The sequence below is a fragment of the Cryptomeria japonica genome, chromosome 9, assembly GCF_030272615.1.
Source record: "Cryptomeria japonica chromosome 9, Sugi_1.0, whole genome shotgun sequence".
NCBI classification, from domain to species: domain Eukaryota; kingdom Viridiplantae; phylum Streptophyta; class Pinopsida; order Cupressales; family Cupressaceae; genus Cryptomeria; species Cryptomeria japonica.
The window spans coordinates 470,782,065-470,854,153 of NC_081413.1; the positions used below are offsets into that span (position 1 = coordinate 470,782,065).

At 36.3% G+C, this 72,089-nt stretch overlaps 1 protein-coding gene across 1 annotated transcript; it reads left to right on the forward strand.

Annotated features, from left to right (window-relative positions):
• Positions 1-15,167: 15,167 nt before the first annotated feature.
• On the forward strand, positions 15,168-58,937 carry LOC131858443 (uncharacterized). The gene is made up of 3 exons (XM_059211682.1): positions 15,168-15,375; positions 58,225-58,355; positions 58,467-58,937. Exons 1-3 carry the CDS (start codon positions 15,168-15,170, stop codon positions 58,935-58,937), a joined length of 810 nt encoding a protein of 269 aa, XP_059067665.1.
• The last annotated feature ends 13,152 nt before the right edge of the window (positions 58,938-72,089 follow it).

The following is a 72,089-nucleotide window of genomic DNA, read 5'->3' on the forward strand; positions in this document are numbered from 1 at the left end:
AAGAATAATTAGATTTGAGGAATGAATGATGAAATTGGATTTTGAAATGAAATGATAACCACAACTTCTTGTGCCTTTATTTTATTTAGCGCAACATGATTCATCATCGATCCTTATTATGTATCAATGGAACTTTGTACACCAAGGTATAAGGAACCAAGATGTATACAATATCTCATTGCAGAAAAAAACACATAGCAGACAAGGAGTGAACCCCTCCATTTCGAGTGTAGCGTCGAGGGTCGAGGTATATGTGAAAGTCACAAGCATAGTTATCCTTGCTTTCATTTTTACCTAGGATACTTATCGAATGAACATACCAACACAGATACCCAAGGCACCCTTGCCCCTAAACTTCATCGATTTACACCACAAACAAAAAACAAAGAAAAATATCATTACCACATCAGCTTCTCTAGTCACTTGCAGACATCCTTGAGTAGCATAGGAACATGATCTATGATCTATCACCAATTGATAAAAAGATAAAGACTAATGAGAACAAAATCCAACAACCATACTGACATGTGCCTTCATTTTGATTGCTTGATGTGATGGTTGATATTGTCTGGTTTCAGAGATTTGAATACCCCATGTAAGACCGATCTGTTTGGTTTTGAGTGTACCCTTCCCATTTTAAGACAAGATTTTTGATTGGTAGATAGGGTTCAATAATCTTGATAAGATGACTTGATCGGTTTAATTACAGATGTTGGTAAGATAGTTTATCCTTTGCTAACTTCATGTGAAGTGTTTGTTGGATAGTTGCTAGGGTGTTTGATTTCTACAAGACATTTTATTGCAAATTTTGTTGCTTTTTTTACTGTTTATGTGCTTTTTTAGGATACTTTTCAATTTTTTAGGTATTTTTCTCATAATCATTTTTTATGTTTGGGTGCCTTTTTCAGGATCCCATTTGCTTTTTTATTTTTGTTTTTTTTCAAGATCATTATTTGATTTTTAGGGGGTTTTCAGGACTTTATTTGGTTTTTAAGATTTTTTCAGGACTTTATCTGGTTTTTAAGATTTTTTTAGGAATTTATTTGATTTTTAAGATTTTTAAACAACTTTATATGATTTTTATGATTTTTTCAGGACTGAATTTGATTGCTCTATTTGAAAACGTTGAGTGAGAGTTGAAAAAGGTGATTGAGGAGTTATCTGAGTTAACTGAGTTAACAAATTTGATTGCTCAACTGACTAAATTGATTGCTTAGTCAAGCTGAAAGTTAGTGGGAGTTAGATTTTAAACATCTATTGTAGGAATTTGATATGAAATTGAAATTTCATTTTCATTCAATTTGAATTTGGTTTTTCGAAAAGTGAAATGCACATGAAATTGATTGAAATTAATTTGAAACTAGAATTAGGGGAATTTGAATTTTAAATTTGAATATTTGAAAAGAGTGAGTTAATTAAATAATTTTAAAAAATTATTTAATTATTTAAAAATCAAATTTAATAAAATAATAAGATTATTTAATTAAAGGTATTAACTCACAATTAATTAAATAATAAATATTTAATTAATGATAAGATAAGGAGATTAAATGATTAGAGAAGAAATAGGATAATTAGTAATGTTGGAGAAATGTGATGATTTAAGTTAGTTTAGAGGAATTTAATTAGATTAATTAATTAAATTATTTAATCAATCAGATGAATAATTAGTGCATCATTGACAAGACATTTTTAGGTGTCTACAGAAATATCAAAGGATTGATTATGAGTTCATGTGGATGTGTGGAGATTGATTGTGGTTGCTTTAGGTAGCATATTGATGGGATTCACCTAGTTTGCTTAACACTTCACCTAGTTGGTGTTGCTCAGTTCCACGAACTCACCAGGCCTAGTTGCTCTCTAGACCTCCAAGTCCTTCTCATTCTCTTCTAGGGCTTGACTCTTTACCATTCCAAGTTGTTTTCTTCAAGTGTTTTGGCTACGGACCCTACCAATTCACAGTGCTTCCCATGTGCTCATTTATGGCTTCTTGGCTTCAACTTGTCAAATTGACCTCCTACTATCATGAGTTGATGAAAAGGTGTGGAGGTGTCTTCTAACATGTTTTTAATGCATTTAGGGTCCATTTGAGGTTTGCAACCATTAGCTTTCTTACCGATTTCAATATTTTGTCTAGAAAAGGACTACAAGGAATTAGCCCTATTAGGCCTCCTAAAACCGATTTTCTAGGGCTTGAAGAAAAATGGTCCAAAATTACCCCTAGAAAGTTTGGTTTTTCTTCAATGATTCACCTAACCTCAAGATATTTTTTTGTTTTTGACTTCTTGTTTCACCGTACAATATGCTAACCCCAAAATGAGGGTTTTGAAGGGTTTCTAGGTCTTCTAGCCGGCAGTGACTAGGGGTTTGGGCATCAAATGACTTTGTCAAGGCTTCTCCTTGCACTAGAAACTATTTCCCAACTTCATGGACCCCTCCAAAATATTATATGGCGGTTTGGCATACACCCCTGCACTTAGCACTTCAATTTCACCTTATCTCCTCTAGTCGGGTTCCTCCTGGACTCGCCTAGAACAAGGTGACAGTCACATCGAAACTCATCTCCAGAACTTGTCCCTACATATGTACACTTAACAAGTGGCTTTCCTTCATTTCCCAATAGGTCATGATGGTATCACGTGTGGAGTTCATGGGGCAACCATTTTTACATAAAACTATTATATACAAGCCAAAACTGGTTGTTTGCAAACCAAAGCAAGTGAACACCAAAGTAAACTATCTACAAAGCTTGAAATGGAACCAAAAAAACTGTAACACACTAGATAAACTCAATCCATTTCTAGATCAATGGATTCAATCCATTTTCAATTACAAAATGAGTAAAATCAAGCCAAAATGCTGCCAACTAGTCTAAAAATGAGAAGTTTCAGATTGTTGAACTTGCAAAACACATTCTCCAACCTTTCTAACCATGAAAGAGAGGCTACTTATATATTTTCCTACATGTGGAGTCATCATAGGGTATTGGACAATCCCTAACTCCATCTCTAACCAATTCGGGACAAAAGTTGTCATGACGGCTTTTTGCAACTTTGCACTTTTTCACTTTTTGGTCTCCCCAACCTATGAGACCTATTCTAAGTCATCACACATGACTTTTAAAACATTTCTAAGACTAATTTAACCCTTCCTAATTCCTATACCAAGTTTTGACACTTTTTACCATCAAGAAGGTCAACTACCTACTCAAACCCACTATTTACACAAAAATGCAAACCTAAGAAGACTGAACTCAACCCATGCCTACATTGACTCAAAACACTAACTCTTGGACCCTCCTAGAGTCCTTATTCACTACTGACTTGTCTAGGGTCACTACAAGCCAAAATTGAGAAAAATACTAGTCTAAGTCCTAGGTGCTCCTGCACCATTCTCCCAAACAAAAGAAAATCATGTCACCTCCTTGGGAATCAGATTCTAATCAATGCCTAGCTTCTTAAACTCTATCTCCATAACCCATGTAGCTTCAGCATCATCCATGCCATGCCATTTTATTAGGTTCTCCCAATAGGTTTGATGCCTTGTCTTCATGGCGATCCTTGAACTCAACACTTTCTCGGCCTTTGGATTTGGTTTGGCTGGTAACTGAAGGTTGTTAACATCATCTGATACCTCTGAGTGACTACAATCTGAACCTTGAATTGGTCCCTTGTAGGAAACTAAGTCTTCTATGTTGAAAAATGGTGACAATCCTATGTCACTAGGTAGATCCACCTTGTATGCATTTTCTCCATACTTGGCTAGAATGGCACATGGACCTATCCTTCTCATTTGCAACTTGTTAGGGACTCCTTGTTGTAGCCTTGCTTTGTTTAGGTGCACCATGACAAGATCTCCCACTTTAAATTGTAGGTTCTTCCTTCTTTTATCAACTTTTTGTTTGAGTTTTCTTATATTCTCCATCAATTCTTGCTTGACTGATTCATGGACATCCTTCATTGATTGAGAAAAGCCTTCTGCATATCCACTTCTTGTTGTTGCACTTCCTAAGTCTCTCAACTCCAAAATACCTCTTGGGTGCACAACATATACCACTTCAAAAGGGCTCTTGCCGGTAGTCCTATTCATGGTGTCATTATATGCATATTCAGCTTGTGAGAGTACTTGATCCCATGTCTGACCATATTCCTTAGTAAGGCACTTTAATAAGTTTCCGAAGCTTCTATTCACCACTTTAGTCTGCCCATTTATTTGAGGATGGTAAGATGATCCAAAGGAGAGGTTGGTGCCAAGATTTTTCCAAAGTGTCTTCCAAAAATGACTCATGAACTTTGAGTCTAAATCTGAAACAATTCTCATGGGTAAACCATGTATCCTCACTACCTCTTTGAAGAACAAATGAGCTATTTGGCATGCATCATGAGTAGTCTTGCAAGGCACAAAGCGAGTCATTTTGCTAAATCTGTCCACAATGACATAAATGTTGTCATATCCCTTATTTGTCATTGGTAAACCTACTACAAAGACCATACTAATGCATTCCCAAGGTATATTTGGTATGGGAAGAGGTTGGTATAAACTGGCATTTGTAGAAGTACCTTTGGCCTTTTGGAAAACTATGCAAGTCTCCACATACTTCTTCACATCTTGATTCATCCTTGGCCAATAGTAATATCATTGAACCAACTCTTGAGTCTTATTGACTCCAAAATGTCCACTAAGGCTACCATTATGCTTTTCTTGTATGAGGTTTTCTCTCATTGAGCCTCTAGGCACACAAAGCTTCCCACCTTTAAACAATAGCCCTTTTTGCAAAGTAAAATCATAATACTCACTATAGAAGTGATTTTGATACTCCTTACACACCTTGTAGGCATTTGAGAAGTCTTCATCCTCCGGGTACAAGCCTTTAAAACTGTCAACACCTATGCTTCTCAATTGGATTTCTTGGACTATCAAAAGTCTCCTACTTAATGCATCAGCTACCCGGTTTAACTGCCCTTTCTTGTGCTTAATGGTGAATGTGTAGGCCTACATGTACTCCACCCATTTCATGTGTTTATTATTGAGTTTGTCTTGTGAGTTTAGAAAACTCAATTCTTGGTTGTCTGTATAGACTACAAATTCTTTAGGGAGGAGATAGTGTCTCCACTTCCTCAAATCCTGCACTAAAGCATATAACTCAAGATCATAAGAGGAGTATTTCCTCTTGGCATCACTTAGCTTCTCACTATGGAAGTCTACTGGTCTTTCTTCTTGGCTTAGGATAGCACCTACTGCAACATTGCTTGCATCATATTCCACTATGAAAATTTTCTCAAAACTACGCAACACTAGCACCTATTGAGTAGCTGTCTTCTCCTTTAAGGTTTCAAAACCTTTGTTTACTTGTTCACCCCACTAAAACTTTTCCTTTATTCCACCTATAATGGTGTCTAACATTGGTGCACATATAGCACTAAATTACCTAATTAACTTTCTATAGTATTGAGCTAGTCCATGGAAGCTTCTCACCTTTGTTGTTGACTTAGGAGTAGGTCAATTTACAATGGATTCAACCTTGCTAGGATCCATCTTGAGGTTTCCTTGAGATGACACAAATCCAAGGTAAACCAACTCATTCTTAACAAACTCACACTTATCCAAGTTCATGGTTAGCTTTTCATCATACAATATTTGTAATACATCTTGCAAGTGATTAATATGATCTGCTCTATCCTTACTAAAAATGAGAATATCATCTAGATATACCACCACAAATTTACATATGAAGTCCTTCATCACCTCATTCATGAGTCTCATGAAGGTGCTTGGAGCATTGGATAAGCCAAATGGCAATTACAAGCCACTCATAAAGACCCTTTGTTGTCTTAAAGGCAGTTTTCCATTCATCGCCCTCCTTAATCCTAATTTGGTGATATCCACTTTTAAGGTCAATCTTGGTAAAGTACTTGGCTTCTCCTAAATAATCCATGAGGTCTTCTATTCTAGGAATAGGGAACCTATATCTGATGGTGATCCTATTTATATCTCTAGAATCAGTACACAATCTCCAAGTACCACCTTTCTTTGGGGCTAACACGATAGGGACAACACAAGGGCTAATGCTTTTCCTAATTAGGCCTTAGTCTAAGAGCTCTTGGATTTGCTTGGTAATCTCTACATTTTGTTGGGGATTCATTTTATAAGATGCCTTGTTAGGCAAGGATGCTCTGGGAATGAAGTCTATTTGATGGCTTATGGTTCTTTTAGGAGGTAAGGTGGCTGGTTGTCCATCACTTACTATGTCTTTGAATTTCTTCAACAAATCTTGCACCTCTATTGGCAAATTTGGCTGCTCTTTCTTGTCTTCCTCTTTGGGCTTTATTACTAGTGCAAACCCTATACCTTCACCTTCCTCAAGTGTCTTCAAGAATTGATTTTTACTTACCAAAATAACATTAGGACCTGCTACCTCTTTTCACCTTCCTCAAGGATAGACTAAATCTTGAATGTGACTCCATCTTTCTTGAATGAGTATGCATTCTTGTCTCCATCATGGATAGCTTGTCTATCAAATTTCCATGGTCTTCCTAATAGAATATGGCATGCATCCATTGGCAGGACATCACACAACACCTTGTCCTTATACCTCCCAATGGTAAAATCCACCCATGCTTGCTCATTAACTAGGACATGTTGGCCTTTTTTCAACCAAGTGACTCTATAAGGATTGTTGTGAGGTATCCTTTTCAACTTGAGCTTACTCACTGCCTCTTCTGACACAATGTTGTCTGTTGACCCTAAATCAATGATCACTTTGCAAACTTTGTCCATAATCTTGCATCTGATCCTAAATAAGGACCTTCTTTGGCTTGGCTCTTCTCTTACTAGTTCTTTGATCAATGTTCTCCTTATCATCAAGTTGTCACCTACCTCTGACTCTAAGGCAACCTCTGAAGTCTTGCTACTTGAAGACTCTTCTTGAAGATAGCTCACTCTTCTTTCACCACCTTGTGATGATGATTCCTTCTCTGGACACCTATATGTTGGATGACCAAGTTGGTTACAATGGTAACACTTCATTATTGCAAAGTATAAGGAACCTCTACCTTGTCCACTAGATCTTCCTCTAAACCCATTGTTAGATCTCCTTCCTCTATTGAATCCTCCTCTATTAGTGTCACTCTTTTGCTGCTCAGTGAGTTTAGACTCTCCTTGTGTTCTTTGTTCAGAACTTCTTCCTCCAAAGCCTCCTCTATGGCCTCTATTGTCTTTTCCTCTACCCCTGCCCCTATTGTTGCTTGAGTCATGTCTTCTTTTCATTTTTTCCTCCACCTTAAGGGAAAGTTGATAGGTTTGATGGACTATTTTCAGGCTCATTAAACAGTTTTCTTCTTGGATGTTCCATCGTAGACCATTTAGGTACCTAGAAACCTTGAAACTCTCTTCTTCCACCACATGAGATCTAAGGCTAAGTTTGTGAAACTCCTCCATATAGCTACTGACATCAAGGTCTTTTTTTCTTAATTTTTGCCTCTTTCTATGAATTTGCACTTCATAGTCATCAGGGAGATAGACTTCTTTGATTTTGACTAACATCCCTTTCCAAGAAGAGATGGGTGCTTTGCCCATTTTCCTCCTCTCATCTTGCACAAATTTCCACCATGTGAGAGAAGCTCCTCTCATCCTTCACTTGGCTACCTTGACTCTTTGGGCTTCAATTATGCCTTCACATTCAAAATGGTTCTCCATGCCTTCTATCCATTCTAGGACCACTTCTGCCTCTATCTTACCAGTGAACAATGGCAATCCTTCCAATGATTTACCACTTAAGGCCTTCAATGCCATCAAGAAAGGTTCTTGCTCTAGGATAGGATCAGGTTCAGGTATTTTTTTCTATCTCTGACACTTCTTTACCCTTCCCTTATGCTCCTTCTACCTTTACCAACACTTCGTCTACCTTGGTTTCTACCTCACCAAGCTTACTCTCCAATTCTAGCAACTTCTCCTTCAGGAGTCTATTCTCTTCCTCCTAATCATCCACTTTCTTTGCCAACTCTACATTGGTCACCATTTTTTTATCTCCTACAAATTCCACTGAGGACATCTACTCACCTAGCCAAAATCTTATAGGCTCTAATACCAATTTGATGGGTTTCACCTAGTTTGCTTAACACTTCACCTAGTTAGTGTTGCTCAGTAACACCAACTCACTAGGCCTAGTTTCTCTCTATACCTCCAAGTCCTTCTCAGTCTCTTCTAGGTATTTACTCTTGACCATTCCAAGGTGTTTGCTTCAAGTGTTTTGGCTAGGGACCCTACCAATTCACAGTGCTTCTCATGTGCTCATTTATGGCTTCTTGGCTTCAACTTGTCAAATTGACATCCTACTATCATGAGTTGATGCAGAGGTGTGGAGGTGTCTTCTAACATGTTTTGAATGCATTAAGGGTCCATTTTATTTTTTCAACCATTAGCTTTCTTACCGATTTCAATATTTTGCCTAGAAAAAGGCTGCAAGGAATTAGCCCTATTAGGCCTCCTAAAATCGGTTTTCTAGGGCTTGAAGGAAAATGGTCCAAAAGACCCCCTAGAAATTTTGGTTTTTCTTCAAATATTCACCTAACCTCAAGATATTTTTTTGGTTTGGGCTTCTTGTTTCACCGTACAATATGCTAACTCCAAAATGAGGGTTTTGAAGGGTTTCTAGGCCTTCTAGCCGGCAGTGACTGGTCAAGTTGGGGTTTGGGCATAAAATGACTTTTTCAAGGCTTCTCCTTGCACTAGAAACTCTATCCCAACTTCATGGACCCCTCCAAAATCTTAGGTGGTGGTTTGGCATACACCCCTGCACTTACAAACTTCAATTTTACCTTATCTTCTCTAGCTGGGTTGCTCCTGGAATCGCCTAGAACAAGGTGACAATCACATTAAAACTCATTTCCAGCACTTGTCCCTGCATATGTAAAATTTAAAATTGGTTTCCCTTTATGTCCCAATAGGTCGTGATAGTAGCATGTGTGGAGTTCATGGGGCAACCATTTTTACATAAAACTGCTATATACAAGCCAAAACTGGTTGTTTGCAAACCAAAGCAAGAAAACACCAAAGTAAACTATCTACAAAGCTTGAAATGGAACCAACAATACTATAACACACTAGAGAAACTCAATCCATTTCTGGATCAATGGATTCAATCCATTTTCAATTACAAAATGAGTAAAATCAAGCCAAAATGTTGTCAACTAGTCTAAAAATGAGTAGTTTCAGATTGTTGAACTTACAAAACACATTCTCCAACCTTGGTAACCATGCAAGAGATGGTACTTATAGATTTTCCCATTTTTTGATTCATCCTAGGGCGTTGGACAATCCCTAACTCCATCGCTAACCAATTCTAGACAAAAGTTGTCATGGCAACTTTCAAAAGTTGTAATGACAACTTTTTGCAACTTTGCACTTTTTTCACTTTTTGGTCTTCCCAACCTATGAGACCTATTATAAGTCATCACACATGACTTTCAAAAAATTTCTAAGACTAATTTAACCCTCCCTAATTCCTATACCAATTTTTGATACTTTTGACCATCAAGAAAGTCAACTACCTACTCAAACCCACTATTTACACAAAAATGCAAACCTAAGAAGAATGAACTCAACCCAGGCCTACATTGACTTAGAACACTAACTCTTGGACCCTCCTAGAGTCCTTATTCACTACTGACTTGGCTAGGGTCAGTACAAGCCAAAATTGAGAAAACTACTAGTCTAAGTCCTAGGTGCTTCTGCACCACATATCCAGTTGTCTTATGACTTTTCCAAAACCTTGCAGGTATATTTTATGGTCTACAATTAAAGTAGGCTAAAGGTGACAGTCTCGATAAATAATTTGTCATGTTGCATATGATTTTATGGTCCACATTATAGTGCATTGTTTCATCATTTCTTGCAGTTATAGTATAATCTTGGCATAGTTGATGAAGAGACCAAAGAGACTAATACTCTTGGTGAAGATCATGGACCATATAGATTGTCTAATGTTGGATAGGTTAAGGAGTGTGCATTGATACTTAAGAGTGTGTCAAACATTAGTATGCATTGGCATCAATGATATGAGCACCTTAATCTATCCTACCTCTCATAGTTCGTTTGCGGGAACTTGGTAAAATTAACTTTATAACATCCAACAACAACTATAAGGTATTTTCAACCATAATAGGTAAAAAAGAAACACAAAACTCCATTTGATGATTTATAACCTTATAAATCCAAGAGAATATTGAATTTGGTCCATGTAAATGTTTGTGAACCAATACGCATGGCATCTATCACTTGTTTTCAATATTTTCTTCCATGTTGATCATTTTACTAGGAAAATATGGGTATTTATAACATTAAAATTACAATTGTTTAATGAATTTAACAAAGTTCAAAGAATTGGTAAAAAAAAAAATCAAGTTGTTACATAATAACTCTTAGATCTTATCATGAAAAATAATTCAATAACTTTTGTACCAAACATGATATCAAAAGATACTATAGTGCCCCTCCCCGATCAAGCTCTACTTAACCTAGTTTGACCATGGTTGACCTTACTAACAGTTTGCATGGAAGGTTGGAACACTATGTAAAGATCCTTTGATTCAATATGACAGACTATGTTAGATGGGAAAGTTAGTGAATGTTGACCCCTTGTGGATAATTAGATGTAATTTTCCTATGTATCATATATTTGTTAGGGGTTTGGGGTCTTATCTTAAACCCATCATAAGAATAACTTTCATCTCTATTAAGGATATATATGTCAAGATAGAACCTTGATACATTATGCTAATGAGACTTTCGACATATGATCTCCATGAGACTAGAGGATAAGATGTATCCCACATTATGATTGATTTCAGTATATAGGTTGAGGATGTAGTGATTCATTTATGCATGCCTTATGGATGATTGCCTTATATAATTTCTATTATGATGCAATTGAGAAATTGGTTATTTATGGAGTTTCTAGGGAAGAGTAATTGCATTCTAATTATTTTGAGCTTTGATTTGGATTAAATAGTGAGATGTTATGAATTGAATACTATGTGTCTAATTTGTATTTCCTTTATGTAACCCTTAACCGAGGAGGCCTGGAAAAGCCTTTGTAAATCCTCTATCAAGGTGGTTCACAACTGTGGATCTGAAATCCTCTCACAAGGTAGTCTTTAATCGAACTTATCTCCTAATAGAGATTGAGATTCCTAACAGGATCTATTCTGGTAAAGAACATTGTATGACCTTAACTGGTCTAACCTTAACCGATCTGGTTACTATTCTGCAGAAAGTTATTTGTGAGTTTCATCTCACCATGGTTTTCCCATTTGGGTTTCCACGTCAAAATCTCTTGTGTTATGGTGATTATGCTTATGTGGGTGAATGCCTTATTTGTTGTTTGGTTTGCATTTGTGTTAAACCGGTTTGTTAGTAAAACTGTTATACTGGTTTACTGCTAAACTATTTAAGTGTTTAAGTTCAGTATTTTTTGGTATACTAATTCACCCCTCCCTCTTAGTATTCATCAATTGGTATCAAAGCCAACCTTTCTATAAGTTTAACCACTTGGAAAGAGATATGGGGGAATACACTGTGAGGGAACTTACTCATTGGCTCACTCAAATTGAGAAAGCCTATGACAAACTCAAAGTCAAATATAAGGCCTCTCTGGCAAAAAGAAGAGAGCATGCTAAGAAACTGATGGAGCTTACTGAAAATAGTTCCTTTGATGAAGTGGACATGGAAGCCCTAGTTGAAGAAGTTGAAAAATAGAATGAGTCTAATGCCAACCTAAGAAGGGAACTTGAAGGACTGACTATCGGGATGTGTCAAGAGCTTGAGAATCAGAGAAAAGCTGAAGATCTGGTAAAAGACAAAGATCATGAGATCTCCAAACTGAAGCAAGAAATCAGTGCACTTACCACTCATCTCCAAGAGAGTAAAGTGGAAAAAGAGGAAATGCAAGGTGAACTAAACATGGCTATTTCTGAGAATGCAACTTTGAAGGAATCCAATGCTGCTATTACCAAGGAACTCACTGAATCAAAAGAGATACTTGCCAAATTCAATCAAAGTGCTGCTAAGTTAGAGCAAAAGCTTGAATCAGCTAAACCGGTAAAGAATACTAATGGACTTGGTTTCTCTGGGTATGAGGAAGGTGAGACCTCTGGAGCAAAAGATGTAGCATCAAAGAAGCAACTGACATCAAAGGATAAAGGTAAGAAAAAGTTCAAACCTGTTTGCTTTAATTGTCTTAAGGAAGGACATACTGCTAATGTATGTAGAAATAAGGCTTACAATAACTTTCCTTACTTTCTAAACAATAAGCCTAGATCCAATAGATTCAATGGAAATTGTTATGCATACAAAAAGTTTGGGCATAGAGCATTTGAATGCAGGTCTGTCATGCACAACACCGGAAGGTATCCTCAAAGGAGTCAAGGAGTTTTTCTTGAACCCTCTGGGAACCAGAATCCAAACTGGTTTAATACCTATAATCATCAGTCAGGTAGCAGTGGCTATCAAGTGACAATCGGATGGAGAGCAACCTGTTTGATCTATCATGGTAATGGTGAGACTGCTGCAACATGCAGAAGGAAGAATGGAAACATGAATAATGGACCTTGGAGAGCACCTAGAATGGTTTGCTATCATTGCAACAAATCGGGTCACACAGCAAGATTCTGTAGAATGAGAAACAATATATCGGATGATATACTGGTCACTCCGGAAGGAAAGATTGATATTGAAATTGTTCAAGCGGATATGAAGAAAACCTGGAAAAAGAAGCCAGAAGAAGTGACTCAAGAAGAACCAGTTTCTACACCTAGTGTGGAAATCTCTGAACTGGCAAACTAAGCTACAAAAAATCTTAGGGGGAAACAAATCAGTGAAATGTTTTGAACCCCTGGTTTACACCGATAAAAGACCTTAACCAGTATGTGATACCTATCAATTAGCAGAAGACCAAAAACGGTAAAAGGCAAATTCGGGTTTACGCCCTAATGGTGAAGCATTTATTATGGTAGGTGAAGAATTCATTTAAAAGGGATTTTCAAGTCATTTTCACTTATCAATTTGCGAGCAAAGAAGATTTCAAGTGTAGAGCGACAAAAGGCAATTTGTCTTGCGATTCGGAGAGATTTCAAAACTTTGAAGAAGAATCAGAAGATAATATCAAACAGTCAAGTGTAGAACTCAAAGCAGTAATCCAGCAACCGAAGTAGTGTGTGGTGAAGCGGAATTTGCAAGCCCTAAATCTCGATGTACAAAGGTATTTTTTGAGTTTCTCTATTTATCATGGCTTCTGGATCGCACTCTAGTTTTAGTGCACCTGTTGATTCAGTAGATTTCATCCAACGGAAGGCGAAATACAATGCCCTATCCCAGATACCCATTGGTGTTATAGCTAAGGAAGGTATTTTGGATTATATTGACTGTAAATTGAACACCTAGGATCTCTAGTGATCCATTCTCAGTTAAGCTTATTCTGCGGGAAGGACAAGAAGATCAAACGGGAATACAGCATCTTGGAAAAGAAGAAGCTTCACAATGCGGTCTATTTCCTTGAAGAATTTACAGATGATCACATCCACATCATTCTAAGCAAGGTGCACGGTGACAAAATGTATTTAGAGTGGACACATGACATCACACCGGAAGCGATTCATGTCGTCACCAGTTTCTATAACGTTGGAGATGTGCCAACCCTAAGGAAAGTCATTAAGACGAAAATGACCAAGTTCACTAGTTCTGTGAGCGACCAACAGGGAATGACCGTCAATACCATCAAGGATGATCTAGTCAAATATGCATGCATGGTGATAGGTTACCGAAAATTCCATGCTAGCAGAATTAACTTTGTCTTTGCTGCAGCGGTAAATGTCGCCTATAGGATAATCATGGAAGATGCCTCGTTTGATTTATGCACCTATATGAAAAGGCAACTTCTAGTGAATCTGAAGTCAATTAAACAAGACAATGCCTTGAAATTTAAATTTGGACAACTATTGGTCGGATTGTTCTTCTACTTCCAAGGCTATTTCTCAGGAGTCAGTGATATTCAATGGTCTGCTGACCAACCGGTTACCAAGCAAATTAGAGAAATTCTTCAAGCGGTTGGAACCGGTTATCCTGAAGTCCTCAACAAATGCTTTGATGAGTTTAGTCGCAAGATGAGCCAAAGGGTGAGAATATTTGGTGATATTGTCAAGAAGTATGAAGAGGACATCTGCTTCACCATCAAAGTAGATGAGTGTATAATGGAGGTGGTTGAGCCTAGAAAAGAAAAGGTGGAACCTATGGGATATGAGGTAATGTGAGATATGCTAGATAGGTATGCTTCTACCCTACTTGCCTCACCACTTGATCCTAAGAAGAAGAGAATCGACACCTATCTGGAAAGGGAAAAGGCAGTGCCATCTGTATTGGCACCGGTTACTTCAGCAAGTCCTAAAGTGACCAAGCGGTCACTGGCAAAGAAGAAACTGGAAGTTGCACTCACCAAGGTATTTGAGAGGAAGTGAAAGACAAAAGGCAACACACCAGACTCAAAGGACACAAAATCTGAAGAATAGCCTAAGAAGATTAGGAAAATGAGGAAGAAGACAAAGACAGCCAGCAATGAATCGGCATCATCAGCACCGGTAAATATTGATATTTCCACTTACAAACCTTTGACACATTGTCAAAGAACTATCAAGAATATTAGGAGAAAAGTGTTGAGTGATTTAGTAGATTATTTTGATGATTTCAATGACAATAAGAAAGAGGAAGTAGAACAGGAAGTCATTCAATATTTATGTATTAATGACCGGTCGCCATCAGAAATTAAATCTGTGACACCAGATTCTTTATACAATTCTTTAGATAACAAATGACGCATTGCCATAGAAAAGGAACAGGAAATAAGAGAGGAAATATTTTCTCAATATTTTCTTGATGTGTCTAATTCAGAACTTTATGAAGTTATGGAAAAATATAAAGGCCTCTTCTTCATGAAAAGAAGGAGACTCTTGTTGCTAGAAGGGAAAGTCTCTGAAGTGGTAAAAGATACCCACTCTCATGTCAAAGCCGCTCTGAGGTTGCACCAAGTGTCCGAAGCCAACAAGAAGGCTGAACAAGAACCAGAAATTGAAACACCGGATGAGGTGTATGACAGCGCAGGAGAACCGGTCACTGAACAAATGGACCCTATTGATGTTGATGTGTTGGATGGTGAAAATTTCACCGCGGATACAGCAAAGGACAAAGCTGATAAAGAGAAAATGGACAAGGAGAAACAGGACAAAGAAAAGGCTGACAGAGATAAAGCAGAGAATGAGAAAAAGAAACAAGAGGAGGAAAAGAGAAAACAGGAAAAGAAGATGAAACAAATAGAAGAGGAGAAAAAGAGTAAAGAGGAAGAGGAGAAGAGAAAAGAAGAAAAAAATAAACAAGAAGAGGAGAAGAGAAAAGAAAAGGAGAAGAGGAAGTAGGAAGAGGAGGAGAAGAAACAGGAAGAGGAGAAGAAGAAGAAGAAGGAAGAAGAAAAGAAACAGGACGAGGAGAAGAGAAAAGAAAAGGAGAAGAGAAAGAAGGAAGAGGAGAAGAAGAAAAAGGAAGAGGAGAAGAAGAAGAAGGAAAAGGAGAAGAAGAGAAGAAGAGAAGCGGAAAGAAGAAGAAAGGAAGAAGGAAGAAGAGAAAAGAAAGAAAGAAGCAGAGGAGAAAAAGAAGGCAGAAGAAGAAAAGCAAAAAGCCAAGGACAAGGAGGAAGTGGCAAAGAGCGTACAAGCGGAGACCCCAAAGGCAACCGGTAGTCAAACCAAACCGGCTGATATTACCAGTCCCATTTACCTCTGATCAACAAATGAAATGGACTTGTTGCAAAGCATTAAGCTTTCCCAAGAGTGACTGGAAGCGCTAAGGAGGAAGGAGCAAGATGCTATTCAAACTAAAATGGAAACTCTTACCAGTTTGATTCCCGGTACCAACCTCCCAAGTACCGATTCCTCTCTAGCTCAACTAAAACTCTTATGCACAGTTGTAGAGGACTAGGTGCAATGCCTGGAAGATGTTTTTGAAGCCAATGCTCAAAAGAAGCATCAAAAGGCACTGAACACTGCCTTAGTGAAGAAGTTAAATGAGCTTCGGTCTGAAATTCATAAGCCATAGAAGGACATACGAGATGCTATGGATGAGGGGAATCTACTGCTCAGTAAGATATGCCAACCCCATCTATTATGTAATGATGTGCTTACTTAGAAAGACAAACTACAATCTGATTTGCAGACATACATAAGCACCTTCAAGCCACCCTATGATTCCTTCACCACATTTGGGAAAATCGTTCACCGGTTTCAACTCCAGACTGCAAGAATAGAGTTAGAGATCAGCAATCGGACAGGAGATTTGCAGGAACTTCAACTGGTTCTACTACCAAGACTGCAAATACTTCAGAAATGCTATCTAAATCTGGATGCCTTAACAGTCACTCAAGAGATGAGTACCTTGGATGCCACGGAGGAACAGTTTTGTTAGGTTCCGGAGACAACTCAGAGGGGGGGATGAATCAGTTGTCAAATAAATTCAAACCAAAAACAACTTAACCAACTTAATTCTTAATACTGGTAGACCAGTTAAGTATGTTGGTAGACAGTTTTAACAGTTAATTACTATACCGGTAAAGATTAATGCATGAAACATAAACACAAAGTCATCCACAACACATGACACCAATATTTGTACGTGGAAACCCTCTAAGGGGAAAAACCATGGTGGGAAACCTTACCCACAATCAGATGATACTACTGCAGATAGTAAGTGTACATAAATGGGGTCTGCACATGCAGAAAGGCCAACATCCTAGAGCTCACTGCTCAATCACAAAATGGGAGTCACACTGACTACAGTTGGATGGTTAAATCCAATAAGAATGTACTGCACAAAATAGCATCTTCATATGATGGATTCAGTACCAGTGTAATGCTGATATGCTTTCACAAAACCTAGCTTCACCTTTAAATGATGTCTGCATGTATTGCACTTCTTAATCTCGCATATACCTTCACATAATTCTTTTTCGCATTCCACACTTGATCTTACAAATAAGATCTTACCTTTATACCATAACCTAAGACCAATTTTAGTAGGTCGGCTCTACAAGATATTACAATAAAAACATTTTACAAATAATATAATATCCAATGCAATAACCGATTGAACATGTCGGCTTAATGCATTTACAACAATAATTAATCATTTCCATAGCGTGCCATGTTGATCTGGAAAAGATAAACCTGCCAATGTAACCCTAGGTAACCCTGGACCTATTTACCGGTAAAAGCAAATATGCAAATATGAATATACCAATGATTAATTCATTAAGATAAGATGTCCACACAATGTCTTCGATATTACCAAGTGTCTTCCATATCATTTCAAGTGTCGGTGATCATTATATCCTACCAGTGAACCATATACCAGTAACTGTGCAATAGTTACTTGCTTGCCGGTGAATGTTGTTGGATTTCAAAAGTGCTAGTGTTTTAGTAGGTGTTGACATCAATGATAAAACCATACCAAAATACCAACAATCTCCCCCTTTGATATTGATGGCAACACAAGATGGAAAAACCATCAAAGTGCCAAAACAGAAATGCCAAAAACCAACAATCTCCAAAAAGATCATAACCAGAATACAGAGAGTAATAGTCTCTCCTAAACAACAATCTCTCCCCCTGGGAGCAACATGTGTTATCCAAAGTTTCCATACCAATCTCTCCAAAAGATAATGTGTTTTTCTATATATCTCTCCCCCTTTGACATCAAATGCCAAAGTTATAATAAAACCAAGTTCATATACAAAATACCAATCAATTTAATATACCAACTACTACTCCTGAGAAGTAGCTTCCTCATCAAAGACCGGAGTAAAATATTTGTAGTACTGGATTCTAAGATATATCAATTGTTGCAGTGTTATCACAATATATGGTAATAGGTTCCTTTCATTTTACCTTTATGTCTTTCAACATTTTCTTAAGCCATAGTACCTGTGTACAGTTAGTTGTTGTTGCAACATATTCTGATTCTGCTGTTGATAAAGATGTACAACTCTGTTTCTTACTCAACCAAGAAACTAGTCTGTTTCCAAGAAAGAATGCTTCATTGGTGGTGCTTTTTCTATCATCCACATCTCCTGCCCAATTTGCATCTATGTATGCACATAATTCAAAGTTTTCATCTCTAGGATACCATAATCCAAGATTTAAAGTGCCTTGTAAGTATCGAAAAATCCTTTTTACTGTTGATTCATGATTTTCTCTAAGATTACTTTGAAATCTAGAAACAATGCATACTGCATTCATAATATCAGGTCTAGTTTGTGTTAAATATAGTAAACCTCCTATCATAGATTTGTATCTAGTTGGATTAACAGGTGTAGATTCATCCCTTTGAGATAATTTGTCATTTGTAGTGATAGGTGTGCTTACCGGTTTAGAGTTCTCCATCCCAAATTTCTTTAGTAACTCTTTCAAGTATTTGGATTGACTCAAGAATATACCTTTATCAGTCTGAGCAATCTGCAATCCTAAAAAAGAATTTTATTTCTCCAATCATACACATTTCAAATTCTTGCTGCATTTTAGTAGAAAATTCCTTACATAAGCCATCTTCTCCTCCAAAGATTATATCATCAACAAATACTTCTATAATCAAGATGTCATCATTAGTTATTTTGTAATATAAATTGTTGTCTGCATTTCCTTTAGTAAAACCAATCTTTAAAAGATACTTATCCAATCTTGCATACCAAGCTCTTGGAGCTTGTTTTAATTCATACAGAGCTTTCCTTAACTTGCAAACCATATCATTGTCATCTGTCAAAGAAAATCCATCAGGTTTTTCAATGTATACTTCCTCTTCAAGATCTCCATTCAAAAATGCACATTTATTATCCATTTGATAAAATTTGTAGTTCTTGTGTGCTGCAAAAGCCAAGAACAATCTGACTACCTCAATTCTAGCTACCGGTGCAAAGGTTTCATTGTAATCAACTCCTTCTTTCTGAGAATATTCCTTACACACTAGTCTTGCTTTATTTCTGACAACCTTACCATCTTCATTAAGTTTGTTTCTGAATACCCATTTGGTTCCAATTACATTTTTATCTTTAGGTCGGGGAACTAATGTCCAAGTGTTATTTTTCTCAATTTGTTCTAATTCTTCTTCTACAGCTTTAATCCAAAATTTATCTTCACATGCCTCATTAATAGATGATGGTTCAATTTAAGAAATAAGACATACCTCTTCATTTGCCAATTTTCCTCTTGTCATAACTCCTTTAAATTTATTTCCAATTATCTGATCTTCAGAATGATTCAATCTTACATACTGGGGTGTCTTTGTTTGTTGTTGTTCTTCAATTATTGTGGAATCCTCAGATGGTGTCGAGGTAACTGGATCTTCATTCTATACTGGTGGATTTGGTGTAGGTTCATCTGTCACAATTTTTGTTGCCAGTTCAGAGTCTATATACCTTGAAGTTCCTCTGAATTGTTCATCAATTTTTACATTTGTACTCTCAACAATTTTCTACAATCTCTTGTTAAAACATCTATATGCCTTGCTCTTAGATGAATAACCAAGAAATATTCCTTCATCACTTCTAGGATCAAATTTGCCAATATACTCATCTCTTCTAATATAACATTTACTTCCAAAAATTTTGAAATATTTAAGAGTAGAAGTATTACCAAACCATAGTTCATGAGGGGTCTTACTGGTTTCACCTTTGATGTGAACTTTGTTGAATGTATAGACCACTGTGCTGACTGCTTCTCTCCAATACACATGTGGTAAATTTGCTTCTGATAACATACTTCTTGTTGCATCCAAGATAGTTTTGTTTTTCCTTTCAGCAACTCCATTTTGTTGTGGTGTCTGAGGTGCTGATAGTTGTCTTCTGATTCCATTCACTTCACAGAATGTATTAAAGTCCTTAGATGTAAATTCTTCTCCTTGATCTGATCTTAAGCATTTGATTTTCTTACCGGTTTCATTTTCAACCATTGCTTTGAATAGTTTGAACTTTCCAAGTGCTTCTGATTTTTCTCTGAGAAAAGTAACCCAACACATTCTAGAATAGTCATGAATGATTAGCATGAAATATCTATCACCTTGTAAGCTTTTAGTTCTAGTTGGACCACATAAATCAGTGTGAATCAAATCAAGAGCATTATTGGATTTTTCTGGAATACTTTTGAAACTAGCTCTAACTTGTTTTCCAAATTGACATTCCTTACATATTGTATTCTGAGGTTTGACAATTTTAGGTAGATATCTAACTGCCTTAGTAGTACTGATCTTTACCATGCAATCAAAGTTTACATGACACCGTCTCTTATGCCATAACCAACTTTCATCTATATGTGCAATCAAGCATGTCTTTTCACTATTATTCAAATGAAAGATATTACCTCTAGTTTGATTACCGGTTGCAATTTCCAAACCAGTTCTATTCATGATTTTGCATTTTCCATTTTTAAATTGTAACTGAAATCCTTTCTCAACTAATTGACCAACACTTAAAAGATTATGCTTTAATCCTTCAGCATAGTAAACATTGTCAATGTTATGCTTACCATCAAGAGATATTGTACCCTTACCTTTGATTGAACAGGCTTTGTCATCTCCAAACCTTACTAAACCTCCATTGTATTCTTGAAATTTCAAGAACTTACCTTTGCCTCATGTCATATGATGTGAGCATCCTGAGTCAATGATCCATTCATCCTTTACTTCAACTTTAGCTGTTAGGGCTTGTTCTACCAGTTAAACAGTAGGTGTCGGTTGATCTTCTGTTATAGCAACAAAAACCCATCCATTGTCTGTTGGATCCTCATCAAAATCATCAGTCACACCTTCATCAGCAATGTAACAAGATTTGTCTTTGTTCTTCTTAAATCTGTATCTCTGATATTCAGGATTAGGCTTGTATGTTCTTCTACCTTCTTCTCTTGGTCTAGCATGTCTATCAAGGCATCTCGAAGCCATATGACCAATCTTATTGCAGTTAAAACATTTAAAGGGTGCTTTACCTTCATACTTACTTCCAATTGGACCTTTAGGCATTTTCCTTGCAAATAGTGCTTCAAGTTCTTGAAGTTCTTCATTTTCTTTCCTACTTTCTTCAAGTTCTCTTGCATAAAAGGCTTTCCAATTAGATTTGTCAAATGATGGAGCAGATGATGTTGATGATTTAAAGGCTAAATCTATCTTAATAGTAGCAACAGGACCAAATTCTTCAATTTCAAAAGCTGAAAGTTTCCCAATCAATGTATCCCTAGTTACTGATGTATTAGGCATTGTTCTTAACTCATTTATAGCAGTAACCTTCATTTTATATGCCGGTGGCAATCCTCTTAAAATTTTTGAAACAATTTCATCCTCACTTAAGGTTCCTCCACAACATTTAATACCCAAAACAATTTCATTTACTCTTTCCATAAAAGCAGAAATCCTTTCATCTTCTTCCATTTTCAGATGTTCATACCTGGCCCAGAAGCTTTCAAGTTTTGCAATTTTGACTATGGAATCTCCTTCATTCAGTGTTTCCAAATGATCCCAAATAGCTTTAGTAGTAGACCTATCTGATAATCCCATGATTTGTTGATCTGATAATGCGCTCAAAAGTGCTTCTCTTGCTTTGCAATCATTTTCCTCATCTTTAGCCAAGGTAGCTGAACTGGGCTGACCAGGTACAGCAGCAGTGTAACCTTTCTTTGTAACTTCTCAAACATCTTTACCAATGTAATTTAGATGTGTCTCCATTCTGATCTTCCATATACCATAGTTGGTTCCATCAAGTTTAGGACTGTCCTTCCTGAAATAATTAGTAGACATTGGATCTCCTCAAGCTGTTAAACTTCTACAAAAGAGGACTAAGCTCTGATAACAATTGTTAGGTCCCGGAGACAACTGAGGGGGGGGGGGGGGGGGGGGGGGTGAATTAGTTGTCAAATAAATTCAAACCAAAAACAACTTAACCAAATTAATGCTTAATACCGGTAAACCAGTTAAGTATGTTGGTAGACAGTTTTAACAGTTAATTGCTATACCGGTAAAGATTAATGCATGAAACATAAACACAAAGTCATCCACAACACATGACACCAATATTTGTACGTGGAAACCCTGTAAGGGGAAAAACCACAGTGGAAAACCTTACCCACAATCAAATGATACTACTACAGATAGTAAGTGTACATAAATGGGGTCTGCACATGCAGAAAGGCCAACAGCCTAGAGCTCACTGCTCAATCACAAAATGGGAGTCACACTGACTACAGTTGGATGGTTAAATCCAATAAGAATGTACTGCACAAAATAGCATCTTCATATGCTGGATTCAATACCGGTGTAATGCTGATATGCTTTCACAAAAACCTAGATTCACCTTTAAATGATGTATGTGTGTATTGCACTGCTTAATCTCGCATATACCTTCACATAATTCTTTTTCGCATTCCACACTTGATCTTACAAATAAGATCTTACCTTTATACCATAACCTAAGACCAATTTTAGTAGGTCGGCTCTACAAGATATTACAATAAAAACAATTTACAAATAATATAATATCCGATGCAATAATCGATTGAACATGTCGGCTTAATGCATTTACAACAATAATTAATCATTTCCATAGCGTGCCATGCTGATCTGGAAAAGATAAACCTGCCGGTGTAACCCTAAGTAACCCTGGACCTATTTGTCGGTAAAAGAAAATATGCAACTATGAATATACCAATGATTAATTCATTAAGATAAGATGTCCACACAATGTCTTCGATATTACCAAGTGTCTTCCATATCATTTCAAGTGTCATTGATCATTATATCCTGTCGGTGAACCATATACCAGTAACTGTGCAATAGTTACTTGTTTGCAAGTGAATGCTGTTGGATTTCTAAAGTGCTAGTGTTTTAGTCGGTGTTGACATCAATGACAAAACTATACCAAAATACCAACAAGGTTTTCCAAATGCAAATGAAAAGTGAGGTTGCTACCTCATTGCTTAAGTCATGGTCTTTATCCATGAAGACATTTATGCAGGACTTTAAATTCGTTTTTGACAAGTTTCACTCTTTATTATCATAAACACTTATGATTTTAATGATAATGGAAATAGGGGTTATTCAGTTGTACTTTGTCATTGTTGGCAAAGGGCAAGTAGTATTCTGTATTTAAAATTTTGATGCATGTTATGTATACTTTCATGTTTATCTCTGTAAGGGAGTAGTATACATTGTATTTTCTGCAAAAGGGGTAGTGTATATGCTTAGGGGGAGTAATTTTGATTATGGCATATTTTTGTTGTCAAACACTTAGATATGAAAATTTTTCCTAAGTGTTGCCATCAATGCCAAAGGGGGAGATTGTTGGCATTTTTTATGATGTTATTGTGATTGTCATTGATGGATGCACACTTGCTTTGAGATCACTTTTTGTATGTATGAGTTATGCTCAACCGGTATTTGTTCCGACTAGTATCATGTATTATAGTCTTTAGACTATCGGTGTTTTGCAAAAAGTGTTTACCGATCCCAAGCGGTATGAAGACCTCAAGCGGTTTGAGGATCCCAAAGCGGTACGAAGAAACAAAGTGGTTGTTATCATATTTCCCAATCTTCACTTTGGCAAACCGGTAATTAGTAAAATATGTGAATCGGTAATAGGTAAATGAATGAACCGATATTACTCTATGATGAGTTACCAACCGGTATTAATTTTGTGATGAGTTATCATCCACCGACACTTTGGCGGTGATTCTGTGTCATGTTACCAAATGTGTCCAGATGCACTGAACCTAGGAATTTGTAATGTAATCCTATTGGACCGACATGAAATCAGATTCCTGTATAAGGACATCATGTCTAGGGTTTTAAAGGGTGGAGAGGGTTTTGTGTGGTTGATGAAGTTTTTGCATGTGCGATCACAAAAGAAGATTAGGTCTATGTGAAGAAACAGAGTGTGAAGATATTGAAGACTGAAGCAATGTTGAAATGCATTAACAATGAGCTATCAAGGATCTAACCAAGCATACTGTGCTAGTATTTAGATCACTCACTTGTTGATTACTCACATCTTCGACAAGTCTGTAACCCTTAACCGAGTAGGCCTAGCAAAGCCTTTGTAAATCCTCTAACAAGGTGGTTCACAACTGTGGATCTAAAATCCTCTCACAAGGTAGTCTTTAATCGGACTTATCTCCTAATAGAGATTGAGATTCCTAATAGGATATGTTCTAGTAAAGAACATTGTATGACCTTAACCGGTCTAACCTTAACCGGTCTGGTTACTATTATACAGATAGTTACTTGTGAGTTTCATCTCACCGTGGTTTTTCCCATTTGGATTTCCATGTCAAAATCTCTTGTGTTATGGTGATTGTGCTTTTATGGGTGAATGCCTTATTTGTTGTTTGGTTTGCATTTATGTTAATCGGTTTGTTAGTAAAACTGTTATACTGGTTTACCGCTAAAATGGTTAAGTGTTTAAGTGCAGTATTTTTTGGTATACTAATTCACCCCCCCTCTTAGTATTCATCATATGTGTAGCCTTGGGTTGGGAGTTATTTGTTGAGATGTTTTCTTGTAAAATCTATTTTCCTTTGTATTTGTGTTTGAGTGTGTGTGTTACCCATTTGGTTCTTGGTTCTCCTAGCTCGAGGGTGGCCTCTAGTAGGCCTAGGTTGGGAGGTGAGTCTCCATGGTCACAGCCAAAGCTACATTTATTTGCAGGTTTGCAACTTGCTTAAGGGATGGAAAATGGCAAGTCTTCTATGTGGTTGTCAAGTGTGGATTTTCAAGTGCATCTCATTTTCCAACTTCATATTAGAATTCCCCTATATTAGAATTCCCCTATTCGACATGGTTGTATTTCAAAAAAAAAAATTGTAAAGAAGGAGACTATGAAATATTGTATTCATTGTATTCAAAGAAAAAGAAATGTATTTAATTCCCTGTTTCATTATTCATTATCATGCAAAAGAGTAAAAGATGTAGTTTTATTTGCAGTTGTAATGACTAATTAGGAAAAGAAATGAGTAGATATACATGTTAATAAATTGTAGGGACAGTTTTGTTGTGTAAACCTATTTAGTAGTTAGCCTATACATGCAGATTTAAAAGATATATTCCTCACTTCATTTACTTATATACTAGCAATCCTTTATGTTTAAATCTATGAGTAATCAATATGCTAGAAGAATGGATTTTAAATCAAAAAGTTAAAAACCTCCATTTAAAGAAAGGTTATTATACATGTCTATAGTGATTAGATTTATATTTATTGTATCTTTTGTTCTATTTTATTTAGTTAGACTCTTGAAGATATATATATATATATATATATATATATAATGAAACTAATGTTGTTGTTAAGTTAAATAAGTCTATTCTGAAATAGTAGTTTCACCTATGTATATATAATACACACGCACATACACACATATATACCTTATATAATAAATTAAAGTTGTTAAATACTATATTTTGGTTATCCCTGCTATATATATATATATATATATATATAAACAAAAAAAAATTGGCATCATAGGGATCGGGGATGGGGGAGTCGAAGGATCTACCCCACCCCTGTGGGGAGCAACCCATCGGTGGTCCGCGGACCACCATGGCCCCCTCCCTTTTCCCCGTCGTTCTCAAGGATATGTGGTCTGCAACAAAGGGTCATCGCGGGCTCAACTTCCCTCTACCGCCACCATGAGCCTTACACCCTGCCATGTGTGGTTTGACACTTCGCCACCGTCGTCCTTGTAGTTTGGCCTGCCATGGATGGTGTTCGAACAGGGGTCCGCCCTCTCTCCCTGTAACAAAAATATTAAACCCTAACTTAGTTAGGGCAGGATAATAAAGGAATAAAGAGATGTGAGATATCACATCTCACAAAATAATTTAGATGGGAACCCTAAAAGAGCTAAATAAATTATGATTAAAAAAAATAAAGGTTATCTCATTAAGAAATAGAATATGAAAGAGGGGATTTAAAATTACTATAAAGAAAAGAGGGGGAAACCCCATTTCAAAAATAGGAATTTTATAATAGCTTATTTAGGGTCATTTTTTATATAAGAGGAAATTTATTTTGGTGTACAATGATAAGGTATAATAGAATAAATGAAGTTTATATTTTCTTGTTTAGATAATCATATATATATATATATATATATTCTATGAACATTCATTAATGGGTATTTTAATTATAATGATTATTTAAACCCTTTAGGGGGTAATCTAAATGTAAAGGATTATTTAAATCTTTTAGGGGATTAGATAGCAATAATGGAAGATTTATTTTCTAGACAATAATATTAATGATTAGTTAATTTAATGAAGTTTGAAATTTTACATTTAATTACCTAATTAATTAATATTAATATAATGAATTCGTATTAATGTTAATTTATGGATTTTGGAATTATTTAAATTATTATAAGAAATAATATTAAAACTTAGAATCGGAAGATTTATTGGGCGAATTTAATAATTATAAAGGTTGTGTCAACTTTATAGGATTAATTTATTCAGCTTTAATTAATGGAAATTTTAGTGAATGTTAAGTAATTGAAATAAAATTATTAAGAATTATATTCAAGATTAATTGGATGGATTTCAACACTTAGATAGAATTTAATTAATTTGATTAATAAATCGCTTGGGAAATATTCTAAGCCTTCTAGTTAAACAAAATAATTTGTCACTCGCATTTGAGGCCCTCTCATTTTGACACTTAAGATGTCTTTTAGTGAAACTAATTAAGTTATCACATACTTTTGAACGTAGACCTCAAGTAATTTAGTGTTATTTAAAAAAAATTGTTGTTGCGTTTTTGCCCAAAAGTTTGGGCATCACATTTTGGTATCAGAGCCCTAGGTTCATACACTGGAGAACATGGGCTACATTCATAACTTAATTGATCCAAATTACGATGTCGGAATACCCCACCTAGCAGAGGACCCACAAAATATTCGTAATAATGGCACAAGATAAAAGTGAAGTTCATTTTAACCATAGGATCAATGTTTATCAATTCATGGGGTTCCAAAGGTCACCAAAAACCCTAAAATTTGAAACTCAATAGTCATAATGGTTATGGCATAATAAGACCCCAAAACTACGAATTTTCAAAAATAAATTATATCAGAACTTACATTAACTTTAACTGGTCATAACTTCCCACTCGAAACTCGAAAATGCGAGTCGTTTACTTCATTGGAAAGGTCTTCTAGAGTTGTAGGTGAAGTCCTGAAAGAGTTTTGTCTATGACCACACTCTAAAGGACCGAGCAAAGTCTTCAAGGCTAAAAGTGCTCTGAAGGTCTTCAAATGGTAAATACTATCTATAAATACAAATATATATATATATATATATATATATATACTTTCGATATTTCATAATTGAATCATTAGTACATATGAGGTTGTCATTCAATTGGAACCTAATTGCAATAATTGTACCTAGTCAAATTGAGTACCAGGAGTTAATTCTATAATAGAATACTCATAATAGTAACTGCAAGTTAGATAGACATGAGATGAAGGCACGGTAAACAAGTTAATTGAGATGGAGCTAGTTCTAGATAGCATTTAACACTATGAGAAGTTTTGGTCAGTTTCTAAACCATGATTGTCATACGAGGCACCATTGAAGAGTGAGTTAAGAGGTACCCTTATAAATATTGGGTAGAAACATTACCCTATCTTAGTGGATAGATGCCTTAAGCATGTGGCTATACTATGTTACACCTCTTAAGACCACCTGTCAAGGATTCCTATATCAATGCAAAGGATCTTGTGGTGAATGACCTTGAGAATGATGGATGAAATGATGAATAACAACCTCCTTAATAATTGAGCCCTGGAGAACTTATAGGTAATATGATCCAAGAAGCAAGAAGACACGAACCTCTTTGGATTAAATAATGAAATTGAAAAGGTTTCTTAAATCCTCATGTGGTTAAGCCCAATATTGGGGAATCGAACAATCTAATGTTCTAACTAGACTTTTTGGTAAAAGAAAAATCTCGAGGGGACTAATTAATTGATCAAGAAAGACAACACGATATAGGAATCATGTAGAATCCCTACTATGGTACAAAGAGATGTAGATGAAACATGAATATATAATCATGATATGATTAACTTATATGTATTTAGAACCTAAGGAGAAAGTGCAACCCAATCATGACTAGTAACTAGATACAGGTCAGTTGGAACATTCTTACTACTTTCGTACAACCAAAGGAGGTTTGCAAAATAATGACACTTGAGTGTGAAATTATGAGGAATGTTAGGTATGGACGAGTCAACATACAAATTAGATAAGGCATATGGAAGGTTAGTATAGCAGTATAATTAGTACCAACATTTTAATGAGAATTAGTTGGCATTGTAATATGGCGCCCAGATGCAAGGATTTATGAGTACAATGCTAAGGAGCCTATTTATGTGGTTGGCTAAGGAAGAACTTGGAAATTATGGGAATCTTGAGACATTGGTAATTATGGTACACCTTTAAGTTATGCAGTAATAGGATAACTTGATATTATGATAATAAGGTGATTTTATTGGATTGAAGGTAATTGAAAGTTGTGACATGTCGTGGTCAGCTAGCAAGTAAGAATATAAGAAACAAGATAGAAAATGATAATTTCTTTTAGTCAAAATTTAATTAGGAGGGTGTTGATTTCTATGCTTGTCACTTCTTGAGTGCGTACCCATTTGTTCTCATGGTTGCATAAGTGGAATAGGTGAGAATAAGTCAAATTTACACGTCACTAAAGAAGGAACATGGTATGTGTGATAGTATGAATTGGTTGTCAAAGCACTATTTATTGTACTTAACGATTATTCCACTTTTGTTTGTTCCTAACCATAATTGATAGTAACTTTGGCATCATGCTCCTACTTGATGTGGTCAATTAATAATTAGTTATGAAGGTACTAGGAGCTAGCGGAAATTTGCTAAGAAAATAAATGATGTCACTAGTAAAATTATGTAATTGCATTTTACAACTCCTAAAGTGGCTCTAAGTATACAAGTATTGAGTTTCTACTCAAATATCTACCTATTAGTAAGCGAGGCATAAAAGTATTCATACGTGAGTTACCATGTAATATTGAACAAATGAATTATCGTATTTTGTTAGTTAATGGAAGTCCAAGAAGAATGGATGAAGGATGGTAGAATTAGTGCATCCATCCGTTAGAACTTAACTATGGTTGTTGAAAATCCTAAGTGGATAGTGGTTTACATTCGAAAGTGATGCTTGTAATGGTAATAATGTGGATGTAAGTGGAACGTGATCTATGTAACGAATGTACTCTCATGTGTATAAGATATTTCATGATAATAAAGAAAAGTAAATAATCTAATAGCCTTAAGTGTCTAATAATCACTCCCTAACACACTCAGGATGTGTGATCTTGGGTGATGTGCAGCGGTTACTCCCTATAGTATGGCTAAAATGGTCACCTTGTTTGAGTTTTGATTTCAACAATGTTTTGACTGTCTATGTATAGTGTTATGTGACCTATGTGCTAGTACTTTCTTTGATATTTCTTATGATGGAAGGACCACTAAATTTCCATTTCTTTTCATTTGAGTTTTGACAATTGTCATGTTGTTCATTTTAATGTTTTTAAATTGTTGGCATTTTTTTTCTTTCATATTGGACTTGGCAAATTTAACTTTTACATCTATCTTTTGAGGTGTCAAGTGGTTGTTCTGAATGTTTGATTTAGCTAGCCCTAGTTATGTGATCAGTGTAATGTTTATTATGTCCATTGGACCTCTGATAGTGTGTCAAGGGAGAACACCGCAAGGAGTGAAATTAGGCATAGGGAATAAATAAAAAGTATTATATCAAATTAAGATAATGGGAAGTGTACTTTCTATGATGGTACTCTCTTGTGATCAATCGAAGCAAGAAGTATTAGCAAAATGGTGAACTAGATCTAGTGAATTGTGTAAGCTAATAAATTGCAGACTTGTTATGTTGGCACATGCATTGAGATGTTTACATGGATGTTATTTAAATAAAGAGTAATTATTTTCACCACTCCCTTAGAATGGGATTGTTATATACCTTAATATTTGGGGTTGTGAGTGATGTGACCTATATAACTTGAACCTTTGTGCCTAGATGTCTAAATATTGTAAGCCCTAGAGGTAGAAAACCACCATAATTATGGGCAGATTTGAAGAACTAAAACTTGAATATACCTTGTTTCCTTATGGTGTGGGAAGAAATCATGCACATAGGGTGATTTAACAAATATGTAATTAAAACCCTTATGAGGCACCTTGATGTAAAATAAGTGAATTAATGCTTGGATAAATAAAGTTGTGATGTTAATTCTCTTTGTTGCACATGCTATGAAAGAGAATGTCAGTAGAATAATCATGTTTTGAACATATCCTTATCAAAATATGACTCGTAGAAATTGAATAAGTGAACTAATAGGTGTAACCGAGATAATGGAAGATGATGTGTCATATGGATATGATTTTGATAGTGCATTAACTTAAAGTAATTGAGGAATGTGTAAAGTAGAACTTGTAAAAACCTACTTGAGCTAAAAGGAAAATGTAATAAAAATGCTAAGGTAAGTGCAGTATGGCAGTAATATTTGTTATGTTAGTAAGTTGATTTTTAGTATCGCATCTTCCTAGTAGGCAAGACAAGAATTAGAGTAATCTAGTGAAATTGTGGGGAATGTTATGTCCCTATTTTTGTATCCTATCCATGCGACTTCTAGGAATAAGTCAAACCCTAGGGGGGAAGATGTAGTGCCCCTCCTTGATCAATCTCTGGTTAACCTAGTTTGACCATGGTTGACCTTACTAACAATTTGCATGGATACTTGGAACACTATGTAAAGATGCTTTGATTCAATATGACGGACTAGTGAATGTTGACCCCTTTGTGGATAATTAGACATAATTTTCCAATATATTATATATCTGTCAGGGATTTGGGGTCTTATCTCAAACCCATAATAACAATAACTTTCATCTTTGTTAAGGATTTATTTGTCAACATAGAACCTTGATACATTATGGTAATGAGACTTTCGGCATATGATCTCAATGAGACTAGAGGATAAGATGTATCCCACATTATGATTGATTTCAGTATATAGGTTAAGGATATAGTGATTCATTTATGCATGTCTTATGGATGATTGCCTTATATGATTTTTGTGATGATGCAATTGAGAAATTGGTAATTTGTGGAGTTGCTAGAAAAGAGTAATTGAGTTCTAATTTTTTTTATTTTTTTTTAAAGCAAGTTTTCCCTAGGGGGCAATATCCATTATATTTCCACCAAACAAACTTACAAAGGGTGAAGGAGATGCTCTCCTTAAACTACATCCCAAAGGGATCAATTAGACAAATACTTAATCCCATTACCCATTACCACCAACCTATCCCCTACTCCTTCAGGAAAGAGATCCACATTATCCTGGAGGAATGCTTCAAACCTTTCCATGCTATTCTCCTTTACAATGTCTTCCTTGAAGATGGACCAAGCCTTCTACATCTTCTTCTTTTTCCCTTCTGCCTACAAATAAAAATGCCCCAACATGCATCCATCTACCGGAATGGAAACTATCTCATCCAAGGCTCTCATTGCCTCGAGATAGATCCCTTCCTCCACCGTCCTATGCAGAATATCGTTAGCTGATATAGGGTGGCCCAACACTTGGATGATAGGATAGAACAGGTCTTCCATCAGTTAGTCGTCGTGAACATGACCCCCAGCCCAGTAGTCGGGTCCTAGAATGTCGACAACCGTGTCTTTCTCCTACTCATTATCCTTTTTGAATAGTCCCACCACCTACTCCTCAGGTGATTCCTCCAGTCTAGAGATCTTGCTGCATTTGCAAACAATACCTAAATGATCTCCCATTCTCCCTAATGCAAGTAAAGAGACCAAGATTGGGTCAATATATAATACTCTCCACTACTCTACCATCAACACCACCCCATCCAAGGAAGCTTGAAACAATCCGACTGTCAGACAACATGTTTCCTTACGTACTGGCAAGGAAGAAATCTTGCCAAAGCCTCTCCCGGTCTTCCTTTCAATCCACTGGATTCCCTCTGTAGATCCCATCACCCTCTGCCAGCGCCATCAAAAATAGCCTACCTATCCAATTCCAGTCCTCATGATAGATTCCCTATCCCTGGAAATGATTTCCTGAAGTACAATCGGCATGGTCTCCTGAAGTACTATCAGCGTGGACTCAGCCCTACCAAATTCTCTGACTGAGCCTTCCTCAATCCCCATATTCACCAATTGATTAGCAGCTTTATTTCCCTCCCAAAATGTGTGTTGATATATATGATATTCGCCAAGGAGATTCAAAAGGGAATTTATCCTTGGGATCCAAGCTGCCAACCACCAATTCTGAAAATTGAACTTGGACACACCATTGAGGATGATCTGAGAATCTCCTTCGATAATGAGTTTGTCTATCCCGCTATTTACACACCACTGAAGCCCAGCCTTCAACATGGAAATCTTTGTCACGTTGTTGGTCGCTATGCCAATCGGACCTAAAATGGCATGTACCACCTCCCCATCCTCATTTTTAATGATAGCTCCCACACCACTCTGACCTGGGTTTCCCCTACTTGCTTCATTGAAATTTAATTTCTTCCACCCTATCGATGGGGCCTGCCACGTGACATTTTTTTTCTGAGAGCTTTTCTATCATTTAGTCTGTGATCACTAATCTGTTTGAAGGACCAAGATTTCTCCATATCAAAATCCCACTTCGCTAAAAATTTGAAATTCACCCCTTGAATTTTGCCATTGATGACTTCCTCTATCGCCCTCTTAATCTTAACCAAAAGGACATGGACCTCCAAAGATTCTTCTTTGAAAATCCTCCTATTAAGTTCCTTCCAAATATGTCAGACTAGCATTGACAGGCTAACAATCCAAATAATACCCCATTTAGAGAATCTACCTTTGGTCGGCCAAGCTATCAGAAAGTCCTTTAAGGTTAAATTTTTAGTGGTGGGGAAGTGCAACAAGTCTAGAAGCCAATCCCAGCATTGACTGGCAAAAGGACACCGATAAAGGAGATGATTTGTCGTTTCCTCCTCTTGTTTACACAGGATGCACCAATTTGGCCCCTTGATCCCGATCAATTTCAATTTGTTGTCGGTTAGAATTCTACCGTGGATAGCAATCCATAAAAATGCTCCCACTTTTGGAAGAGGCCACTTGCCCCAACACAAGGTTGAAGGCCATTTACCATTCTTCTCCCTCCTCCTCTGAAGCTCATAACCAACATTCACTCTGTAGTCCCCCGATTTGGATGCGCTCCATAGTAGGCTATCTTCTTCCTCTGAGGGGAACACCTTTTTAGACAGAAGATTATCTGAGAGCTTCTTGTGGTTTGCTTGATGCCATTCCCCCACGCTTTTCCATTTCGACAAGTTGGGAGAAGTTTGGAAATAATCAGCCACCCATGGCCCAGTAGATGCTTCGACTTGGTTGACCCAATCTTTATCCTCAAAATTGTCTACTATTACCTCATCCCCATTCCAAGAATCATGCCAGAATCTCCCTCTTTTACCATTGCCAATATTCTAGGTAAGGTGTTTCATGAGCAGCTTACGGCTTTCCCAAATGAATTTCGAGAATGGAGAGCCTCTTGCTGAATTGGCCACTGTCAAGATTCTATCGGGAGAATTGGAGTCAAGGTATTTTGTTACCAGAATTCTGCACCACATTTTCTGAGGATATTTGAACATCTTCCAAGTCAGCTTAGCTCCTAAAGCTAGATTTTGTAAATTCATCTTTCTAAGACTTGCCCCTTCTTCATCCTTGATCATACAGGCCATGTCCCAATTAATCAATGGGATCCTTCTGGTTTCCTTTGATCCATCCCACATGAATTTCTTAAGAAAATTGTCCAGAGCCAGGGAAGCTCTATTGCTTAACCTATAGTAAGACATGTAATAAGTAGGGATGGCAGATAAGACTCCCTTGATCATTTGAATTCTCCCTGCCTGCGACAACCACCTATTTTTCCAGGATGTCACTTTGTGTTGACATTTGTTGATCACCTCCTCCCACATTTTGTTATTGACTCTTCCAGCAAAGAGTGGGACACCAAGATAGGTAATTGGAAATTATCCCATTGCAAACCCTAAAATTTTTGCAATTTTAGGCATGCACCTTCTATTGGTATTTAGGAAGAAAACCAAAGATTTTTTCTTGTTCATGCTTTGGCTGGAACATAGCTCGTAGGAATCGAGCACCCTTCTTATGGATTTTGCCTCCCTTTCTGAAGCCTACCTAAAAAGGATTGTGTCATCTGCAAATTGGGAGTGAGAGATATGCTCCAAATCTTCATGAATGGAGATCCCTCGCCAGAGGCCCAGACTGACCTGCTTTTTAACATTTCTACCCAATACTTCTACCATAAGAACAAATAAAAAGGGGGACATGGGATCACCTTGTCTCAATCTGTTAGTATCCTGGAAAAATCCAGACACCGAACCATTCACAAGAATAGAGAAATTGACTATAGACACGCAGTACTTAATGCATTGCACCCAATTTTTATCAAAGTCGAACCGTAGAAGAACATCCAGTAGAAAGGACCACCTAATTGTATCATATGCCTTGTTGACATCTAATCTAATATTCATACAGAGCTCTTGGTTGATTGCATAGAATGGATGGTCTCCCCCACCATCAGAATGCTATCCATGATTTCCCTACCTGGAATGAACCCATGTTGTTAAGTAGAGATGATCTTATTAAGCAGAGGTTTCAATCTATTAACCAAAGCCTTCGACACTATCTTGTACAAAAAATTGCACAAAGATATCGGGCGGAAGTCCATCATGGTCGAAAATCTTGCTTTTGGGGGATCAAGACTATGACCGTGTTGTTCAATTCTCTGACAAACTTACCCTTTCTCCTAAATTCTTCCGCCACCTTGAAAATATCCTCCCATGAATCCCCAACAATTTTGGAAGAATTTTGTAGTAACACCGTCGGGCCCAGGAGCTTTGAATGGGGGATTATCAAATGTAGCCTTCTTGATTCCCTGAAATGAGAAGGGTCACATTAACTATGTGTTATCTTCTTCTGAAACTAATGTTGGGATGACATCTAACATGGGGAAAGGTAGTTGGTCTACATGGCAATCCCCTAGGAGAGCTTTGAAATGATTAACTGTTATGTCTTTTATGACCTCTACCTTATCCTATCAGGCTCCGACCCCATCCTAGATACGGGAAATCCGGTTATTATCTCTTTTGGCCTTGACAGAGGCATGAAAAAATTTGTGTTCAAATCTCCTTCATTGATCCAGTGCTCCCTTGATTTATCCTGCCAGAAATTTCCTCTCTGAGAAAAAGTTCCGACAGTTCACTTTTTAGTTGATTTTCTCTGACAAACTCATCATTGGACATACCTGCTGAGATGATAATTTTATTCAGATTGTCTAACTCATATTCCACTCTAATCTTCTCTACAAAAATATTCTTGAATGAAACCTTGTTCCACTCTCTAATTCTCTGCTTAACCATCTTGAGCCTTTAAACAAAGCAGAAGCTCAGGGTGCCTGAAAAAATATCACTTTCTATCCACCATGCTTCCACCTTTGGCATGAAATCCTTATCTCTCCACCACATACTTTGGAACCTAAAACTCCCTTTGTAATTCTTATTGGCTTCCTGGGATCTTAATTGGACTAGGAAATGATCTGATAACGATAATGGGAGAATACAAGAGTCCAAGTTGAAAGTAGAATCCATCCAATAGGGCCCTACAAGAAATATATCCAATCTTTCTGATATTCTTGCAAAATTGGCTCTCCTATTGGTCCAAGTGTACTTACCGTTCTTTGGAATAACATCAAAAAGGTTATTCATGGTCATGAATTCCTTGAAATCTTCCATCACCTTGTTGGACATTAGCAAACCCCATTTCTTCTCTTCTAGAGCAAGCAGTGCATTAAAGTCCCCTTCTACAATGACTCTATCTTTGACAGTGGAGGCAATCTTGTCAAAAATGTCCTTCCACACCTTCGCTTTCTCTTCAGTCTTTGCTGGGCCATAGACATTGACTAAGGGAAAAACCACATTTTTTGTTAGACTATGAACCACTCCAAATGTCCAATGTTCAAATTTCTCCAACTCCATCACCTTTATCTTTTGCAGGTTCCAGAGGATTCCTAGTCCCCCGGCAGTGCCTCTGGCTTCTTGAAAAAACCTTCCCAAGAATTGCAAGAATGGAGAAAACTAAGGGCTTTATCCATACATAATTTAGTTTCCTGAAATAAAATAATATCACTATCTGCTCTTCACAACGCTCATTTAACCAAGCATTTCTTGTCAGGGGTTGAAAGGCCCTTGACATTCCAAGTGGTGATCTTCATCTCTCACCAAGGGAGGCCCCAACTCCTTTGGCTTTTTTTATAAACTCAAAAACATTTATGATACCTTTCTCATTGGCTCTATCTTCTCTTCGCTTCTTGTTTGATATTCTCCCCCGACTCCCCTTGGCCTTGCCTAGCAAGATATTAGAGGATTGGCTAATACATCTCTTATCTAAATTGTCCAGAATATTCTCCTAAAAGGAATCATCGTCAAATACCCTATCATATTCAATTTATGTATCAGAACAACCTTTCTTATGTATGAGGTTCTCCGACAATAGTGGATCATACTCCCCCTCCTTCACATTTTTTCCTACCCCCGGATATTCTCTTGAATTGCCATTGCTCTTAGACGCCCTGGGCACCTCTGATTTCTGGAGAATCACCTTCTCTGGAGAAGCGTTTTCCGTAACCACCATCCATTCGCCAACAATTTGCACCCACTTTTTGGTCGGTTTACTAACCCCAGGGCAGAACCCTGCACTGTGATCCTTAGACTCTCCTTTCTCCCTGCTTTGAACGAGAATTTCAACCTCGACTTGTTACTTCCATCGCCTTTCACTAGCCTTGAGAAAAATGGCGGTAGGAACCTTTTTAATCGCTACTATCTTGATCCTATCATACAGATAGGAATCATTCTCAATGACATCCTCATCCACTTCCAACAACGTACCTTACGATCTTCCTATGCATTCCAGACTAGCTTCCCCCCAATATCCATCGAGAGATTATACAACCTCATCCAAATGGGTTCTTTGTACACTGCTAGTGAAACAGGGTCAAAATTGGACTGCCATTGTTGAAGATACAAGTGTGTCGAGCCGAAAAGCTAGTTTTGTTGGTTCAAGATCCTACTTCTAACTGTCTCCTCTCTGAAAACCACAATAAAGAAACCTGTCGGAATGAACTTCAGAACAACATCCTGACCCCAATTTTATTTGACCCAGGCCCTAGTTTGAAGTCGAGAGATCCTAGCCTCAATGAATCTCCCAATGACTACCATCTCACTCCACAAAGCAATATCATCTTCAATGTCTTCTGGTAGGACAATGTCCATCTCTAGTTCACTTCTTTCGGCCTGAGAGGTATGATTGGAATTTTCCCCAAGGCTACCTCCTGGAACTCCCCTAGATCTTCTAAGGTTGTAATAATGGTGATAGCCATTCTTTCTGAATCTTCTACCATAGCCAAACTGTTGAAACCCTTGAAATCTTCGTTGCATCTTCGCTCTATACCGTAATTGAGTTCTAATTATGTTGAGCTTTGATTTGGATTAAATGGTGAGATGTTGTGAATTAAATACGATGTGTCTAATCTGTATTTCCTTTTATATATTTATATATGCATGTGGTTTTGGATTACTTTCTGAATCTTCTACCATAGCCAAACTGTTGAAACCCTTGAAATCTTCGTTGCATCTTCACTCTATACCGTAATTGAGTTCTAATTATGTTGAGCTTTGATTTGGATTAAATGGTGAGATGTTGTGAATTAAATACGATGTGTCTAATATGTATTTCCTTTTATATATTTATATATGCATGTGGTTTTGGATTACTAATGTTTGAAATGAGATGTACGGGAAATTAATCCATGTGACCATGGAAATTATACGGAGAACTAAGACCAAACCTATGTGTGATAGTAAAGTCAAGGGTTGTCTATTTGGAGAGACAATACCTCGTATGTGATGTATATAATTTCATTATAGTGATGCTTAAGTGTAAGTTCATATTTGTAATTGTTAATATTATTATTCCCAAAAAGGACATGCCAAGTGTATTTTAGTGATGTATATTTTATGGTGTCACTTGACACTTGTGATGTGTGTGAGTTGGCAAATGGCATGTCCTTAGGAGGGAAAGTGTGTAACCCAATGCATTTTCAAATATCTTGTTGTGGTCCCAAAAGATAACTTGGATAGAGAGCCATTAGTTTGGGTCAAATAGATTTTGACCCGTAGACAAAATTTAGGTGGGTTTCTAGGGGGTCAAACTAACTCCTAGGGTTGGGTTTATGTCACTTTTGAAGGCCCATATGATATACCTATGGGTAACGGTCATTTTTAGCCATGTGACCACTCACATGTGACTGTCAAGTCGCCTCAAAAGGGGGTTTTCCAAGATGTACGAAATTAAACTTTTAGAAGATTGACTCTTGGGTAGACAACCTTCCTTTTTTGGTGTAGGTACACTTCCCCATCTTGCAACCACCTTTTTCAGTTTCCATTTCTAGAAACCATGCAAGAGGTTGGGAAGACCAACCTAAGGGAACTCACATCCTTTCCAAGGAAGTTGGAAAGTGTGAGGAGAGCCTACATAGGGGATATTTTAAAACTTGGGACTTTGATCACCCACTCTCCAATCTTGGAGACTAAGTTTGAGTAGTAAATTTTAGTTTGGAAGATAGAAAATTTGGCTAAGTAAGGAGACTAGTAAGGGGAATTGGTCAAATCTTCTACAACACACATACCATAGGCATGAATGAAGGTTGGTTTTCTTCATTCTATAGCTTAGATGCATTCATAATGTCATATGTAAATCAGTTTTTAGTTTATGTGTTGGATATGCTTCTAGATCTATGAACTATGGTTTTGTGTTGTTGTGTTAGTTTATTTCCATCTGGATTTCTTGTGTTTATGTTCATGGGAGTCAAGACAAAACTCACCTTTGGGAGGGAAGAGTAGTCTTGGGGTGAAGGGTTTTAGGACAATCTTTGGGTGTAGAGTCTCTCTTCTGGGAAGAGAGGAATAAACAAGGATCTGGGATCCTTGTTGTTTTGTGTAAAAATTTGGGGGTCATAAGAAGACTTTTGGCTTGAAGCCTTTGGGGATCATAAGGTATGTTTTGGTCATGTGAGAGACCAAGTAGGAGGTTATTTTAGCCTTGTGAAGGTATTTGAATGTAATGGTTTTTTAACAGATTTTCCCTTAGACTTGGTCCACCTTCACCCATTGTTTTGAGTTACTTGGTGACTATGTGTAGCCTTGGGTTGGGAGTTCTTTGTTGATATGTTTTCTTATAAAATATTAATTCCTTTGTATTTGTGTTTGAGTGTGTGTGTTACCCATTTGGTTCTTGGTTCTCCTAGCTCGGGGGTGACCTCTAGTATGCCTAAGTTGGGAGGTGAGTTTCCATGGTCACAACCAGAGCTACATTTATTTGCAAGTTTGCAACTTGGTTAAAGGATGGAGAATGGAAAGTCTTCTATGTGGCTGTCAAGTGTGGATTTTCTAGTGCATCTCATTGTCCAACTTCATATTAGAATTCCCCTATTCCTCATGGTTGTATTTCAAAAAAAAAAAAAATTGTAAGAAGGAAGGAGGATATGAAATATTGTATTCATTGTATTCAAAGAAAAAGAAATGTATTTACTTCCCTACTTAATTATTCATTATCATGAAAAGGAGTAAAAGATGTAGTTTTATTTGCAGCTGTAATAACTAATTAGGAAAAGAAATGAGTAGATATACATGTTATTAAATTGCAGGTTTATCTCCACATACAGTTTTGCTGTGTAAACCTATTTAGTAGTTAGCCTATACATGCAGATTTAAAAGATATATTTCTCACTTCATTTACTTATATACTAGCAATCCTTTATGTTTAAATTTGTGAGTAACCAATATGCTAGAAGAAGGGATTTTAAATCAGAAAGTTAAAAACCTCCATTTAAAGAAAGCTTATTATACATGTCTATAGCGACTAGATTTATATTTATTGTATCTTTTGTTCTATTTTATTTAGTTAGACTCTTGAAGATATATATATATATATATATATATATATATATATATATATATATATATATATATATATATATATATATATATATATATATATATATATATATATATATGTATGTATGTATGTATGTATCAAATTTTTACTTTATATAGAGCTAAAGATAGAATGTAGAATACACAGAAACTAACTTCTCTTTTTATAAAACATATATTGAACAAATATGTGTGTGTGTGTATTCAGTGAAACTAATGTTCATGTTAAGTTAAATAAATATGTTCTAAAACAATGAGCTTCACCTGTGTATATATAAAATACACACACACAAAAAAAAACATACCTTATATAATAAATTAAAGTTGTTGTTAAATATTATATTTTGGTTATCCCTGCTATATATATATATATATATAAACATACATTACATTTCATGATTAGCAGATTTAATAAACTGCTTTTAAAAATAAAATAAATTTTAAAACAAAAATATGGCATCACAGGGCTCGGGGATGGGGGAGTAGAGGGTTCTACCCCACCCCCGTGGGGAGCAACACATGTAGTGTGCCACAGTCGTAACCCACCGGTGGTCCGCAGCCCCCTCCCTTCTCCCCGTCGTTCTCATGGATACATTGTTTGCAACAAAGGGTCGTCGTGAGCTCGGCTTCCCTCACTGTTACGGTGCCACTCCAGTGGGGCTCGGTTTCCCTCCGCCACCGCCATGATCCTTACACCCCGTCGCCCGTGGTTTGACACTTCGCCACCATCGTCCTTGTCATTCGGCCTTCCATGGATGGTAGCCGAATAGGGGTTCGCTCTCTCTCCCTGCAACAAAAATATCAAACCCTAACTTAGTTAGGGTAGGATAACAAAGGAATAAAGAGATGTGATGAGATATCACATCTCACAAAATAATTTAGATGGGAACCCTAAAAGGGATAAATAAAATATGATTTAAAAAATATAGGATTATCTCATTAAGAAATAGAATATGAAAGAGGGGATTTAAAATTAGTATAAAGAAAAGAGGGGGAAACCCCATTTCAAAAATAGGAATTTTATAATAGTTTATTTAGGGTCATTTTTATATAAGCGGAAATTTATTTTGGGGTAGAGTGATAAGGTATAATAGAATAAATGAAGTTTAGATTTTCTTGTTTAGATAATCATATATATATATATATATATATATATATATATATATATATATATATATATATATATATATATATATATATATATATATATATATATATATTCGTAGTAATGTTAGTTTACGGATTTTGGAATTATTTAAATTATTATAAGAAAATAATATTAACACTTAAAATTGGAAGATTTATTGGGCGAATTAAAACATTATAAAGGTTGTGTCGACTTTATAGGATTAATTTATTCAGCTTTAATTAATGGGAATTTTAGTGAATGTTAAGTAATTGAAATAAAATTATTAAGAATTATATTCAAGATTAATTGGATTGCTTTCAACACTTAGATAGAATTTAATTAATTTGATTATTAAATTGCTTGGAAAAAGTTTTAAGCCTTCTAGTTAAACAAAATAAGTTGTCGCTTGCATTTGAGGCCCTCTCATTTTGATACTTAAGATATCTTTTAGTGAAACTAATTAAGTTATCACATCCTTTTGAGCATAGACCTCAAGTAATTTAGTGTTATTTAAAAAAAAATTGTTGTTGTGTTTTCGCCCAAAAGTTTGGGCATCACAGATAGTTTACTACACTCCTACACTACATAGCAGGATAGAGTAATTGAGAGGTGAAATTGCACTATCATGGAAATGACCTGATGTGTAATTCACAGCAAGTGCATTTCCAAGATGTTTTGGGTCGAAGCAAAATCTAAAATACTACATATACTAAACAAATCTCCTACATAGACAATGAAATAGAAGACCCTAGACAAAGCACGTACTTGGAGAAAGGCTAAAGTAAATCATCTTAAGGTCTATGGTTCCACTACCTATACATTGATTTTAAATAAAAAGAGAACTAAAGATAGATCACAAGAGTAAGAAAATAATGATCATTTTGTATAGTGATGCTCATAAGGCTTATAAGTGTATTGATGATGACACCAACCGATTGATTTCCAACTGAGATGTTATGGTTGATGAAAAAATGGACCTTTCTAGACTTCTAAAAAGTTCAAAATTAGTAAAGATCAACATTTTGTGGCAAAAAATTCAAATGTTTAGTTTTTGGTAGCTCCAATAAAAGAGGGATTTTGAGCATGAGAAGTCTCCCAAGTAGGTAATAGTTCTAGAATCTATTGATAGCAACCTAAAACAACATTCAAATTACATAGGTACAAGTAGCTTGAGTCATGATATAACACTAATTTGGATGAAGATGATCCTAAGAAGAGACCAAAGTGTTGGTAAAACACCATTCGAGATGTTCGAGTTAGTCAAATGATCAAGAAATCAATGAGGAGTAAGAGTGTAATGCCCCACGAGGAACCCCAAAGGAATAACCACACAACTAAGGGGTGAAATAATTTATTTATTTTAAAGTATAAACCACATTAAGTGTTTTAATTACTACATTGCACATTAATTACACAAGCGGAAGACTAACAGAAGAATTCCTAAAGGGTTACCAATGAAGAATTATACGAAAGGTTAAATTCCATAATAAAGGTTAATCCAATTATCCATCAATTACTTATTGAGCACAATAAACCATATTCATATAACATATTACACCATTTAAAGATTGAAAGTATTACAATATATATCACTCTTCAATAAAGCATTTGCACAAAGCATAAGAATAACTTATATAATAACATCCAATAACTTAAGATTACATTATTCATCAAATACATGGCTCCCAATAATACATATAAAGTTTACATCATTACCAAATATGAGGTTACATAAATCCATTTATACAAATGACCATGTAGGTCTCAAAAGTACAATAATCTCCAACATGAGATGATACACGAATCACGAACCACAGGAATATCTGTGAAGCCAATCCTTGCATGAAGGCACGAACAAATATATCTAATGGGAAGTGGCACTACCACCCGACTATGTGATCCCAAAACAGAACCACCCCACTGTGCTAGGAGATAGCAAAAGACCCTCAAGCAAGCACAAGCAAAATATGGTCGACAATACAAGTGTGACTTCGCAATACTCCAAGTGAACTCAACATCAAAATACACTAGTGACCCTAAAGAGAGAGTGTCATCGTATAGCTTATGATGGTTAGCCTAGGTAGGCCTCCATAGGTCCTGGCCCCCAACCTGGGTTATCCTGGTAACCTTGCCCGAACCCCTAGTTCCATCTAAGTCTCATGCGGACCTTACCAACCCTTCGTGAAGACAAGATGGTCATTTTTCCATTCCATGCCTTCTCACTACATCTTGAGTCTTTACGACAACTCAACCATGCACGGGGTACAATATCTTATTTAATGTTAAAAACTACCCACCCCCTAATCAATTATTAGGTTATCACTTATTATCTCACATCTGAGGGGTTATCCAGCCAACCACTTTGGGCGTGGCCCCCACTCGAAAGTCACTCTCCCATAGGACACTATTCAAACATGGTCACTCTACAAGGACCCTATGGCAAAATAGATAGCCATAACACCACTACAAAATACAGGTGACAAAACATAGTCTTACTAACCCTTGGTTAACCATAAGGAATCAGCAGAATATGGTTTAAAACAACAAGGTCATAAGGACAACACCTGATCAAGAGGTGCAACAAACACTACAATAGGACGACTAAATATTTACAAGAATTTGCAACAAAATAAGCCCCTTGCAAGAAATACCAAATTCACTAAGACCATACTCAAACAATCTTTTGAAATTAATAACATCATATATACTTACAATTCAACATTTAAAATTTAATAAAACACAACCATATCGATTAAGAGAAATTCAAGTCATCATTAATCTAATAAGACTAGAAATTTAACTAATCACAAATAATCAATCTGCCTCTTTTCAATTTTGAACAAGCAAAAGTCATAATAACTTTAATGAATAAAACACCCCACATTAAATAATAAATCTTTTCAAATACGTCATTTAATTTTCATATCCCAATAAAATAATCCTAATAGAATAATAAAAATTCATATTATATGTGTGTGTGTGTGTGTGTGTGTGTGTGTGTATCATATCTAAATATTTAACCCACTTCATGAATAAATCTAATTTACCAGAATTGACTGCATATAAAATAATGCCTTGAAAAAGAAAAGCGAAGTCATAATCATTTTTTTTTTTTTGACAGCGTTGTTTAAAAACAACGAACACATCTTTTACATAGCGCTAGGGGTATAACTTTTGGTGGCGAGTGCTACCAATGGTAGCACTTCTACCATATGGTAGCAAATGCTACCGTCCCACATGATGGGATATACCTAGCCACGTTGGGGGTAAAAAAAAAAAAATTAATATGATTTACTTTAAAACAAATTTCATTTTCTGCACAACCAAAAAATTATCTCTACTAAAAAATACAGAGAACAAAAAATTTTCTTTTGAATGAAAATTTTTGATAAAGATTTATGTATACCAATAAATACTTAAAAGACCCAAATCAAAAGATTCTGGGCAAAAATTCAAGAGAATTTTAACCAAATTAGAGAGGATTTAATCAATATCTTCATTTCTTCCACACACAAGGAATATCATTGAATCACACAAAGAGGGCAAATTGGCAAAATTTTGCCTACATAGCCCCCTGATTTTTAACAAATAAAAACTTAAAAACATACAAAAAACAAATCATATTACTTGCCACTCAAATAGAGAGAATTAAAAAAATTGAATTTGCACAAACTTGAAAGCACACAGGCAACTAGATTTTTGGAAAATCTCTTCAACAATTACATTTGATTTGGGGATTGATCAAATTCAAGAACAACTCACTCAATTTCCATAACCAAACTTTCAATGTAGAGTTTCCAATAAGATTTTATAATTTCCAAGCATGCACACAGGAAGATTTCAAAACATTTAAATTTTTTGTGCAACAGAAAAGAAAGAGTAAAATCTACCCAACCTGAAATGCTCTCTAGGAAGAAAATTGGAGAGGAGCTTCAATCTTGCACACCAAATCCACAATCCAGATTTCTACTCCAAAATTATTTCCAACTTTTGGCTTCCAAAAATTCCTCCTTCACTTCCCGTGAACTCACAGGTAATATAGGAAAATATTTTTAACCTATACTTTTAGGTTAGAAGTTTTCCTCAACTAATAGCAATATAATATTTTAAAAGTAAAATCTAATTTTCCCTTTTTCTCATGACTTAATTCTTTTTAATTAAAAATAAAAATCTAATTGCTAAAAACAAGGTCAATGGGGATTACTTTTTATTTATTTTATTTTCCCCATATGAAATTAACTAAGCATTTACACTAAAACTTCTAATAGCATAGAATTTAACTTATTTCTTTTTTCAAATAAATTAATAAAACTATTTTTTACAAATATAACATGCAATTTAACCATTTAAATTTAACAACTCTATTTATTTAACTAAATCAATATACACAAGGGCATATTAATTAAATTAAATACACCAACACAAAAATAACACAATTCATTCAAATTAATTTTTTCTAAATAACTGGAAGCACACAAAACGAGAAATGACCACACGACGACTCACAAAACAAAAATGCCTAAGAACCAAGACTCTTATACCAGACAAACAGGAAAATGATGATCGATTGACGACACTCATTTGAGTGTAATTGCAGGTCAATTATAGGGTCTACCAACTATCTCCACCACTCTCATCGGACAAATAAGGTATGCTCAGACCTATGAAACCAAGTCGAGACAATACCCCATACCTACCTAGTACTGGTACCTGCAATGTCCTGCATCAACGAACCACACATGCATATAGACACATATATAAAAAAAGACACGGCACACACACTGATGAAGGAGAATTGTGGCATTCCCTGTCTCACCAAAGTGAGTGAAGGAAAATCATCCCCTCACACCCCATTCACTTGCAAACATGAAACATGTATATAACGCATCGCACATATAAAGTAAATGTGTCAGTCCATGTCAGTAATCCATAAAATCATATTTAGCATTAATAAGGAAAAATTGCATGAAAGTGTAGCGTCGTAAATTGTACGCACTTGCTAGGGTGGTACAATTTCACACCTAATTTAGCACCCGCCTTGGCGCATTTTGCATTTTGCATTGCATTTCCCCTTTAGCACTTAATTAATTAAATTAATTAGGTCTAAGGTTCTATTTTATCATCTCCCATATCATAAGGTTGGGCCCTTTTCATTAAAGTGTGCCCCTTTCATTTTATTCCTCCAATACATCATTTAATCAAAAACCCTATTAGGTCCTATTTTGAACTTGGGGGCTTGATTTCGGGGGTCAAAACATCTCGAAATCAGCTGTAACTTCGGGATTCTCTCTAAAATCATCATATCCGACGGCCCTGAAAATTTGGTGAAAAGTTGTTGGGACCATGGTGCCCGGAGAGGACCATGGCGCCCGGAGTGCACACGGTCCCGAACATTTTTCCCGAAATTTTAAGAGCGCGATCCAATCATAAAATAAAGCTTAACCCCAAGATATTGGCGGGAGATTCAATCTCTAGGCCGGCCAAAAGTTGAAATTAAGACCTACGGTTTCATATATAAGAACTCTCTTTCTTCATTTGAAAAGATCCAGAATTTCGGTTTGAGGGACCTTCTATGCAGCGAAAGAGCAGATCTTTGGAGACTTCAACAAAATTCAACATCCATCCATCAAGCATTCATCAATTTCATTCATCCATTTAGGGCTTTGAAGACATTGAAGAGCAATAAGGGATCACCGACTGAAGATTGGCTTGTACCCCTCCCTTGGGGTTGGGTATGATTTCATGTTGTTTTCATGTCTTTGCATAAGCTTCATCATATCATTTGTATTCATGTTTTAGATCTCTTTTCATCTTGATTTGGAGCATTTACATTATCATGTACAAGCAATTAGGCTTTACTTTCTAGGTTGCTCTAGTTTGCTTACTTGCATTTTAGGATCTTGCACACACACAAGGTCTGCACCCACTACTTTTACAATACAACTTGGCTATTCGTGGAGTTGGAAATCACCAAAGCGGGGGTTTGACTAAGGCAAAACCCTATATAGCCGCCCACCATACCTTTTCAGATATAAGTGCAGGTTTTGGGATTCGGACGACGCCGCAAGTTGCAGATCCGACGGAAGCAGACGGAGACTGAACTTCACACCAAATTGTAGAGAAAAAGACCAGGACAGGGGCGTGGGGCACCCTGGTCCTGCCAGGATAGGGGCACTGGGCGCCTTGGTCCCTGGGACAGGGGCGCTGGGCGCCCTGGTCCTTCTGTCAGACAACAGTTTCAGCATTTTTCTAACAGCTTTTCAGGTTGCAAAACAACAGTTTCAGGTGCAGAATCAGGACAGTGGCGCCCGCACCCCCGTCTCGAACATTTCCACTCAAATTTTAACCCCAGGTACACATCTGCATTCTCCTTTTATCCTTGTGTTTATAGCTTTTTATCACTTAATCTCAATCTTGCAATCTTGTTACTAGTTCATACTTGCACTCTAGGGCTAGTAGTTGAACTTGCATCATTTTATCTATCATTTGCAACAAAGGAATAGAAATCCTAATAGGTAGCCCGTGGCTCTCTCTTCCACAAAAAGAAGTAGCCAATTGTGTGATACCTCTAGGCTCTTTCGTTTTCCACAAGTGTGTGATTGAAAGTGAGATTAGGACATGTTTGCTTAGTGTCACTTTTTCCCCTACACATTTTTGGTGAACCCGACGTGAATTCCAATCTTCTCTAATTCTGATTTATGTTTTCAAATTTGAGTGTTTATGCTATTTCGAATTCAAATTTGTATTTACAAGTTTTAATTTCTTGCAAGATTCAAAAATTTAGAGGAAATTTTTGCTAAAACCCTAATTTTGTTGAACTTGTGGATAGCTTAATTGGGATCAATAATTTCAAATCTGATTTAGGAACTCATTTGAATCATAAATTTCATTTTCTAAATCTACATTCTAAGTGCTTGCATTGGTTAAAATTAAACATTTCCTTCTATTTTGCATGTCTTATCATTTGAAAGAGGAAAATTGTTGTCATGATGCATTCATTTCATAGATGTGATAATGGGTTAGCTTCCCTTGTTTCAATTTTTCCTTCTACTAAAGAACCTCCCCCCATCTATAACAACATTTTAGTGCCTAAAAGAGTTGCTTCCAATCCCTTTGAGACTCTCCCATGCTCTAAGGATGAAGACTTTAAGAGTGATCTTGACAATTCTCCTAAAATGTGCCCTTCCTATTTATCTATCCTAGAGGAAGAGAATGATATCATAAACACATTTCTTAATGTTACTTCACCTTCTCTACATGATGCCTCTCTAAGTGAAAAGGTATTGATGGACATTGAATTATTTTCTCCTAAAGTTGGTCCTTCCAATGGGGGCATGTTAGTGCAACAAGAGGTTATGAACACTTCTTTCAAAGATCTCCTTCCTAAGCATGAATCTTTGGAGAAATATGTTCATGTTCCTCCTAAAAAACACTCCCTTCATGAGGATCCTTTTGTGCAAGAAGATGACATTATCCCTACATTTCCTAGTGATGGCATTTCCTTTTCCAACAAAATTCCCACTAGAGATGATGAATTAATGATAAATGCTTACCCTTCTCCTAAAGTTGGTCTTACCCATAAGCATCCCTTAGAGAAAGAAGATGAAATAATAAGCAATTTCCTTAATTCTCTCTCCCCTAAAGATCATATTGAACATATTTTGAGGAAAGAGGATGAGTTTAACACATCTATTGATGCTCTCCTTCCTAAGGATGAGGAATTAATAAACAATGTTATCTCCTCTCCCGAAATTGACAATACTTCAAACATTAATTTCAACAACTTCACTATTTGGGATGAACCATTAGAAGAAGGTGTAGACTATTCTATACCCCATGAGAGAACCCTAGCCAAAGGGGATGAAATCAAGATTGAAAACTCCCTTGATAGTTTCTCACTTTCCTTGAATCTCAATTATTCTCCCTCTAAAAATAAAGCATCTCCCTCTCCTCAACTTGGTTCTACTCATAAGAAAACCCTAGTTCAAAGCAATATGGTTAACATCTCTTTCAAAGATCTCCCTCTCAAAAGTGAGACTTTAGAGAGTAATGTTGATCCTTTTCCTAGAGAGTTTATTCCCCATGTAGATCCTCTGATGATAGAGGATGATATGACCTTTCCCAGTATTACTTTTCCTACTAGAACATCAATGCCTACCCCTTGTCTCTCTCCTAAAATTGATTTAATCCGTGATGAGATTTTAGTGCAAGAGAAGACTATCAGTAATTCTTCCAACACTTTTGTTCATTCCTCTAAACCATCCTCAATCAATTTGATACATGTGAATGAAACACCTAACAAACCTCTCTTCACTATCCAAGGTGCTTATCCTTCTCAAAATTCTCAACCTTTAAATAAGCCTATCTTAGTGGTTCAAGGTGGTTATGCTAATGATTCTTTTTGCACTCCTAACAAACCTATTATTACTGTGCAAGGAGGTTATTCTACTAAGAGCCCTTATGAGTATGCTAAGCAACTGACTAGAGAGAGTTATAATGTGGTTGCTCATACCTATAATACAAGAAACAATAGGCAACCTAATCCTCCTCCAGTTATCCCAACTTCACTTCCTCCTTCCCAACCTCTTCTTCCTCAAGCTCCTCGTATTTCACAAATGCTTAGTAAGGACTATGATCTCATAGAACAACTTAAAGCTACCCCTGCTAAGATATCCCTTTGGGATTTGATCCAAACTTCTTCCGCTCATCATGGAATGTTACAAGATGCCTTGAAAGATTTGAATGTTCCTCCACCTAATACATCTAGTAACATAGTGTCTTTGGTTAACTCTGTGATGAATCCTAAAGCTCAAATTGTGTTCACACAAGATGAGTTGCCTACTAGTGAAATTCAACATCAATATGATCCCTTGATGATTGTGGTTATCATAAATGACACTGCTATAAGACGAACACTGGTAGATAATGGCTTTGGCCTTAATGTGTGTAGCATTAATCTATTGCATAAGATGAATGTAGATACATCCCTTATTGAGCCTGAGTCTCATCCCATTCGAGGCTTTGATAATGTGGCTAAGTCTTCATTAGGTATTATCACCTTACCCATCATAGTGGGACCTGTTACTTTGCCTACTCCTATCCATGTTATGTTGGGAAATCTAACATACAACTTGTTATTAGGGAGACCTTGGATTCATAGTATGCAAGCTGTCCCCTCTACATTGCATAGACAAGTTAAATTTATTTATAATAATAAGACATATACCTTGATAGGTGATACTAATTTTCAAACTTGTTTGCAAACATCTACTTCCAAAGGGAGTTCTTCTAAGCCTTCCTCTTCTAGTGATGACTCGTTAAACAAGATACCTATGGATGAATCGTCACCCTCCGATAATCAAAATTCTTTGGATGAGTCTAAAGTTCCTGAAGAAGATTCTTCTCAACTTGAATCTACACATGAAAAGGCTTTTGATCCTGAGAAGGTTCTCGCAGAAGACGATTGGGGATCTCTTGATTTTAATCCCACCTTTGTAGGTGAGTATAGGGTTCCTCCTAGAGAGCTTAAAGTTAAAAAGAAGGAAGAAACTAGAGATCAATCAGTCTTACCTGAACCTATGAGCAATAATTTTGTGGTTGCTTCTCAAACTTCTTCTCCTCACACCTCTAATTCTGAAGAATTTGATTCTTTGTCTTATGAAAAACCACCTTTTCTTTCTGAAATGGCTAATCGTTATGGTCGTGGTTTTCATATTTTGGCTAAGAGTGGCTATAGTGGAAATGGTTGTGGCGCAAATGAACAAGGAATTAAAGTTCCTTTAGAACATAACATGCATGAATATTCATTTGGACTTGGATATAATCTTTCTAAGCCCACCAAAGCATCTAAAAGACCATCTCTCAATGTAAATGCTATATTTAGTAGTGATGATTATCTCACTTCAACTAAATCATCTTCTACTTCTATCAACTCTCATTCCCCTCATAAGGAAATCTTGGCGATGAACAAATCTCTTTATGAATCCCCTCAAATTTCTAAATCCACTTATGAATCTTTATCTCCTATTCATCATAAAGTCCTTTCTTCTAGGGATAAGGCTCTAATAAATTACACTCATCTCTCTTCTAAGATTTCTCGTAACTTTCCTTCTTCAATTTTTATCATTTTATACATGTTTTTGATCTCACTTATAGTTGAGCATTTAGCATGTCATATTCAAATACCTTATTCAATCTATCATGTCTTTAAATAACATTAATGGCTATTATGTTGCTCATCATTATGTGACATTGGTAGCTCATTTACTGGGGGCTCATTGTCATTCATGATGGTACAATTTCAAGTGCAATCATATTTTTGAAGCAACATAATAGCCTAATTTTTCTATGTTATCTCTTGTTCCTATGGGGTAATAATGTGGAAATATTGATCATCTTTTCTTTAGAATCCTCTTTTCCTAGATATGGGAGAAGATGTGTATTCTCTTTCTTATCCTACCCACTTTTTGTGAGGAGCATTTTACATACACTAATGTCTTGCTTGCATGAACTCATGTGAGTATGCAGTACATTTTGCTTATGTCTAAATCTCTCCCTAGAATATTGTGTAAGTCCTTCTCATTGTCCTTATCCTTGGGAGGCAATGATATTTCCTTATTTTTTTCTAAGGATCCACTTTTTCCTATTTTGTGGATGGTGTGAACTTTATTACTTGATGTTATTCCTTGTATGCATTTGTTGTTGTTTGTTCAAGGATTCTCTCTTACAAGAGGTGTAAGTCCTTGACTACAACCTCTTTTGCACTTGGTAAAATACATCCATAATGAATTCACTCTCCCAATTGGGTTAAAAAGAGCGTCATCCTTCATTAAGAATCACTTTCACCTCGCAAAAGAAGGAAGTATTGCATTCTTATTCTCTTCTTTGTCTTATTCTACAAGATGTTGTATTTGTCTAAGACAATTCCTCTCGGGGATAGGTGTCTTTTGTACAAAGATCTCTTCTCCTCTAAGGATCTCCTTTACACATACTACAAGATATCCCTTTTCAACTATCTTATCCTTGCTTAAAGAGTGCAAAACTCTCTTGCTTGGATCTATGACATGGTTGCATTTTTGGGGTATCTTCTTTTGTGATGAAGGTAGGTATCCTTGTTCTACTTTGCTTATGACATAAACATTACACTTTTTGAGCAATGGGTCATTCTCGGAACCAGAGCACAGACTCGTAGAGCGAGATGTCTCCATTTTTCTTTTATGCAAGGTGATTATTCTCGGAACCAGAGCACAGACTCTTAGAGCGAGATGTCACGCTTTTGTACTATCATATACAGGTTGTAGCATACTCGGGCATAGACTCCTATGAGGTGCTTCTAACCTCCCTTACACACACATGCACGAGGTTGAGTGGAACTAGCGGCATAAGGCTAGACTTTCTCACTCTCCTCCCTTACATGGATCACCTAGACAAACTCTAGGGGCTAGTTTTCCATGTCCTTTTTCCCATGGATCACCTGGACAACATCTAGGGGCGAGAAGTCCATGTTTTCTCTCTCACTATTCTTCTCATGGATCACCAATGTGTGTATTCATGGTTTTTTCCTTTCTTTTCTTCTCTTTGCATTTTGTTTCCATTTACATCCTTCATCTTGTGTTAGAGAACTCTCAAATCCTCACACTCTTTGTTGTGTTGGAATTGAGATTTAGTCCCCTTTCTTACCAAATGATTCTCCATTAGTTTTTGATCTCATATCAAATCTTCTTGTGAGCATTTGTCATCAATATTCTTTAACAATTCGAAGTGGTAAACATGATACCCTATTTCAACTCACTAAAATTAGCAAGCCGAAACAGGGGGGGCATATAGCTACCCTCGAATTTTCATCACCTTCCTTAGTAAGCATTAGGTGATTTTGTGATCTAACATGTGGTTTTGTAGGTTGTGGTTCCTAACTGAGTACTGCAGATGCTGCTGGGGGCTTCGTCCGACAACTTATGGATATATCCTTTTTCAAATAATGTTTACTTTTCTGTACTTTAACTTGCATATGCACATAGTGTTCATATGACCGCTAAAGTGGGGGCTAAATGTAGCGTCGTAAATTGTACGCACTTGCTAAGGTGGTACAATTTCACACCTAATTTAGCACCCGCCTTGGCGCATTTTGCATTTTGCATTGCATTTCCCCTTTAGCACTTAATTAATTAAATTAATTAGGTCTAAGGTTCTATTTTATCATCTCCCATATCATAAGGTTGGGCCCTTTTCATTAAAGTGTGCCCCTTTCATTTTATTCCTCCAATACATCATTTAATCAAAAACCCTAATTAGGTCCTATTTTGAACTTGGGGGCTTGATTTCGGGGGTCAAAACATCTCGAAATCAGCTGTAACTTCGGGATTCTCTCTAAAATCATCATATCCGACGGTCCTGAAAATTTGGTGAAAAGTTGTCGAGACCATGGCGTTCGGAGAGGACCATAGCGCCCGGAGTGCACACGGTCCCGAACATTTTTCCCGAAATTTTAGGAGCGTGATCCAATCATAAAATAAAGCTTAACCCCAAGATATTGGTGGGAGATTCAATCTCTAGGTCAGCCAAAAGTTGAAATTAAGACCTAGGGTTTCATATATAAGAACTCTCTTTCTTCATTTGAAAAGATCTGGAATTTCGGTTTGAGGGACCTTCTATGCAGCAAAAGAGCAGATCTTCGGAGACTTCAACAACATTCAACATCCATCCATCAAGCATTCATCAATTTCATTCATCCATTTAGGGCTTTGAAGACATTAAAGAGCAATAAGGGATCACCGACTGAAGATTGGCTTGTACCCCTCCCTTGGGGTTTGGTATGATTTCATGTTGTTTTCATGTCTTTGCATAAGCTTCATCAAATCATTTGTATTCATGCTTTAGATCTCTTTTCATCTTGATTTGGAGCATTTACATTATCATGTACAAGCAATTAGGGTTTACTTTCTAGGTTGCTCTAGTTTGCTTACTTGCATTTTAGGATCTTGCACACACACAAGGTCTGCACACACTACTTTTACAATACAACTTGGCTATTCGTGGAGGTGGAAATCACCAAAGCGGGAGTTTGACTAAGGCAAAACCTTATATAGCCGCCCACCATACCTTTTCAGATATAAGTGCAGGTTTTGGGATTCGGACGACGCCGCAAGTTGCAGATCTGACGACAGCAGACGGAGACTGAACTTCACACCAAATTGCAGAGAAAAAGACCAAGACAGGGGCGTGGGGCGCCCTAGTCCCTGGGACAGGGGCGCTGGGCGCCCTGGTCCTTCTGTCAGACAGCAGTTTCAGCATTTTTCTAACAGCTTTTCAAGTTGCAAAACAATAGTTTCAGGTGCAGAATCAGGACAGTGGCGCCCGTGCCCCTATCCTGAACATTTCCACTCAGATTTTAACCCCAGGTACACATCTGCATTCTCCTTTTATCCTTGTGTTTACAGCTTTTCATCACTTAATCTCAATCTTGCAATCTTGTTACTAGTTCATACTTGCACTCTAGGGCTAGTAGTTGAACTTGCATCATTTTATCTATCATTTGCAACAAAGGAATAGAAATCCTAATAGGAAGCCCGTGGCTCTCTCTTCCACAAAAAGAAGTAGCCAATTGTGTGATACCTCTAGGCTCTTTCGTATTCCACAAGTGTGTGATTGAAAGTGAGATTAGGGCATGTTTGCTTAGTGTCACTTTTTCCCCTACACAGAAAGTATACACTACAAATCAAATTAAAGCATGTAATAACATCGCATAAAGTCTGAATAAAATATTACAATAATGTATCCACTGAACAGTCAACCAAAGTCAAACATGAGTCTAAAAAGCCTATTTGAGAAGGGGTACTACAAAGAACAAGAGTGTAACGTCCTAAAATTGCACCCCTCGCAATTTTTTATTTCATTTGGGTCTTCCCCTTAGTGTTTGTGCCACTTGGCTTGATCGGAGACTTGAATATGCTCATGCACATCAAAAACACCTTGCAACTCAATAAAGAACTCAAAAGCCACCTTGATCCTGCCCCAAAATAGGGCAGGCTCAGGGTGTGGTGCCCTCAGACCCCTTAGTGGGGGCCTATCTTGATCCCCTCCCCTTGACCTAACTCAAATTTGAAGGGAGAAAATCCCCCCTATGTCAGCTCAAGTCGAATAATTAATCAGTTAATCCTACTGGCAAGTATATAAGAGGGATTTCCCCTCTCATTTGACATAAGAAATCCACAATCATTATCAAGCATCCAAGCATTCAAGAGATCAAGCAAAGAGCAATTGAGCATTTCCGGTATTCCTTCAAGCTTTGGAGCAGCAATAGAGTCAATATTTCAAGCATTGAAGAGGAGATCAACTTTTTAATTCATGAAACCCTAATTCCATGTGGAGGCAAGCCAAACTTCACAAGGAGGTATAAGCATTTCATTTTCAGTCAATTCAACATCCCCTCAAAGAGGAGGATTTCTACTTTCAGTCATTTCATTTACATTATTTCAACCACTTGGTTAATTCCAAAACCGAGGTTTGACCTAAAGACAAACCCCTATTCCCAACACATTTCCCTTTCTTTATGTGTGCAGGAAACATGTGTGCAATTGTACTTCTAGAATTAAGCTTTATTCACAAAGATGGAAAAACCCTTTTCGACAAACGGAAAGTTCGAAGGACCCATAGGAGGGTGCCCTATCCGAACACACGATCCCTACAACTTTTGTCCAATTTCATGGAGAAGCTCTGAATCATCTCAAGCTTCTCAGATCCAGGTGCATGACTGAATCCCGAATATGTAGCTCATTGTTTTCTCATACTTTGTCTTCATTTTCAAAACTTAATCTTAATTCAACTAGTTAACTTACAAAAGAGGTCAATTACATTCCATTTTCAGCCAATCTACTTAGTATTCAGTCCTTGCATCATTTAGGATTGGATCTAGTAGATTCAACCCCTCTTTTGAATGTAAAGTCCCCCTCAAGTGAAAATTGAGCTTAGTAAATTCCCACACCTTCCAAGTGGAGAATTGGCTAAGCTCCCCAATTTTCCACTTTACATTTTGGTGAACCCAACTCCTTACACCCTTAATTCTGGTTTTTGTTTTTAGATTTGAGTGTATGCAATTCAAAATTCAAATTTTCATTTACAAGTTTGATTTCCTTGCAATTTTTAAAAATTTAGAGGTTGAATTCACAAAAACCCTAATTTTTAGATTCAAAATTGAGCTTGTCATTTGTCTAAATTGGATTGATTATTTTTTATCTAAGAACTCTTCAATTTTGCAATTTAAGTTTTCATTTACACTTTCAATTTTCAAAATTTTAAAATTAAGTGGTTAAATCACAAAACCCTAAATTTTAATTCTAAAATTGAACTTCTGGGTTGTGTAGATCTTGAATTAATTTTCAAGTTTGGGTCTTTGCTTCAATTTCAAAAATTCATTTTCCCTCCTTGCAACATTCAAATTTTCAAATTTAAATTTTTAAAATTAAGCTAATCTTGTGCAATTTCAAATTAAATTAATCTTGTGCAATTTCAAATTATCTTTTAAGCATTTAATTGATTTAATTAAATCTAAAACCTATTGTCTTACTTCTAAACATCATAAAAGACGGCCCTCGAGTGTTCCCTTTTAGTTGTTCTTTCAATTAATCATTTTATCAAACATCCTAAGTGTGTCCTATTTTGACCTTCAAGCCTTATTTTTGCATATCTCAACATCTCCAATTCCCATATCCTTCTGGAATTTGCATTAAAATTACAATATCTTGCTTCCCCAAAAATTTGGTAAAAAGTTAGTCGGACCGTGTGTTCGAACCACGCTACTACCAACTTGGTCTCAACTTTTTCTGCTCAAATTTTGGGAGCTTGTTTTGACTATATTTTACTGCACAATTCCAAAGATTTGTGAAATTTTATTGATTTTAGGTCACCCTCTCAAAATCAAATCTAAATTTCAACATTTCCATTTTCAATTCAAATTTTAAAATTAAGTGGTTAACTACATATACCCTAATTTTTTAAAATAAATTAATTTCTTCAATATTTCAAACATGGGTACCCAGACTAACCACCTTGTTGAAGCCATGGGTGCCTTCCAAACTCTACAAATTGCTAAACAACTATGACGTAGGAAGGTGTGGATTGAGAGGGATTCGAATAATATTATTCAAGGCCTAAGGGGGAAAAGTTTACCTTCATGGACTATTGAGAATATTATTAAAGCCTCTATGAATATTATCAATACCTTTGAAGAGTCCTACATTTCTCATAACTATAGAGAGGTTAATTGTGTAACAGACTATTTCACTAACATAGGCATTAGGCTTAACACAAGGAAGGTTTGGTTTAATGAAGACACCCTGGAGTATGAGGTTCAGTCCTTTCTTATGCACGATCAAACACATGGCAGATACGAGGAGATCCCTACTATTTTTTATGATGAAAGTGTTTAATTTTGTCATCATTTTTTTAGCTTGTGTTTGTCTGAATGCCTTCACTTATCATTATTATTGCCAGACTTCGCATGCTTTATGGGTATTACTTGTTTTGGAAGTTGGTGATGATTTTTTTGTCGCTGACTCTGTTATATTCAATAGTGTTGGTTTTGTGTCAAGTTTTAAGACTATGGGGGGTCAAAGACATAGGGTGGAACCGCCTAATTGTGCTAACTGGAAGAAGAACCCTACCATTTGGCATAGATTGCAGAAGGGGGGAGTGGCGCCATTCCTGGAGAAACTGCATGGGCATAACTAGAGTTTTACTAGGCAATTCATGAATGGGTGGAAGGATGGTAAGGTGCATCTGTTTGGTAGGGTGACAGAGATCAAAGAAGAACTTATAGTTGAAGTGACAAGAATGCCTACAGAGGGGATTAAATTTTACAGAGAGAAAAATATTTGATGTTGTTGTGAAGAGATTCCCCAACAAAGAGAAGGAGCGTGAGAGCCTGGTGAAAGCTAACAAGACCCACGTTGAGTTGAAGAAGATTAAGGCCATATGGAGGGGGCTTTTGAAGGTGATTATGGAGTTTTTTACTCTGGATGGCAAGCTCACTAAAATCTACGGGTATCATTTTGTGTTCCTTAATCATTTTTGTCACAATCAGAAAATGTCTTTTTCATTTTAGTTGTTGTCTTCGTTGAATGCTAGCATTGTTGATTTTAAGGAGAATCCCCATGTTAATCCAATTTTACACCAAGATTTAATCTCTCTTATATTTGAGCATTTGAAAGCTAGGGCTTCTGAAAACCCTAGCAAGCCCTCTCCCATTGTTGCTGAAGAGATTGATGATAGTGAGGATTCGGAAATGGAAGGATGGGAGACTGACGGTAATGATGGGGATTTTGTCCCTCACACTAGAAAAAAGACTAAAACTAGGCTTAAGGTGGTTTCTTCGGGTGTTAGTAAGGGGTCTATTGATGTTGGTGGTGAGGGTTCGAGCAAATGTCCCAAGGGTAAAACTCAAAAGGACACTTTGAAGGTTTCGGACAGCTTTGACGGTCAGGATTCCCTAAACCAAACTCACAATGTTGAGGCATCCTCTTGTTCCCATTGCTCTGAAAATAATTCCCAAGAATCGACGGATTTTACCCCATGAGTTTTTCATCCTAAATAGGAGATCCCATTTGATGTGCCCAACACTGCCAAGAATAGCTCTTTGGAGGTTTTCCATCTTTTCAGGTGGGTGTTTTATGATATTAAGAACATTAATCTCAAATAGCGGTCTTTATCTTCCAAGGTGGAAGTTATGCAGGCTAATGTTGGAGATATGTTGCATGTTGTTGTTAGTGCTCACCCTAATGAGATTGGTAAGGAGGTGGTTGAGGGGGCTTCGACAGGTGCTCTGTGGACAGAGAGAAAAAAATAGGTCATGACTGATTGTCTAGCTAAAAACATGGAAGCCATCCAAAGAGTGAAGGAGATTTCTGATAAAAAATTTGTGGATATGGAGGCCAGAATTACTAAATGCGAAGCTACCCTCTAGGGTATAGTGGAAACCAGTCAAAACATTGTCAAGGCTTATGTTGAAACTATGTCTATTAGCAAGCTGGAGAAAGCTCATATGGATAGGATTGTGGTGGACATGGACAAGGAGATGGTTGTTGATACGGAAGATTCAGGTCCTTTAGGAAAGTGTACTCGGGCTAGCATGAAGAAGAAAGTCACTAAAGTGCCCCAGGACATCCTAGAACTGAAGAATGCTACCAAGACTATGCATCAGCTCAGTGTTGATCTTGCGGAGAATCTTAAAAATTTGGGTTGATATGTTTTTGTTGTTGGGTCTGTGCTAATAGTTTGCTGGTTTTTTGTTGTTTTTGTGGGTTGAGCTATCTTTTTTGCTTTATTTATGTTGTCTCTCTTCCCTATGGGGTTTTGTCTATTCATTTTGATATGAATCGACTTTATTTGATCTATCTTATGTAATTTTGATGTAAAAGGGTTTTGGGGTCCCTTCAAAACCTGTTTTTCCCGTGATCAAAAACATTTCAAAATTTTAATTGAGAGGTTAGATTTGCACAACTCTAATTTTAATTTTGATTTTCCCTCCTTTCAAACTTTTAAAATTAAGAGGTCATTTCCACCTTAATTTTAAATTCAAATTTCTATCTTCTAGGGGATAATATCAAATTTAATTTAAGAGGTTATTTTAGAAAAGCCCTAATTCTAAATTACAAATTCTGAGGAGATTGCATTATTCTTTCAATTTATTTTCCCTAGTGCATGAGTTTTACTACCATTGGTCCTACCTATAGTATCCTCATTAGAAGAAGTTGTAGAATTAAGGCTGCCCAAGGTTTAATTACTGAGGAAATGGAGCCTAATTTGGCTAGCTTTTTCAATGAGGATATTGGTGCTTCTTCCCATCCTATAGATATTCTCGTTTATCCTCTTGATAATTCTCATAATGAGGAGGAATTATTAACTAGGGTATTCATTGATCAATTGGCAAAGATGAACAATCAATTTGACAATCTTCAACAATGGATGAGTCAAGAATACCCGGAAAGTGAAGCTCTCCCATTGATTCAAAGATTAAAAAGAATAATTCAAAGTGATAAACATGGTGTTAATATTTTGTGTGGTATTTCTCATATTGTTGATTCTAATATCATTCCTATGAAGATTTTTGATGAAACCCTAGGTTATACACAACCTCCTAGTCAATTTAATCTTTCCATTCCTTTAACAACTCCTATGGCTAGTGTTCCTACCTTCACATCAAACATCATGGCTACCTCTACACAAAATGTTATACCTACAAATGTTAGTCATGGGGGAAATACCTCTTATTTTATCTCTCCTACCATGAGTGTTCCCCTTATTACCCAATCACATTCACCACCTATAAATCTTAGTCAAGGGGGAAACTCCTTCAATCACAATTCCTTTATTCCTCTTACAGGTGTTCCATGTGTTATCCAATCTTCTCCATTGCCTACTTACCATAGTGTTCCACCTCCTTTTTCTCAATCTTTTCCTTCACTCAACAATATTACTGCACCCTCTCAATCCAACATGTCTAATTTGAATCCTTCTACCGAAGCTACAATCAATAGTTTATCCCAAATAGTGTCCTCCCTACAACAACAAATAGCTTCTATGAATCAATCCAAGTATAATGTGCCCACATTTGATGTAGCGAGCCCATTATCCAATGACATTGTTAGAGTTGTCCCTCCTAAACATGCAGAAGTCCCTCAATTGGAAAATTATAAAGGAAAAGGTGATCCCTTAACTCATGTTAAAACATTCCAAACTTTGTGTAGTGACTTTGCTCATGATCAAAGGTTGTTAGGAAAAGTGTTTACTAGAACATTAAGGGATAGAGCTTTGCAATGGTATTCTTCTTTGCATCCTTATTCTATTACTTCTTTTCAACAACTAGATAATTATTTTATTCAACAATTTCACAATAAAATTGGTCCTAAAGTTGCTTTGACTGATTTGATGCATTGTAAACAAGGAGTTAAATAAAAAGTGATTGATTTTATTGGTAGATATAAGTATTTTTACTCTCAAATTTCTTTTCCAATGCTTGATCAAGATATTCAAAAGATTTTCATTGCTAATTTACAAAAATATATTAGGGATAAACTTCTCTTAACTGATTTTACTTCCTTTTCGCAGTTGTGTGTAGTATTTCACAATTATCAATTGATTGTGAGTCAATCGCAACAATCATCTCCTTCCATTGCTTCGAGTGATAAGGGTGATAGTGCTCAACAACTATTTGCAAAGTTCAAACCAAACAAAGGATTCATTAAATTCAATGACATCAACAACAACACTCAAGTAGAAGCCACTACAGGTGTGCCTCCTTTGTCTAAATTCTTTAAAAAAGAAAAAGAGTTTACTCCTTTGAATGAATCTTTGCATAGAATAATGTCTCAGTTAATACAAAGGAATGTGTTAAAACTTCCCCAAATCAAACCAATTTATCCATCTAAGACAACTTCACCTAACTTTGATGCTAAATCTTTTTGTAACTACCATCATCAGCCTGGTCATGATACTGAAAAGTGTTTTTCATTGAGAAGCAAGATTCAAGAATTATTAGATAAAAGTATTATATTTGTGGTAGATATGAATAATAAAGGAAACAAATCCATAGCTCCTCCTAATCAAAACCTTCAAATTTTCACTAATCCTTTACCATCCCATTCCACTAATGTGATTGAGACTAATCATCTTGCTTTATCTCCCAATGATGTGACCCTTGAAACTAATAACGTGGTTAACCTTGTCGATCAACAACAACCTCCTAAGGATTTTTGCATAACATTTTATCCTAGTAAGACCATTAAGGCACCTGATGGCCCATTATACATAAGTGTGAAAATCAAAGGTATACCCGCTAGAGGAGAGCTTATTGATCCCGATTGCATGGTTAATGTGATAACTGAAGAATTTCTTTATACTTTTCAATTGCATCAAGTGATATATGATGATACTGATGTGATAGTTAAATTTTTTGATGGCTTCTCTTGTCTTGCTATTTGTTCTATAACACTTCTTATTGATGTTGGCACTAAATGCTTAGATGTTGTATTTACTATCATTCCTACATCTGATCCATTTCATGTGAAGTTGGGACATCCTTGGCTCTCTTCCATGAAAGCGATCGCTTCTACTATTCATAGATGTTTGAAATTTCCTCATAATGATAAAATCATAACTGTTAATCATAGCATATTTCAACCTACCATGAGGCGTGGGGATGTTTATCTTGATTATTTTTGTATGAACAATTCCAGCCACTTGAACCTAGAAGTGGTGCTCTATTTAGATCATATCAAAACTAGAAAAATGAAATGATTTTGTCATTGAGTAAACCTGGAATTCCTCTTGATGATCGTATACCCGTTCTTGAAGATAAGATTATTATTCCTCCTAAGGAATGAAATAATCTTCTTCCTAAAGAGGCACCTATTCCTTCTCCTAAAGAGAAGAGTGTCCTTTCTCCTAAGAAAAGAGATATTCTTCTTTCTAAAGAATAATCTATTCCTTCTCCTATGGATGAGTCTATTATTCCTCCCAAAGGTAGAAAACTCTTCCTCCTAAACATCAATCTATTCCTCCTAAGGCTAGACCTATTCCTCCTCCTCATGATGGACCCGGTCTCCTTCCTACACCTCCCATTCCCCCTTTATATGCTGTGGTTCCTCCTCCTTCATCTTATAGAGAGAAGCAACCGACCTCTCCTATTGTACAACCTAAAATACCTCAGCCCATTCATCCTTCCCTAAAAGAAGAGACGAAGCCTATATCTGATGAGCCTCAACCTTCTCAACCTTCAGCCAAAACTAGAAGAAACCGTTGTGCGAGAGAACGTCAATGGAGACGTCGTGCTAGAGCTCGTGAAGTTTCTTCCCAAACCATTTATTCTCCTAAAACACCAACAGTTGACATGATTCCATTTTTTCCTAAACAAGATGTTCAACCTAATTTTCCAAGATGCAAAATGCTTAAGATAAATGATGGTTCGAGTTCTATTCCTATTAGAGCTCCTATTCTTATTAATCTTGATGAAGAAATTGGTGAGGATGTTCTTAATGATGAAAATATAGATCATAATATTTCTAATGATGAATATGAATATGTTGATGTTGCAATGACTTCTCTGCAAAATTTTCAAAAGCATTAATCCTATCTCCTAGCAATGAACAAAGTGACTTATCATTAGAGCATGGTCCTTATTTGGAACTTGTGATAGCTCCATCTATTATGCTCGGTGTGGCTCCTCTTGTGTGTTGTCCACCTTCCCGAAATAATGACCAACAAGATCGAGGGGGGGGACAACATGCTTGATTAGCTTCATTAGCACCATAGATTCTCGTTCGCTCTCCTCTCTTGCTTATTTGTGACATTCTTCTATTTGTTGTCCCTAGTGTTGTCTACTTGAGGACAATGTAAAGCGTTGAGATCTCTTTTGGTCTCTCCCATGTTGACTCAAAAGACACATGTGTTCCCTTCTTCCATGGTGGTTTCCTTTCTTTGGGGGATGAGGACGATTCTATGCACATATACATATACATTATATATAGGAGTTATCATAAAAAGCATACTGACTCCAAAGTTAGGTGAAACCACCTAGTGTTTTGTGCTTTGTGTTCATTATCCTTTAATTTATCCTCTCTTGGGGGCTAAATTATTACGATAACGTGTTATTCTTCTTTGGGTGTATCCTACCTTAAAGAAATTGCTCCCAACAAGGCGTACGCAATTGCTTTAACGTGGGGGCATAAACTCCACTCATGATTCTCCCTCAAATTTACTTAGCGAACTTTGTCTTTTCTTTGTAATTTTTGGTATTCTTTTCATGACTCATAGTAAGAGAACCTTACTAGTTGTAGGCATGGCTCTCTTTCTCTCTCATTATCTTCCCTTTTACCTTATCATTGAAGTCGTAAGATCCTAAAGTCCACTAGCGGCTTGGTGAATCTTGCCTCCTTGATGTGGTGAAAGTCTTTCAATCTGAATTCCTTGTACTTTAGTGGTAGAATTTGTGTAAGCTCATACTCCCACTAAAGTGGGGCCTAAATGTAATATCCTAAAATTGCACCCCTCATAATTTTTGACTGCATTTGGGTCTTCATCTTAGTGTTTGTGCCCCTCAGCCTGATCGAAGACTTGAATATGCTCATACACATCAAAAACACCTTGCAACTTAACAATGCACTCAAAAGCCACCTTGATCCTGCCCCAAAATAGGGCAGGACCAAGGTGTGGCTCCCTATGACCCCTTAATAGGGGCCTATCTTGATCCCCTCCCCCTCACCTAACTCAAATTTGAAGTAGGAAAATCCCCCTTATGTCGGCTCAAGTCGGAAAATTAATTAGTTAATCCTACTGGCAAGTATATAAGATGGATTTCCCCTCTCATTTGACATAGAAAATCCGCAATCATTATCAAGCATCTGGGCATTCAAGAGATCAAGCATTCAAGCATTCAAGAGCAATTGAGAATTTTTAGTCTTCCTTCAAGCTTTGGAGAAGCAATAGAGTCAGCATTTCAAGCATTGAAAAGGAGATCAACATTCTAATTCATGAAACCCTAATTCTATGTGGAGGCAAGCAAAACTTCACAAGGAGGTATACGCATTTCATTTTTAGTCAATTCAACATACCCTCAAAGAGGAGGATTTCTACTTATAGTCAAAACAAAAACCTTAATGGGAAAAGACAATGGCAACCAAACATCAAGTCTTATGAAAAAATAAACTTACAACATAATTGATCATCCACTAGGGAAAAAACAAACTCCCTAAATATAGATGTAGAAATTGACTACAAGACAAATCGTAAATTAGACCAATATAAAGCTTATTTTATTGCAAGAGGTTTCATAGAAAAATAGGACTTTGACTATGAAGAGACCTTTACTCCAACAAAGATGAACGCCATATAATTAGTATTAGATGTGGTAGCTTAATTTGGTTAAATAAGTCATTAAATGGATGTAAAAAGTGTCTTTTCCGATAGAGATTTGGAGGAAGTATTCATGTATCAACCATAATTTTCAAGTTACGGGGAAGGAGTATATTGCATGTTGACTAAAAAATCTCTATTGCTAAACAAATATTTGGTTGAACAGAGATTACAACAATGTCTTATTATTGGTCATTTATGTCGACCAGAGTTATCGGAAACTACACCCCCCACCCTGGTACATGCACTGTTGTACCTAGTATGAATACAAATATGATATGGAAGTGGTACGGTAAAAGAAGGCTTTTTGTATGTGTAAGGAAGTTAAGTAGCAGAACAACTTCCTACACTAAACTTGAGAGGACAGTAATGCAAAAACTTTTATAGATCGTCACAATAGTTATAGAAAACAGAAATAGATATAATAACATTCAAACCATAACACAATGATTTATGTGGGGAAAACCCTTTTGAGAGAAAAACCCTACACTCCAAAAGCCACCCAATATATTATTCCGCAATCAAAACAGATTACAATATACTTGCAGAGAAATCTCTTTGTAGGAGTACCACTAATCAGAGATTCAGAGGTAACTCAATATCTATAAGACTCTTACACACAACCTCTATCTCATGCACCTCGTATATAGGAGATACAATACAAGAAACTGTCAAATGGTATTACAAAACCATGGGCTAAACCACCCGATAAGGTGTAGCTGACCTTATCTCCCTTCTAGATGCCCTATGACATGTCCCTCCCTTTTTACAGCTCATTTTTCCTATTTCAGGAGAACAAACTTCTGGAGGCCATAACTTGAGAACCATGTGTCTGATTGACGAACCATTTGAAGCGTCGTAAAGCTCGCAAAGTGATTTATTGCCTTGTAAGCTGCTACGTTGTTTATGCCCACTTTTTAGGGCATTTTGCATCCTCTAAAGTCCTCAAAATCAAATTTAAACCTTTCATTGGACCCCTGCAAAATAGAAAATTTAATATCTTCAAAAATAGTTGTGATATTGCGACGTAACTTTACTGGAATGCTTATCTATCCAACCAAAAGCTTCAGGGATAATTTAGCACCATTTCGTGCCCAAATGAAAACTTACTATAAATAGTAACCTTACGTAAATGCAAGGTTGAGACAAATTTTTCCCAACAAATCTCCCACTTGTCGAACACCTTGCAAGAGCATTGGGAGTATCAACACAATGAATCAATTGCTAGGGGCCATGAGGCCCATAGACTCCAAACACCATCTGAACTTCTTTGTGCTCACAGCCTTAGTTAAAGAATCTACAACATTCATCAAATTTTCTACCTTAACCAATTTCATCCTACCATCTTTGACCATATCTCTGACAAAATGATACTGAACATTAATGTGCTTGGTCCGGGCATGAATGTCGAGTTCTTAGCTAGGTAGATCGCACTCTAACTGTCACAATAAATTGTCGCATCTCCTTGTTTTATTCCAATGTCTGGAAACAGTCTCTTAAGCCAAATGGCCTCTTACAAGCATGAGTAGATTCCATATAGTCTACTTTAGTAGTGGACAAAGTAGCCATAGCATGTCACTTACTCATCCGACTAATTGCACCACCAAATAAAGTAAACACATAAGCACTGGTGGATCTCCTTCTATCTATATCACTTACCCAGTCCGAATCCACATAACCATGAATATCAAGGGAAATCACGTCTCCAACTAAATCACCATGATAACACAAATAATACTCTGAGGCACCCTTCAAATATCTAAAGACTCTTTTGACTACATCCCAATGAACTCTACCAGGATTAGACATATATCTAGACAGAACTCCCACTACTTGTACAATGTTTGGTCCAATACAAACCATAACATACATCAAACTTCCAACTGCACTTTGGTAAGGCACTCTTCTCATGTCTTCCATCTCCGATGGGGATGTAGGACAATCTACAATAGACAATTTCATTCTAACTATAAAAGGAACAGACAATGGTCTACAATCCTGCATGTTGAACCTTTGTAACACTGAATTCACATACTTACTCTGGCCTAGCCATAGCTTTCGGTTCACTCTATCTCTTTTAATTTTCATCCCAAGAATGTGTTTCGTTGCACCAAGATCTTTCATTTCAAATTTAGCAGCGAGATGAGACTTTAGTTCTGAAATCATACCTTTCCCTTTACCAATGAATAACATATCATCAACATACAATGCAATGTACATGAAATGATCACCAACATATTTATAAAAAAATACAATGATCTGATTTAGAACACTCAAATCCCAAACTCAACACATATGTATCAAATTTCTAGTACCACATCCTAGGACTCTATTTGAGGCCATACAAAGATTTCTTTAATTTACAGACCAAATTACTTTTACCTTTCACCACATAGTGCTTCGGTTGTGTCATAGAAATGTCCTCCTCCAAATCACCATGAAGGAAAACAGTTTTCACATCCATTTGCTCAACCTTTAAATCATAAGCAGCAACAATAGAAAGCAAAAATCTAATGGATGTCATTTTTGCAACAGGAGAAAATATCTCACCATAATCAACACCCTCAACCTGAGAGTAGCCTTTTGCAACCAACCTTGCTTTATACTTCTCAATGCTTCCATCTGAATCAATCTTTTTCTTGAACACCCATTTGCAACCAATAGGCTTATGTCCTTCAGGAAATGGTACAAGGTCCCATGTATCGTTCTTTTTCAAAGTTGTCATTTCTTCTTCCATAGCAATCTTCTAGGATTATGCATCATTCATACCTAATGCCTCTTCTATAGATTTTGATTCATCCACATTAGTATTCAAAGCAAAAATACATCTCCAATCATCAGATGAATACCTTTCAGGTGGTTGTCTATGTCTTGTAGACCTTCGAACAGGCTGAGTTGAAGGTTCTTCCTCTTCTTCTAAAGATTTAGAGCTAGACGAGCTCTCCTCAACTTCTTGCCTATCTAGAGGTCTCGATTCAACTCTTTTAGAGTGTAGAAGGAAATGGAATCACATCTTCATTTTTACTCTGTTCTAGTTGCAATGTAACAGAAGGAGACTTCATTTATCTAAAAATAACACTTCTACTATGAATTACTTTTTGTGTAACAGGATCCCAAAGCTTATATCCTTTCACACCATAAATGTACCCAATGAAGATACATTTCATAGCCTTGTTCTCCAACTTTGTCTGCTTCTCCTTTGGCACATGTACATATGCCTCCCAACGAAAATTCTAAGATGTCTCAATGAAGGCTTGTGACTCGACCATGCTTCCATAGGTGTTTTATCAAAAAGGGATGATGTAGGAGACCTGTTAATCAAGTAGCAAGCAGTGGCAAGAGCTTCAACCCAAAAGTTTTTCTCTAGACCAGCATCACTCAACATACTCCTAGCCTTCGCCATCAGTGTCTTGTTCATTCTTTCTGCAACTCCATTCTATTGTGGAGAATATGGAGTTGTCTTATGTCTGTTAATGCCACAATCTTTATAGAATCTATCAAAATCATTAGAGCAAAATTCACTGCCATTATCAGTCCTCAAACTTTTAATTTTCTTTCCAGTTTACAACTCAACCATTTTTTTAAATTCTTTAAATTGACTGAAAAACTTCAGATTTACTTTTTAGAAAATATACCCATGTCCTACTAAAATCATCAATAAATGAAACACAATATGTGGATTTTCCAATCGAAGGAACATCTACAGGACCAAACACATTAGAATGAATAAGATCCAAAACACCACAAATTTTATGAGAACTCGAGTAAAACTGAACGTGATTTTGTTTTCCATAAATAAAAATGCTCATAGAAATAAAATTCAAAATTACAATCGTTCAAACCTTCAACAAGATTTTTATTTTTCAAGGTCCTTAGACCCTTTTCTCCTATGTGACCAAGCCTCTGGTGCCATAACATAGTCTTCTTTGCAGGTAACTTCGTTTCAGAAGAAAGAGCACCCTTGGGAACCCAAAAGCCATTTCCATCTGCTGAAGGTGAAACCCTCAAATCTTCCACAGATTTACATTTTACAGAAGTGTTATTACACTCAACAGTGTATGCATCTAGCTTATACAAAGTGTCAAACCTGACACCTCTAGCAATTACCATAGCACCCTTAATCATCTTACATCCTGCTTCAGAAAAGACTACCTGCACACCCGCATCTATCAGTTTTCTCACAAATAATAAATTTCATTTTAAACCAAGGATATGCAGCACACCATTAATCCTTTTTATTCTAACATCAGAAAATCTAATTCTAACTTTACCTCGGCCAATAATGTCTAAATGTGAATCATCACCCAAGTACACCTTACCTCCATTAAATTCTTCATATTCAAAAAACCAATCTCTATTGGCAGTCATATGAAAAGATGAACCTGGGTCAATTAATCAGACATCATTACCTGCATGAGTCGCCAAAGCTGCAATAAATGCATCCCCATCTTCTTTCTCGGACTCATAATCAGAATCAATTTTCTTCTTTTTCTTCTTCTTTTCTTCTTTGCGGTCCTTATGGATGTGACCTGGTTTACCACAATTCCAGCAATTGACTTTGGACTTTCTAGGAGATGTCGATCTCCCTTTCGATTTGGACTTATCGCGCTTCTCATTCTTCTTGTCTTTCTCCTTAGGTCTTCCAAAAACAGTTAGGGCTTCCTTCAAACTGTGGGATACCTTCCTTCGCAACTCTTCACCAAGTAGGGTAGCCACCACATCTTCAGACTTCAAAACAACAGAAGTACTATCGATAGTCATAACAAGAGAATCTCACGAATCAGGCAAAGAACAAAGCAAGATCCGGCATTTCTCCTCTTCGTTCATCTTAACACCAACAGAAACTAATTGAGCCACCAACAAATTGAATGCTTCCAGGTGGTCTACAACTCGTCCACCCTCTTCCATCTTCAAGGAATACAATTTCTTACTCAAGAAAATCTGATTTAATAAAGATTTTGCTTGATACATTTCACCAAGCATTATTCATAGTTTCTTGGCAGTGTTTTCTGCGTGGACATTGATCAAAACAGACTCTGACAGGCACAGTCTGATTAGACCCTTAGCTTTTTGGTCCATAACTTCATACTGAGTCGTCGTTGTAGGATCTAAGGGTCTTTGGACATTCGCATCAACAACATCCCATAGATCTCGATCTATTAGCAGATCTTCCATCTTTAGCTTCCACATCTCAAAATTTATTTCATTAAATTTCTCCACCTCTATTTTCCCTGACGAACTTGCCATCTAAAAATTCCTGCAACAAGATTAAAAAGTGTCTTCTACAAAATCTCCCACTCAAATTTGGATTAGTTCAAAAAACTCAACAACCCAAATTGAAACCAAAGGTGATCAAGCTCTGATACCACTTGTAAGGAAGTCAAGCAACGGAACAACTTCCTACACTAACCTTGAGAGGAGGGTAATGCAAAAAAATTTACAAATCGTCACAACAATTACAAAAAACAAAAATAGATATAATAACATTCAAACCATAACACAGTGATTTACGTGGGGACAACCCTTTCGAGAGAAAAACCCCACTCCAAAAGCCGCCAAATATATTTTTCCACAATCAAAACAGATTACAATATACTTGCAGAGAAAGCTCTTCGCAGGAGTACCACTAATTAGAGATTTAGAGGTAACTCAATAGCTATAAGACTCTTACACACAACCTCTATCTCGCACACCTCATATATAAGAGATACAATACAAGAAACTGTCAAATGGTATTACAAAACCATGGGCTAAAACCACCCAATAAGGTGTAGCTGACCTTATCTCCCATCTAGATGCCCTATGACGTGTCCCTCCCTTTTTACAGCTCATTTATGTGTCTAATGTATTTTATATTTCCTATTTCATGAGTACAAACTTTTGGAGGCCATAACTTGAGAACCGTGTGTCCAATTGACGAACTGTTTGAAGCACTAGAAAGCTCGTGAAGTGATCTATCGCTTCATGAAATGCTACACTATTTACACCCACTTTTCAGGGTATTTAGGGGCCTCTAAAGTCCTAAAAAATATATTTAAACATTTCATTGGAATCCTCCAAAACAGAAAATTTAATATCTTCAAAACCAGTTGTGATCTTGAGAGGTAACTTTACTAGAATGTTTATCTAGCCAACTAAAATCTTCGAGGAGAATTTCGCACCATTTCGTGCCCAAATGAAAACTTACTATAAATAGTAACCTTATGTAAATGCAAGGTTGAGACACCTTTTTCCCAAAAGTCTGTTTCCAAAAACTTGCCACTTTTTTAATTGTGTTGGATTCGACGAGATTACATCTCTAAAGAAAAGTTGTTGAATGTGAAGTTTTTGCATGTGTTTTTTCTATCTACAATGTGTGCCCTTCTTCCTCTACTTGGGCCATAGGGAAATTTTTATATAAAGTTTGAAACTTCATTGTATTTAATCAATTTAAATATTTAAACTTTATTTCACTGATTTACTATTTAAACTATATTTCATCGATTTACTATTTAAACTTTATTTCATTTATTACACTTTACAATGTTTACATTTTTTATTTATATTTAGTTTGTTTATTAATATTTTTAATTTCTATTTAGTTTTAATTTAAATTTAAATTAGATAATTATTGTGCAAATAATTATAATTTTTAGTTTTAATTTGTATATTTTTGTAAAATTACATTACTTTAATTTATATTTAGATTTGATTTTTAAATTTTATTTAATCGATTAATGGTAAGTTTATATTTTTAATTTTTAATTTATATTTAATATTTATCTTTATTAATATTTAATTTTATTTTAATTTAAATTTGAGAATTATTGTGCATATAATT

What these genes read in the sequence shown, in the direction of transcription:
- LOC131858443 (XM_059211682.1), top strand. Translation starts at nt 15,168, where the DNA reads ATGGACCCTATTGATGTTGATGTGTTGGATGGTGAAAATTTCACCGCG. An exon ending in AATAGAAGAGGAGAAAAAGA is followed by an intron (nt 15,376 to 58,224) that starts GTAAAGAGGAAG and finishes TAAATTTTACAG; the next exon opens with AGAGAAAAATATTTGATGTT. An exon ending in TATGGAGGGGGCTTTTGAAG is followed by an intron (nt 58,356 to 58,466) that starts GTGATTATGGAG and finishes TTTTCATTTTAG; the next exon opens with TTGTTGTCTTCGTTGAATGC.